Source organism: Oncorhynchus masou, chromosome 32 (genome assembly GCF_036934945.1).
Source record: "Oncorhynchus masou masou isolate Uvic2021 chromosome 32, UVic_Omas_1.1, whole genome shotgun sequence".
Lineage (NCBI taxonomy): Eukaryota > Metazoa > Chordata > Actinopteri > Salmoniformes > Salmonidae > Oncorhynchus > Oncorhynchus masou.
Genome location: NC_088243.1, coordinates 57629792 through 57701029, shown reverse-complemented (window position 1 = coordinate 57701029; position 71238 = coordinate 57629792). Strand labels below are relative to the sequence as shown.

At 44.5% G+C, this 71238-nt stretch overlaps 5 protein-coding genes across 5 annotated transcripts; 4 read left to right on the top strand and 1 right to left on the bottom strand.

The window, feature by feature from the left end:
• The first annotated feature begins 325 nt into the window (after positions 1-325).
• On the top strand, positions 326-1854 carry LOC135527232 (integrator complex subunit 10-like). Its single transcript, XM_064955837.1, has 4 exons — positions 326-388; positions 734-831; positions 964-1032; positions 1698-1854. Exons 1-4 carry the CDS (start codon positions 326-328, stop codon positions 1852-1854), a joined length of 387 nt encoding a protein of 128 aa, XP_064811909.1.
• Positions 1855-2647: 793 nt separating this feature from the next.
• Positions 2648-5775, bottom strand: tlr1 (toll-like receptor 1). The gene is made up of 2 exons (XM_064954539.1): positions 5574-5775; positions 2648-5242 (listed from the first exon to the last, which is right to left on the bottom strand). Exon 2 carries the CDS (start codon positions 5238-5240, stop codon positions 2814-2816), a length of 2427 nt encoding a protein of 808 aa, XP_064810611.1. The 5' UTR covers positions 5241-5242; positions 5574-5775; the 3' UTR covers positions 2648-2813.
• A 5205-nt stretch (positions 5776-10980) lies between these two features.
• klb (klotho beta) lies at positions 10981-27544 on the top strand. The gene is made up of 6 exons (XM_064954538.1): positions 10981-12005; positions 17331-17844; positions 19762-20030; positions 20208-20464; positions 20586-21520; positions 22001-27544. Exons 1-6 carry the CDS (start codon positions 11268-11270, stop codon positions 22447-22449), a joined length of 3162 nt encoding a protein of 1053 aa, XP_064810610.1. The 5' UTR covers positions 10981-11267; the 3' UTR covers positions 22450-27544.
• Positions 27545-38450: 10906 nt separating this feature from the next.
• On the top strand, positions 38451-51577 carry LOC135526288 (ubiquitin-conjugating enzyme E2 K). The gene is made up of 7 exons (XM_064954537.1): positions 38451-38862; positions 46817-46910; positions 47129-47187; positions 47325-47407; positions 47520-47619; positions 50321-50449; positions 50622-51577. The coding sequence occupies exons 1-7, from the start codon at positions 38800-38802 to the stop codon at positions 50694-50696; spliced, it is 603 nt and encodes a 200-aa protein (XP_064810609.1). The 5' UTR covers positions 38451-38799; the 3' UTR covers positions 50697-51577.
• A 10785-nt stretch (positions 51578-62362) lies between these two features.
• On the top strand, positions 62363-67532 carry LOC135527044 (neuronal acetylcholine receptor subunit alpha-9-II). Its single transcript, XM_064955699.1, has 6 exons — positions 62363-62543; positions 63497-63642; positions 65163-65317; positions 65719-65899; positions 66247-66598; positions 66763-67532. Exons 1-6 carry the CDS (start codon positions 62495-62497, stop codon positions 67530-67532), a joined length of 1653 nt encoding a protein of 550 aa, XP_064811771.1. The 5' UTR covers positions 62363-62494.
• The last annotated feature ends 3706 nt before the right edge of the window (positions 67533-71238 follow it).

Sequence of the window (71238 nt, the reverse complement as noted above, 5' to 3'; positions counted from 1 at the left end):
AGAGAAAACTCTCACCTACAGTAACCATATACTTTGCATGAATGTCTAGAAATCATGAATGTATTTACGTGAAATGCCTGGGTTCGCCAGGTAACTCTCTCGTGAACAAGGCAGCCTTGGAAAGGGAGTTGGGCCTTTTGGCGGCACGCTTGTAAGGCTCTGATTGTCCGAAATGGTTCCGACAAGTCTTCTACTGTTGTCCTTCTCCGTAGTTGTCTGGTACCCGGTGACTTGTTGTGTAGTCCTGAACAGAACTACAGAGTTGACTATCCTCCCATTCACTCTTGAAGATGCTTCTTTGAAGATAGACTAGCCAGCCGTGTCGATGGTTCCCCAGTGGGGTGATGAGAAGGGCATAATACGATGGTTTGAGCTGAGTGACAGAATGGTCCTACGTAAATTCACTTTCGAAGATACTTTACTTAGGACAGCTAATCAGCCGTACCAGTGATTGTCCGGGAGGGGAGTTTATCGTCTCTACCTCGTGTTGAGATTCAAAGTTCAAACCACTTTAAACGTGCAGCTGCACGTCTTTCTGGTCTGGTATGTTAATTTCTTAACCCATCATTTATACAGTTTGCAGGAAAGGCGCGGTTCCGGTAGGCTGACACTCCCTGACCTCACTCAGGGCGGTGACTACTCACTGTGCAAAGTTATTTAAAAAAACTCTTATCTCTTATAGCTTCTCAAATCACATCACTATCTTAACAAAAACACTTTCATCCCTTTTTAGCGACAGTCGCTGTTCCTGAGAGTGATTGATAAGATCTGTCAGCAGGGCAACTTCCAGTATAAATTTTTCAAATACGTCACCAGTATCCTTCTCATACAGTATATCTAAAATAATCTTGATTAACCCAGAACTAAAATCTTGAGTAATTTTAGCTCTCTTCTTTTTCTCTCTCTCTCTCTCTGTTTGTTCCCTTTAAATCGTTTGTTCCTGCAACTATTGATATGCTGGAGGAGTTTGCAGACCTGCCACTACAGAGGGGGGCGTGTCCAGCTACTGCCCAATAAGGGAATGCTAATCAAGTAAGCACCTCCCACTGGCATATGTTTATACATATTGTACACAGTCATGTTCACATACAGGTAGCGAATAGCTGCTCAGCTGTGAAGCATTATGTTGAAAAAGGGTTAGCAGTACAACGCGCCATCTCTCCAATATTGAAAAAACTTGTTTGAGATTCTTGACAACACCCACTCTTAGTGGGAGTTGAGGAGTAGGATGAGGTTGCCTCTAGATACTGATCTATGATCCGTTTTTTTTGCTTTTCCTCTTAATGTTAAAGGTAAAGCTCTTTAGAGGGTAAGCTGATCCTAATTTTTAACCCAGAGCGCGAGTTGATAAATGTTGGTGTTTACTGACCTCAGGAACCCTAGTCCCGCTCGGGGTGGGGAGTTAAACACCCTGCTGCTACTCTTCCCGTCAAAATGTTGCCTTCTTGGTAGATACCTGATACTCTCACTCCATTTCAAAACTATGAAGACTGTATGTGAGGAAAAGTTGTGTCCTTGATGTTGTGTAATTTTTATTTATTTTTCTCATTGATAAATTTGTGTTTTCTCACCTGTTGCTATAGAGGTTTGGACAAAAATAAACAGTGTCTGATTTATAAAATGATTCATGTGAAGAAAACGTTAGAAAGCGTTTCTTTCTCATACACACCCCTTGTCTGTGTTCCTCTGCCATGTAGGCACCGTACAGTGACGTGTGGCATCACTAAGGGGGTGAAGGAGGACTTCCGTCTGGCCGTGGAGAAACAGGTGTCACTGCACGGAGAACCTGCACACTGTCCTCCACCGCTTCATTGTATCAATGAGAAGATCATCATCATCCAGTCCCTGCCCTGACCTCTGACCCCTTCAACTTTGACACTTCGACATCTGACATTTGGCTCATGGGTCTAATGTCCACAGTGAAACGCTGTTCGCTGTGCCGCTTGTGTGCCCAGAAGAGCATCGTCGTCTTCCATCAGACCTGACAATTGAACTCCTGACCCCCTCTATGACCAAATAACAATAATTAGAAAGAGATAAATTACTTGTTTCCCTCTTTCTAGGGTTTATCTGTGGTGCTAACGTTACTCATGAGCGTAAAATCTTCTGTACTTTTCCCCCTTGTTGTACTACTTGCCTTAAAATTAGATAATGACTTTCAATCGATGTTCTTGCTAACATGAGAAGGTTCTGTACATGGGAAGGATTCTGTTTTTGGGGATACTTAACAGGGATTGGTCTGCTGTGTCTGTGGTATTTGCTCTCTGTCTGTCATTGGTTTTCTTGATACTTTTAGTTTATTTTTAATTTTTGGATCATTTTGTGTTGCCTGGCTACCCAAACTCTTTACTCCGGCCAAACGCTATGGCACGCCCACAGACATAATTTTCTTCTCCACAATGAGACTTGTTTGAGTACCTCCACAACAATTTCTGGAATGGATTGGTCCCAAAAACCAATGGGTTGGGCCAGAGCCAGAACACACGTGTGTAAAGCGACGTTTGAAAATTTGTCATTGGCTTTGATACTCAGATTATTTTGAGATGATCCAATCGCTGATGACTCAGTTTTGTACAACACCCCTCATTTTGACGTCTCCACAAACGACTGTAGCGAACGATAGAGCAGCAGAATAATTACTTTTGAGTCATCAGGCAGCATTTTATGAAGTGTATAGAAAAAAGACGTTCTAAATAATTGTGAGATTGTTGGAAAGTTGACAAATGTGAGAGTATTTTAGATATTTCTAGATAACATTAAAGAAATATATCAATATTTTTCTACCCCAATTTGTCTTATTTTCTCTCTCCCTCTCACTCATCCATGTCGTCTCGTACAGGTGCAGTGGGCAGGTCAGCCTGCAGTGCAGCCCTGAGATTGGCCCAGAACAGCCTGTGCTTGCCCCTGTCCTGGGGCCACTCCAGATAGGTGTGTCTGCCCATCATGGCCTTCAGCTGATAGTACTTGGAGGGGATCATGTACTGAGGCAGAGGCTCCATGAGCACCAGGATCACACTGTCAGACCCTCGGGTCAACCGCTGGTGGCTGGCAAAGTACAGCTCATAGTGGCACCACTCGCTCCGGACGAAGTGGCGAGAGAGGACGAACACACAGCGCCGGCTCCTCTCCACGCATTGGATGATGTTCTCCACGATCGTCTTCCCCGGGACAAAGTCTCTCTCATGGCGGCAGATGTGGAGGCCCCCGCCGGAGCCTTCCAGATTAGGCAAGAGCTGGACCTTGACCCAATCTGCATCATGCTGGCTGTAGGACACAAAGGCGTGGAACACCACCCCCTCCAGTTCCTCGGGCCGGACCTGCTGGGTCCTGGCACGGTGCTTTGCCCGGGTCCACTGCCGGATCATGCCCAGGTACCATGGAATGTCCAGCTGGTGGCACAGAGTCACCATAACAATGATAACAGCCACTGCCGGGCACAAGATGGCCGTTGCCAGCAGGCCGACATTGCAGGAGATCTCAGGGATCTGGAAACCCTCCAGTGTGGAGTTCCTCCAGGCTTCGGGATAGCTGCAGCGATAGGCTCCTGGCCAGTGGAGAAGTTGGATTGCAGGGTGTCCGCTGCCCAGGCCAGTCCCAGCACCCAGATCGCTGAAGCCCCTCAGGCCACACGTACAGGTGAAGGGGTTTCGGCTGGCATCTAGAACCTGTAGAACAGGGCAAGTCTCCAGAACTCTCACAGATGGGGCATGGAGGGAGTTTTCCCTGAGAAGGAGATACTTAAGGTGTGGGAATCCAGCACACACCGGGAGGTCCCTCAGCCGGTTGGCACTCAGGTCCAGGGCCAGGAGGGAGTCCAGGACCAGCAGGGTCTCTGGTACAGTGGAGATCTGGTTGTTCTGGAGGTCCAGGCTGACGGTGCCATTCGGCAGGCAGCTAAATACCGACTCACTCAGCCCATTGGAAGATAGGTCCAGGTGGACAATGTTTGGTGGCCAGTGGCATTCCTGGCCGCTGTAAACCAAAGAGTTGAGGCTGAGGTCCAGGTGACGCAGAGAGATCATGTTCTGGACCCTCTTGCTCAGGGTTTGAAGGGACCTGAGGTTGTTCCCTCTCAGAACCAGGATGTTTACTTTATTCAGGGTTGTACACTCTACAGTGATTTGCTGTTCTACTCTGGAGAAGACCGTATCAGTCAAGGCACAATCTGAGAAGTCTAGCTGCAGTATCCCACTGGGCAACTTGGGGCAGGTCATGTGTATGATGGATGTCTCCGTCATCGCCAGGCGCTCCACCGGCATGTTGATGAAGAAGTTACAGAGGACTTCCAGGGAGAAGAAAAAGCTAACCACCCCCGCTCGCCGGGCAGAGAAGGATTTAGTGTGGGACGTGTTTCTTCCTGGGGTGTCACTCACAGGTGGAATGTGGATGGCCACGTCTGAAGTGCTCAGGTGAATGATGGGGGATTCGAACACAGCGTTTATGGTGTTTGTCAGGTGCTTCCAGGTGATGGCCATATTTGTCAGGTAAAGATGTGTGGTGTTGACTGCCCTTCTCTCCTTCACAAGTTCCACCAGGTAACTGGCTACCAAGCCATTGATGTTCATACCCATCAGCTCAACCTCGTTGAACATCAACAGGGCGTCTGCGATCAGATTTCGATCGGTGGGTTTGTTCGTCAGGCCGATGCTGACCTTCTCCGCCTGGACGTCACTCAGGCTGCCACTCTCATAGGCTGTGAGATACTCCAGACGAAGGGTCAAAGTTTGCAGGTGTACGTCAGTGATGTTGATGAAATCTTCCACCCTGATGATTTTTGCTCCGAGCCCCAGTCTCTCCAGCTTCGTCAGGCTGTGAAACTCCACCCCCAGGGTCATGGTGTGGAACATGTTAAAGGTCAGATCTAGGTCTCTGAGGTTCAGCGCTAACAGCAAGTACCGTTGATCAGATAAGTTCTGGAGCTGGTTGTGTGAGAGGTCCAGACTCTCCAGGAGCGGAGTGGGATGAAACGTCTCCGGATCAATATCCTCCAAGACATTCCAAGACAAGTTGAGGAATCTCAGGTGAGTTGTGACTTGGAAATCCTCATGGCCAAGTTTGTGTATGTTGTTCTGGGAGAGGTCCAGAGCTTCGGTGCATGGAGGTAGGTTTCTGGGAACAGCGGATATGTTTTTGGAGGAGAGGTTGACAATAATGGTATGGATTTCTGAGGAGGAGGGGGTGCTCTGATGGACTCCCATTAACGCAGCCACGGCCCAGAGGGTGACTGCCACAGCCCTCATCTCTGTTGAGGGACAAGAGAAAATGTAACAAACAAAGTTTGTGTAAAAGAGGTAGTTATAATATTGTGTGTCATGTGTGCTGTGAATCATAATAGATCAATATGCTTCCATTAGAATATGAATAAAGGTTTTGGTTCCTGTTTTCGATATGAATGTTATTCAACTTGCCGTGTTCTAAGGTTATTCGTTAAAAAAAGGAGCTTCCTTGTTTTATTATAGACTCTTAAATGGACTCATTTTTGGTCTATATTACAGTACGGAAACTCACAAATGTCTTAAAAACAGGTCTGCAACACACACACACACAGAAATAGGGGGGGAAAGGAGACTGACCTGTCTTTTCAGTATCCTATGGCTTTTCAAGTGATGCGTTTGTTGAGATAATGTTGAGTCAGTCACAGTCAGTTCGTCTCTCACTTTCAGATAAATCTCTCTTGACCTTTGCGATTTCTCTCACTCACACTCGTCCTATCACCTTATCACGCTCACACTAACCCTCTCTCTGAGCTTACAGTAAATGTTGAGCAGAGGGGAAACAGACATGTGAAACCAGGCCTTTCAAATGTGCAGGCAAATCCTGTTCCTTCTTCACTCACATCTCTTTCTCACTTCCCTTTTTATTCACAGTGATGGGCATGGAATTGAGTGCTTGACAGGAAATTAAGTTTGGCCACATATCTGTGTATTTGGCACAGCTAGAGGCTATGATAATATATTACTCATGGCTTCCTTATAAGAATATTACATAGCTCATTTTAAGGTAGATCTAACTTATTGTTATATTGATTTACAAAAAATGGGTAGGGTTGGAGGATATAACAATTGCATAAGATATTGGTTACGCCAGCCAATTCTTTCTTGAGCAAATGGTCGGGTGGCTGAAAATTTAAAAAATATATAGTTTTAGACTGCAAACTGACTGCAAGAAGCCCAGAAATATATAATATTTGACTAAAACGTAATCATTTCAAACCTTGATTACATTTGGGGACATTGCCCTGCGTGGGGTGCCGTCTTTCGGATAGGATGTTAAAACGGGTGTCCTGACTCTGTGCTCATTCAAAATCCCATGGCACTAAGAGTAGGGGTGTTCACCCCGGTGTCCTGGCTAAATTCCCAAACTGACCACATTCCATCATGGCAACCTAATCATCCCCTTCATTCCTAATTGTCAAATATCACTCCTCGCCTCTCCACCTGATAGCTGATGTGTGGTGAGCGTTCTGGCACAAAAATGGCCGCCGTGCATCACTGAGGTGGGTGCTGTACATTGATGGGGATTGAGGTGAGTTTCCCTCTACTATGTAAAGTGCTTTGAGTACCTCTATTGGTGGAAAAGCGCTAAATCCAATTATTATGAATAATTTGTAAATGATCACGTCTCTCTGTTAAGCGTTGGGGAATACTTGGGAACAGATTTCCAAAATGAAAACCAGTTGGAGCTGATTTCCTGGTGTTTTTACAGTCTTCTATGTCCAAAAATGTAATTATCCCCAAAAATAAATATGTAATAATAATAATTTGCTCTGAAAACTCTGGGGGGGGGGGGCAAATAAAACCAGCCGCGGGCAAAATTTGGGCCACTAGTTGGGGAATCATGCCCTAGACCACATATGTCAGAGTCAAGGCCCGCGGGCCACATCCGGCCCGCGAGAAGGTTTTTTACGGCCCCTGGGATGATCTTGATTTATTATTAGAACCGGCCCGCAGACCGCAGCAAGCCGGCAGCCCGCAGATCTTTTACACGCACCAATACTACATTTCCCACAATGCAACGGTGACGCACCGAGCAGTAGGCTGCTTCATTTCAATATTTATTGGCACAGCAGTCGTCAGCATCACAGTAAAATTAACTTTCAGATACCCATCAAAAATGGCAAAACGGAAGGTGGACACTGAGAACCGGGGGTTTCAAACAAGGTGGGAGTCGGAGTATATGTTCACGGAGGTAGCTGGAAAACCTGTGTGTCTTCTGTGTGGAGAAAGTGTGGCGGTACTGAAAGAGTATAATCTGAGACGACATTATGAAACGAAACACGCGGACAAAAACAAGAATATGGACATGGAACAAAGGCTACAAAAGGCAGAGGAATTAAAACGAGGCCTCAAATCTCGACAGGCTCTGTTCAAAAAAGCCAAATCACAAGGCCAGGCTGCTGTCAAGGCCAGTTTTATTTTGGCAGAAGAGATCGCTAAATCAGCCTGGCCATTTACGGAGGGGGATTTCATCAAAAACTGCATGATTAAAGTTTGTGACGAAGTTTGCCCAGAAAAAAGGCAACTCTTTTTAAATGTGAGTCTGAGCAGAAACACCATTGCCGAGAGAGTAGACCAGTTGTCCATCAATCTAAAAGAGCAGCTTGTGAAAAAGGGAAAAGATTTCATTGCATATTCCTTGGCTGTGGATGAGAGCACCGACATTTCTGACATTGCCCAGTTGTCAATTTTCATCCGCGGAGTGGACTCCAGCCTAAGCGTGACAGAGGAGTTTTTGGCTTTACGTCCTATGCATGGCACAACTACGGGGCATGATTTGTATGAAGAGGTGTCAAGATGTGTAAATGAGATGGAGCTGCCTTGGGAAAAACTCGTGGGTTTGACAACCGACGGAGCACCTGCGATGTGTGGACACAGGAGCGGACTGGTGGCGAAGATACGGGAAAAGATGCAAGAGGAAAACGCGACAGGTGAGCTGACAGCTTATCATTGTATCATACACCAGGAAGCGTTGTGCGGTAAAGCCTTGAAAATGGAGCATGTAATGAGCATCATCACGCGCACAGTTAACTTTATCAGAGCCAAAGGTTTGAATCACCGCCAGTTCAAGGCATTTCTGACGGAGTTAGAAACGGAGCATGGTGATTTGCCTTATCACACAGAGGTGCGATGGCTAAGCCAGGGAAAGGTGCTTCAAAGATGTTTCGAGCTTCGTGAGGAGATTTGTCTGTTCTTGGACAGCAAAGGGAAAGACACAACACAACTCCGAGACGAAATGTTTCTGTGTGAAATGGCTTTTCTGTGTGACATTACGAGTCATCTGAATGCAATGAACTTGCAGCTGCAGGGTCGGGATCATGTCATCTCTGATATGTACAGTACAGTGAAGGCATTTAAAACCAAACTGACTCTGTGGGAGACGCAGATGCGGAAAGAAAATTTGAGCCACTTTCCCAGCTGCCAGACCATGAAAGAGAAGCTCTCTACCAGTGCGTTCCCGAGCGCACAGTTGGCTGATAAAATAGGTATGCTTGCCGCTGACTTTCGACGCCGATTTGCTGACTTTGAAGCACAAAAAAGCAGGTTGGAACTGCTCGGTAACCCATTTGCTGTTGACGTGGAAAGCTCACCACCAAACCTCCAAATGGAGTTGATTGACCTCCAATGCAATGATGCACTGAGGGCAAAATATGCGGCAGTGGGTGCTGCGGAGTTCGCCCGTTTCCTCCCCGAAACAATGCCCCAGCTGCGCATCCAGGCTGCTCAAACGTTGTCTATGTTTGGCAGCACATACCTGTGTGAACAACTTTTTCTTTGATGAACCTGAACAAAACATCACACAGAAGTCGACTTACTGCTGAACACCTCCACTCAATTCTGAGGATTTCCTCAGCTCAGAGCCTTACCCCGAACATTGATGAACTTGTGGAAAAGATGGGACACCACCAAGTATCACCCTCAACCTCAAACAAGTGAACATTACTGTGCAATCACATATTTAGAGTTTTTACTCAGTTCAAGTTTAAAAGTTAAAGTTTAATATTTGTTTTCACTGCATGTTACTTCTCCTTAAACAAAGTGTTGTTTTTGATTAATAGATTTTTGCACTTTATTTTATTGTATTTCAATCCAATTATATTTTAAAAATATTTCAGTTGAGTGGATGATAGAAAATTGCTATTATTGTTTTTTTCTTTGAAGTAAATTTAGCCCACTTTTGCTAAAATAGAAAATATAGGCTACTGATGGTGCCTTGAATACCGGTTTCTTTCATTTAATGTTCATGTTATGGGGATTTTTATATAAAGGAAATTTGTCTTTTGTGTCTGTTGAAAATTAAAGATTACTGACAGAGCCATAAGAAAATATTGCTTTATTTATCTGATCATATTGGAATATATTTGTTAGGTTTTCAGTAGGTTCAATTAGGTTCACTAGACTATATGCGTCATTTAAAAAATTTTCAATGAACATTCGAACAGTCCGGCCCTCGGCTTGTAGCTAAATTTTTTATTTGGCCCTCCGTCCATTTGACTTTGACACCCCTGCCCTAGACCAATGAGCCCTGCTGATCTTGATCGAGAAAAGCTTGGGTATTGTAATAGCCACCCATTACACATTTTCAACGACAGGGCTTGTTGGTCTAGGAGTATGGCTTTTTCTTTGGGTGCGAGCGGTCCAGGTTTCAAATCCTGGCTGAACCCCCCTTTGTGAAAATTAGGGTTTTCAAGTCTGACCCCTTGCCACGTTCACAGTGTGCTTCTAAACACTCCCACTTCACTCCTCCCTGGGCCCGGCGCGTTGCTGACTTTACAGTGAGCTACTCTCTCCCTCTGACGCATGGATTCATGTGCTTCTTCAAGAGAGTGCACCATAATGCATATTTTCATCCCATATTCAGCAGTGGTAAAGTCGATAAAGGGAACTGATAGCTTCAGCCTAGCATCCCAAGATGTATCCCACCATATACCATCGCTGATCTCCCGTTTGATATACTTGATCAAGTTTGGGCCAGTCAGCTCAAAGGTATATCATACTAGTGCTTTTCGGGAGGGTGGGCCTACATTTGTGCTGTATCATTGCAACCATGCTGATGTCAGGTCAGGTAGAGGTGAAGAATATCCATTCTCCAGCTAAATGGACCCTAACCTAATAATGCCTGTGACACATTTAATGATAAGGTGTCTCTATCTCCAACCACCACTTTACAACAACTGGCATCTTCACAGCTACACAAACAACAACATTAAGGATATGGCAGATGGGGAGTTGTTTCTGTTTTATTTTGTATTTCCTAAGATTAGATCAAAGATAGGTAACACACACACACACACACACACACAATTTCTGGAAGTGAATGAGATCAAGAGGAACATCATGCCTGTTTTTATCTGTCGTCATCTTTAATCAAATCTAGGATAACAGTGAGGCCAGGCTTGGACTGATTTGGCCATAAAACCATAGGGAACGCTCAATTCTTCCCCAGTATTCTTTGTGGCCCGTGGCTAAACTGTATTCTATTTGTCTCTGATTCCATGAATCCAACTGACATGTGGGTTTTATCTTGTGGATGTGCCCCACAGCTAAACCCTTAACTCAACCTTATTGTGGCTATTTCTCAAACAGGACATCTTGGGTTTAAATAGCTGCAAGAACAAGCCAATATTTTCCTTACTATCCATTAGGTTGTAATGATTCCAATATGACGGTAAGATCGCTGAAAATAAAATGAAGGGTAAAGTGATAGGGAGAGTATAAGATTTAGCAGGAGACAGTGATTGTGAGATAGCGATGGGGGGAGAGAGAGAGAGAGAGAGAGAGAGAGAGAGAGAGTAAATGGGATCTACATCTCCAGTCATGGAGGTGAGGATGATCGTAGTTCAAGCTAATCATTGACAAAATTATCATGCGTCTGCCTCAAAGGTGTGTGCGGGTTTGTGTGCTCCTGAGTGTATGAGTCAGTGTTTGTGAGTGTGGTTGTGCGTGTTCAATGTACGGTATGTGTCAGAAAGAGGGAGGGGAGAGAAAAGGAGGGAGGTAGAGAGAGAGATATAGGGAAGTCCAACCATGTTAGCCTGTCAGATGGACACTGCACACCTCCTGGCTTCCACATGTAGACGTCTCAGTCTCCTGTACTCGCTTACTTCAATCCCTTCATCTTCTAATCTTCATCATGGATCCCTCACCTTCTTAACATCCGGACCGCTGATACTTACACAGAAACAGTCCCTCAGACAGTGACCAGCTTATTTCTTCTAAAGGACTTTGGAAAACTCTGGAGAGGATCATTCTTCTTCTACAGACTCCAATATGGCAACATACCTTTTCTCGCTTTTCCTGACAGTGATGGTCTGGCGCGGAGATTTCTGTTCCCTGGGGGAGGGCAGGAGGCAGTGGCAGCATCCCACCACCCCAGAGCCCTTCACCCAGAGCCAGTCCTTCTTCCATGGGACCTTCCCCACAGGGTTCCTCTGGGGTACGGGGACCTCTGCCTTCCAGACCGAGGGGGCCTGGGACTGTGACGGTAAAGGCCCCTCAATCTGGGATAACTTCACCCACTCAGCCCCCCACCGAGGTGATGGAAGTGTCGCTGACACGGCCAGTGACGGCTACAACCGCTGGGAGGAGGATGTTGAGGCGCTGGGGTACCTTGGGGTGCGCTCCTATGCCTTCTCCCTCTCCTGGCCCCGAATCTTCCCTGACGGTGTTGCCACAGGTCGGCCCAATGGGGTGGCTGTGGAGCACTATGGGAGACTGCTCGACAGGCTCCTGGAGAGAGGAATTGAGCCGGTGGTCACCCTGTTCCATTGGGACCTTCCCCAGGCCCTGCAGGAGCACTACGGGGGGTGGAGGAATGACACCCTGGTGGGTTTGTTTGATGCATACGCTGCCTTCTGTTTTCGAACGTACGGGGGCCGTGTGAGGTACTGGATCACCATACACAACCCCTACCTGGTGGCAGTCCAGGGGTACGGGACAGGGGTGCACGCGCCTGGAGAGACAAGCGACGCCACCGCACCCTTCAATGTGGCCCACAACCTCATCAAGGTAAGGCAGGGACAAGGGTTAAGGGTCAGAGGATGAAGTTGCCCCATAGTCGATGAGCTTTGGTCAGTTTATTGTTTTCCCTCCAATGGGAATGGTTAGGATTTCAGAAAGAAAAAGTTCCCAGTTCTGTGTCAAAGGGCAATGGATTATTTGTACCCATTTGGGAGGGGGGTCAGGGGGTGGAGTTGTAAATTAGAACCCTTTGGATAGATTGACTCGTGTGAAAGTGTCTGTTGAACAGACCATAGTGCAGACTAAGAGCACTTTAGTCAGACGGCCTGTTCCTGAACTTCGTACTTCTGTGGGATTTATCAGCTGATGTCGTCAGTGAATGTTTGCGTCATTCATTGGGTTCAGAACATTGCAAATAAAAATAAGTGAAGACATTACACTTGAAAAGCCATGGTACATGCTGTGCTTTATTCAGTCAAACTAATCCAAATGGTTGTATGTTGTGATATTCAATATTCACTGTGCTCCTTCAGCAGCTATTAGCAGTCATTGACCTCTTGTTAAAAAGTGTGTTTACCTTCTGCCATGAGAGGTTTATTACAGCTGCAGGACTGTGATTAGTAAACAGGACACTTAAGGAGCCACTGGGGGTCAAAGTCTGTGACAGCAACAGTTTTGCGGCTTCATTAATAATCAGCTCTGTCCCAGTGCATATTCACACTGTACAGGTCCGATGTCTGTACTATGTGTATGTGTATGTGTAATGTCTCTGCCATAATGCAATGCATGTAACAGACCTCCAATTTTTTATATATTTTTTTCCACCTTTATTTAACCAGGTAGGCAAGTTGAGAACAAGTTCTCATTTACAATTGCAACCTGGCCAAGATAAAGCAAAGCAGTTCGACACATACAACGACACAGAGTTACACATGGAGTAAAACAAACATACAGTCAATAATACAGTATAAACAAGTCTATATACGATGTGAGCGAATGAGGTGAGATAAGGGAGGTAAAGGCAAAAAAAGGCCATGGTGGCAAAGTAAATACAATATTTCAAGTAAAACACTGGAATGGTAGATTTGCAATGGAAGAATGTGCAAAGTAGAAATAAAAATAATGGGGTGCAAAGGAGCAAAATAAATAAATAAATTAAATACAGTAGGGAAAGAGGTAGTTGTTTGGGCTAAAATATAGGTGGGCTATGTACAGGTGCAGTAATCTGTGAGCTGTTCTGACAGTTGGTGCTTAAAGCTAGTGAGGGAGATAAGTGTTTCCAGTTTCAGTGCTTTTTGTAGTTCGTTCCAGTCATTGGCAGCAGAGAACTGGAAGGAGAGGCGGCCAAAGAAAGAATGGGTTTTGGGGGTGACTAGAGAGATATACCTGCTGGAGCGTGTGCTACAGGTGGGAGATGCTATGGTGACCAGCGAGCTGAAATAAGGGGGGACTTTACCTAGCAGGGTCTTGTAGATGACATGGAGCCAGTGGGTTTGGCGATGAGTATGAAGCGAGGGCCAGCCAACGAGAGTGTACAGGTCGCAATGGTGGGTAGTATATGGGGCTTTGGTGACAAAATGGATTGCACTGTGATAGACTGCATCCAATTTGTTGAATAGGGTATTGGAGGCTATTTTGTAAATGACATCGCCAAAGTCGAGGATTGGTAGGATGGTCAGTTTTACAAGGGTATGTTTGGCAGCATGAGTGAAGGATGCTTTGTTGCGAAATAGGAAGCCAATTCTAGATTTAACTTTGGATTGGAGATATTTGATATGGGTCTGGAAGGAGAGTTTACAGTCTAACCAGACACCTAAGTATTTGAAGTTGTCCACGTATTCTAAGTCAGTGCCGTCCAGAATAGTGATGTTGGACAGGCGGGCAGGTGCGGTTAGCGATCGGTTGAAGAGCATGCATTTAGTTTTACTTGTATTTAAGAGCAATTGGAGGCCACGGAAGAAGAGTTGTATGGCATTGAAGCTTGCCTGGAGGGTTGTTAACACAGTGTCCAAAGAAGGGCCAGAAGTATACAGAATGGTGTCGTCTGCGTAGAGGTGGATCAGAGACTCACCAGCAGCAAGAGCGACCTCATTGATGTATACAGAGAAGAGAGTTGGTCCAAGAATTTAACCCTGTGGCACCCCCATAGAGACTGCCAGAGGTCCGGACAGCAGACCCTCCGATTTGACACACTGAACTCTATCAGAGAAGTAGTTGGTGAACCAGGCGAGGCAATCATTTGAGAAACCAAGGCTGTCGAGTCTGCCGATGAGGATGTGGTGATTGACAGAGTCGAAAGCCTTGGCCAGATCAATGAACACGGCTGCACAGTAATGTTTCTTATCGATGGCGGTTAAGATATCGTTTAGGACCTTGAGCGTGGCTGAGGTGCACCCATGACCAGCTCTGAAACCAGATTGCATAGCAGAGAAGGTATGGTGAGATTTGAAATGGTCGGTAATCTGTTTGTTGACTTGGCTTTCGAAGACCTTAGAAAGGCATGGTAGGATAGATATAGGTCTGTAGCAGTTTGGGTCAAGAGTGTCCCCCCCTTTGAAGAGGGGGATGACCGCAGCTGCTTTCCAATCTTTAGGGATCTCAGACGACACGAAAGAGAGGTTGAACAGGCTAGTAATAGGGGTGGCAACAATTTCGGCAGATAATTTTAGAAAGAAAGGGTCCAGATTGTCTAGCCCGGCTGATTTGTAGGGGTCCAGATTTTGCAGCTCTTTCAGAACAGCAGCTGAACGGATTTGGGAGAAGGAGAAATGGGGAAGGCTTGGGCGAGTTCCTGTGGGGGGTGCAGTGCTGTTGACCGGGGTAGGAGTAGCCAGGTGGAAAGCATGGCCAGCCGTAGAAAATGCTTATTGAAATTCTCAATTATGGTGGATTTATCAGTGGTGACAGTGTTTCCTATCTTCAGTGCAGTGGGCAGCTGGGAGGAGGTGTTCTTATTCTCCATGGACTTTACAGTGTCCCAGAACTTTTTTTAGTTTGTGTTGCAGGAAGCAAATTTCTGCTTGAAAAAGCTAGCCTTGGCTTTTCTAACTGCCTGTGTATAATGGTTTCTAGCTTCCCTGAACAGCTGCATATCACGGGGGCTGTTCGATGCTAATGCAGAACGCCATAGGATGTTTTTGTGTTGGTTAAGGGCAGTCAGGTCTGGGGAGAACCAAGGGCAATATATGTTCCTGGTTCTAAATTTCTTGAATGGGGCATGTTTATTTAAGATGGTTAGGAAGGCATTTAAAAAAAATATCCAGGCATCCTTTACTGACGGGATGAGATCAATATCCTTCCAGGATACCCCGGCCAGGTCGATTAGAAAGGCCTGCTCGCTGAAGTGTTTCAGGGAGCGTTTTACAGTGATGGGTGGAGGTCGTTTGACCGCTGACCCATTACGGATGCAGGCAATGAGGCAGTGATCGCTGAGATCTTGGTTGAAGACAGCAGAGGTGTATTTAGATGGCAAGTTGGTTAGGATGATATCTATGAGGGTGCCCGTGTTTAAGGCTTTGGGGAGGTACCTGGTAGGTTCATTGATAATTTGTGTGAGATTGAGGGCATCAAGTTTAGATTGTAGGATGGCTGGGGTGTTAAGCATGTTCCAGTTTAGGTCGCCAAGCAGCACGAGCTGCTCAAATTGTTTGGGTACAGACCTGGATAGTAGGACTGAACTCTGCAGGCTATCTTTGCAGTAGATTGCAACACTGCCACCTTTGGCAGTTCTATCTTGTCTGAAAAAGTTGTAGTTTGGAATTAAAATTTCAGAATTTTTGGTAGTCTTCCTAAGCCAGGATTCAGACACAGCTAGGACATCCGGGTTGGCAGAGTGTGCTAAAGCAGTGAATAGAACAAACTTAGGGAGGAGGCTTCTAATGTTAACATGCATGAAACCAAGGCTATTACGGTTACAGAAGTCGTCAAAAGAGAGCGCCTGGGGAATAGGAGTGGAGCTAGGCACTGTAGGGCCTGGATTCACCTCTACATCGCCAGAGGAACAGAGGAGGAGTAGAATAAGGGTGCGGCTAAAAGCAATAAGAATTGGTCGTCTAGAACGTCTGAACAGAGAGTAAAAGGAGGTTTCTGGGGGCGATAAAATAGCATCAAGGTATAATGTACAGACAAAGGTATAGTAGGATGTGAATACAGTGTAGGTAAACCAAGGTATTGAGTGATGAAGAGAGAGATATTGTCTCTAGAAACATCATTGAAACCAGGAGATGTCATTGCATGTGTGGGTGGTGGAACTAATAGGTTGGATAAGGTATGGTGAGCAGGACTAGAGGCTCTACAGTGAAATAAGCCAATAAACACTAACCATAACAACAATGGACAAGGCATATTGACATTAAGGAGAGGCATGCTTAGTCGAGTGATCAAAAGGGTCCAGAGAGTGGAGAGGTTGGTTGGGGGTCACGGCGATTTAGACAGCTAGCCAGGCCATCAGTAGCAAGCTAGCATAGGATGGACGTCTGTTATTAGCCACCTCTTGCGTTCCGTCAGTAGATTAGTGGGGTTCCGTGTGGTAGAGGGGATTAATCCAAATCACACAACAACAACAAAAATAAAAACAATAGATATAGCTAGAGGCCCAAGAAGAAGAAAAAATAACAATAACAATAAAAATAAATAAATAAATTGTCGGATTGTCTGTTCAGATAGCAGCCGATAAGACAGCTAATGGCTAGCAGGCCGCAGATGGGTGCCCAGGCAACGTCGCGACGGAGGAGCCAGCCGGATAACTCCTTAGGGTAGATAATGTCGGCAGTCCAGCCGTGCAGGCCCGGTGGGGCTCCGCGTAGGCAGCAAAACGGGTCCGGACAGGTGACCGCAGCCCAGGAGTGATTGATGGAATTCCTCAGCTGGCTAGCTCCGGAACAACTGATGTTTGCTCCGGAATCGACGAAAGCTTTAACTAGCTTCTGATTAGCTTCTGGATTAGCTTCTGGCTAGTTCCTGGCTAGCTTCTGGCTGAGGTGTGGCTAGTTTCTGGCTAGCTTCTGACCTAGCTTCGGATTAGCTTCTGGCTAGCTCCTGGCTAGCTCCAGGCTAGCTTCTGGCTAGTTTCTTGGAGTTTCTGGCTAGCTTCTTGGAGGATTACAGATTTGAGGTAAATAATACTTTTTTATGAATATAAATTGGTGAGGCGAGTTGCAGGAGAGTGTTTTGAAGATGTTTATGGAAAATTAAAAAAATATAAAAATGTATGAAAAAAGTTGTAAATATATATATATATATATATATATATATATATATATATATATATATATATATATACGGGACACGACAAGACGAGGACAAAAGACGTCTGAACTGCTATGCCATCTTGGGAACCTTTTGATTTATTTCTAATTTTATTTTCATTTCTAGGCGCATGCCAAAGCATGGCACACCTATGACACCTACTTCCGGCCGACTCAGAATGGTAAAGTGTCCATCGTCTTGGGTTCCCATTGGATGGAGCCTAAGAGAGACCAAGCCACACAGGTCAATATTGAACTCTGCCAGCAGTCCATGGAGGCGGTGCTTGGCTGGTTCGCCAATCCCATCTTCAGGGATGGGGATTACCCAGCATCCATGAGATCCACCCACAGGGGGCTTCTGCCTGAGTTCACCCCAGAGGAGAAACACTTGGTGCGGGGAACGGCTGACTTCTTTTCCCTGTCCTTTGGGCCTAACAACCTGCGTCTGGGCCGGAGTCTAGCCCACTATGGGCAGACAGTGTACCCGGACATGAGGCGGGTGCTGGGCTGGGTGAGGCTGGAGTATGGGGACCTGCCTGTGCTGGTGGCGGAGGGGGGCTGGTTCTCAGCTGCAGCTGTGGAGAGGGAGGATACAGATGCCATCTACCTGATGAAGAGGTTCATCAACCAGGTGCTGCAAGGTGAGAAGGGGGCAAGGAGGAGGAGGCCGAGGATGGGGGGCAGGATTAGGGAAAACAGAGGAGGTCAACAAGAGAGAGTACAGTACTATTCATAAGTTTAGACACACATACTCATTCATGGGTTTTTATTTATTTGTACTATTTTCTACATTGTAGAATAATAGTGAAGACTTCCAATCTAGGAAATAACACATATAGAATCATGTAGTAACCAGAAAAGTGTTAAACAAATCAAAATATATTTTAGATTTTAGATTCTTCAAAGTAGACACCCTTTGTCTTGATGGCAGCGTTGCACACTCTTGACATTCTCTCAACCAGCTTCATGAGGTAGTCACCTGGAAGGCATTTCAATTAACAGGTGTGCCTTGTAAAAGTTCATTTGTGGAATTTCTTTCCTTCTTAATGCGTTTGAGCCAATCAGTTGTGTTGTGACAAGGTAGGGGTGGTATACAGAAGATAGCCCTATTTGGTAAACGATCAAGTCCATATTATGGCAAGAACAGTTCAAATGAGCAAAGAGAAACAACAGTCCATCCTTATTATGGGGCGGCAGGTAGCCTAGCGTTGGGCCAGTAATCGAAAGGTTGCTGGATCGAATCCCCGAGCTGACAAGGTAAAAATCTGTCGTTCTGTCCCTGAACAAGGCAGTTAACCCACTGTTCCCTGGTAGGCCGTCATTGTAAATAAGAATATGTTCTTAAATGACTTGCCTAGTTTAAGAAAGGTAAAAAAAATGAAGGTCAGTCAATGCGAAAGATTTCAAGAACTTTGAAAGTTTCTTCAAGTGCAGTCGCAAAAAACACCAATGATGAACCTGGTTCTCATGAGGTCTGCCACAGGAAATAAAAACCGAGGGTGACCTCTGCTGCAAAGGATAAGTTCATTAGAGTTACCAGCCTCAGAAATTGCAGCACAAATAAATGCTTCACAGAGTTCAAGTAACAGACACATGAGACTGCGTGAATCAGGGACTGCGTGAATCAGACTTTCATGCATGAGTTGCTGCAAAGAAATCACTACTAAAGGACACCAATAAGAAGAAGGGACTTGCTTGGGCCAAGAAACCAGGCAATTGATAATAGACCAGTGGAAATCTGTCCTTTGAGTCCCAATTTGAGATTATTGGTTCCAACCGCCATGTCTTTGTGAGATGCAGAGTAGGTGAACAGATAATCTCCACATGTGTGGTTCTCACCGTGAAGCATGGAGGAGGAGGTGTGATGGTGTGGGGGTGCTTTGCTGGTGACACCGTCTGTGATTTCTTTAGAATTCAAGGCACACTTAACTAGCATGGATACCACAGCATTCTGCAGCGATACGCCGATATGCCATCCCATCTGGTTTGCGCTTAGTGGGACTATCATTTGTTTTTCCACAGGACAATGACCCAACACACCCTCAGGCTGTGTAAGGGCTATTTGACCAAGAAGGAGAATGATGGAGTGCTGCATCAGATGAGCTGGCCTCCACAATCACCCAACCTCAACCCAATTGAGATGGTTTGGGATGAGCTGGACCGCAGAGTGAAGGAAAAGCAGCCAACAAGTGCTCAGCATATGTGGGAACTCCTTCAAGACTGTTGGAAAAGCATTCCAGGTGAAGCTGGTTGAGAGAATTCCAAGAGTGTGCAAAGCTGTCATCAAGGCAAAGGGTGGCTACTTTGAAGACTCGATTTGAAGACTTGATTTGTTTAACCGTTTTTTGGTTACTACATGACTCCATATGTGTTATTTCATAGTTTTGATGTCTTCACTATTATTCTACAATGTAGAAAATAGCAAAAAATAAAGAAAAACCCTTGCATGAGTAGGTGCATCCAGACTTTTTACTGGTTCTATACATTTAACCTTAACTGTTGTGCTATTTGTACCTCTTTGGTAACATCTCCTTCGTTCTGTGTTTGTCTGTGTCCAGCCATGGTGTTTGACGGTGTCAGAGTGTTTGGCTACACAGCCTGGTCTCTGGTGGATGGTTTTGAGTGGAACTACGGCTACAGTGTGAGACGAGGCCTGTTCTACCTAGACTTCAGCCAGGCCAACAGAACCAGGGTTCCCAAGACCACTGCTCTGTTCTACAGGCAGGTCATCAAGGACAATGGTTTCCTCAGTGATGAGATCACCGGAGAGGTCAAAGGGCGTTTCCCATGTGACTTCCACTGGGGTGTGGCCGACTCCAGCCTACAGGTGAGGGGATGAGAAGGAGAAGAAAGGACACGAGAGAGGCAGGAGAAAGGAAAGAGAGGGTGATTTTATTTTGCAAAACTGCTCTGCCTTCCTTGCTCTTGATCTCAAACAGAACAATAAGCAAGCTGGATGATGCAAACAAAAACAAAAACCTATATATTTCTTCTTTTATCAAAGGTCAATTTCTATCCCTTCTCCCCTCAATTCACCGACCCCCACCTGTATAGCTGGAACCTGACAGGGGATGGGGCACTGCGTCCTGTCCAAGGAGTCAACCTCCACATCAGGGGGGCACAGTGCACTGACTACCTGGCCATCAGTGGTCACGTGAGCCTCTTTAAGTCCACAGGGGCATCTCACTACCTCTTCGCCCTCAACTGGTCCCTAATCCTTGCCCAAGGCGATCTGTCTAATGTGGACACAGAGGCCCTAAGGTAGAGACAACAACTGTATAATGTGTATTCAAATGTTTACCATACATGCACACATGCAAACACACACTAAAATGCACGCCTGTATGCATACACACTTTGCATTTCAAACTCTTTCTAACAGGTACTACCGCTGCTTCCTCACCGAACTCCGCAAGCAGGGCCTGGAGGCTGTGGTCACTCTCTACTACCCTACTAACAGAGTCCCTCTGCTGGGCTTGCCCGGCCCGCTGCATGCCTCTGGCGGCTGGCTGAACCAGAGCACGGTGGAGGCCTTCCAGAGATACGCAGCCCTCTGCTACACGGAGCTGGGGCCCTGGGTGAGCTACTGGATTACCATAAATGAGCCCAACAGACTAGTGGATGCCTACAAGATCGGGGAGGAGCAGCATCTGGCAGCCCATAATCTCCTCCTGGCCCACGCTAAGGCCTGGAGGCTTTATGAGAGGGAGTATCTCAGCCAACAGGGAGGACTGGTGTCCCTGGCTCTGCACGCAGACTGGGTAGAACCCGCCAACCCCTTCCTGGAGTCACATGCAACAGCTGCTCAGAGATTCCTGTTGTTTGAGCTTGGTCGTTTCCTAGACCCACTACTAGGGAGCATAGAGGGGGAGGGTAAGAGTGGTAGGTACCCTCCAGAGGTGAGGAGGTACTTGGAGGAGAGGGCAAGGGTGATGGGCCTCCCTGGATCCTCACTACCACACTTCACCGCCAGGGAAAAAGAGGAGCTCGGAGGGGCGCTGGGCTTCATTGCACTGAATCACTTCACCACACGTCTCGTGTCACCACGCCCCCAGTCTCCTCAGACTGCCCCACCTAACCCCCAGCAACCTCCAGACCATGGCTGCCTGCTGATGTCTGACCACACCTGGGCCTCTTCTGGTCTGGAGCAGGCAGTGGTCCCCTGGGGCCTCCGGAGGGTGCTGCGCTGGGTGAAGGAGAGGTATGGAGTGGCCCTGCCTGTTGTAGTCACAGCCAGTGGGGTAGACGACCAGGCCCCTGTAAATGATCTGCTCAGGCAGCACTACATCAGGAATTACCTACAGGAGGCCCTCAAAGGTGAGCCTCTCTCTAACCTCCTCAAACTCCCTTCAAACCCCCAAACTCCAGTCCAATGATAACCCACTAGTTTGTTCTTATCAGAAATAGCCTGGAGGTTCTATACTTATTTCTATTGTTTGAAATAAACAGATCTCCTCTCTGCAGTTTCTTCTGCAGACAGGTAGAGTAGGGCACTCATTAGCAGCTTTAAGTATGAGAGGTCGAAGGTGACTTTTCTCACAGCTCATTTCCTAACACACCACAGCACACGGCCTTATCACATGAGCCCCCTCATAAAACTCATGGACTTTACTGTATAAGAAACCTTTGAGCTCATAAAGTTCATCCCAGTGAGAACTGTCCTGTCATGTACTGAACTAAACGTTCTGTGCAGTACTTTAGCCACAATAGGCTACAGCTTCTCTGTTGACATTGCTTTTCTGTATGTCAAAAGAGGGATTCTGACCTCAACCTCTCCCTGTTTTTGCTCCTCTCCAGCTCGCCAGTTGGATGGAGTCAACCTAAAGGGCTTCTACGTCTGGAAGCTGCAGGATCGACACGTCCCTGAGTTCGGTCTCTTCACCTCTTCCCACCACAAGTCCCGACCCAAAGCCTCCATCGCAGCCTACAGAGAGATTATCGAGCGCAGCGGTTTCCCTGGCAACAACGTCACATCGTCCTGTATGATCATTGACCGCAGGGCGGTGTGTTCCATCTGCGCTCGCATCTCAGAGAACAAACTGCTGCTGTTCTTCGCTGCATGTCTCCTCCTTACGTTAGCTATGCTGGTGGGGGTCGTCATCGTCGTCGTCAGGGGGAAGAGGACTAGGAGGAGGAGGAGGGTGGGTTTGCCGGTGTGTCCCATCCCGCTCGGGAGGAAGTGTCAGCCGTGGGAGAGAGTGTCACTACAGAGTGTGACGGATAGGATCCGCGTGGTCCGCCGTTAGTCAGGGCCTTATTCATACTGAGTTTGTTCCTGTTGTAGTGGCCTGCAGGTTTTACACGCCAGCCAAGCTTCCGGGAGAGCGCCATGGTGCCCTTTTGAGTCGTGGTTCTTAGGGACAGGTCTCGGATCAGCTTCCCCTCCACAAAACCTTGAACTTAGTGGATAAACAAAAAATTTAGATCAGTGTCTAGGGGGGAACTTCATTATCCTCCGCAAGCCTGGGACTGGGCTCAACGCAGCGGGATCAGCAAGGGCCAAGGGGTCATCTTCTGTCTGAGCCCTAGAGATACCACATATTGATGATCAATGTATAGGCAATTAACATAATTGACAGTATGTAGGCTATATGTTATCACAGATAAGAATATGATGTTGCCATGGGATTGCTTTGTTGTTTCGTTGACAGATCGTTGGCTATAGCTTGATATCTTCTATGAATGCTGCTGTTGTGATGTACTGATCATGTATGGTGTACAAGACCGGCCTGTTAGTATGACTTGTTGGTGTGTGTCATAGTGTTTCCTCACCTGTCTTATAATTTGGTGGGTACCCAACTTGTTGCATATCCCAACTCTCCCTGAGACACCATTGGACAGTCTTTGTATATTTGTAGTAAGGAGTTCCTAAAATAGGGATCTGCGCTGATGGCAGTAGTGTTTTTCCCTCTGCGCTCCAGAGACAAAACCACTTGAACATGTTATCTACAAATGGCTAACTCAAGCGCTTATTCTAATTTATTTTTCTCAATGATTGTGCACCTTTTTTGGGAAGATGATGTGCAATGTTTGCTGAGTTCAAAACATTTTATTCTGTAAATTAATCCAAAATAATACATTATATATGAAATAAAATGAAATCGTTGTGCCAGAAGTTGCTGCTCTATGTGGGCACTGTTTCCTTCAGACACTGCTGCCCCCTAGTGGGGGTCTTATGTCCCAAAACTGGTTCAGGGCCCTTGATAAGAAAATAGAGAGAGAATGAGAGAGAGAGAATTGAGAGTGAGAGAGAAATAATTGGTAGAGAGAGAATTTAATTGAGAGAGAGAGAGTGAGAAAGAGAGAGAGAGAGAGAGGTTGAATCCAAGATGGCGTAGCAGTAAAGACGTTGTTTGTTGTTGTCCTGTGTACATTTTTTTGTTGTCTTTTTTTGTATATATTTCAATATATTTCAATCTCTTTTTCCATTTTTAAATTAAATATTCCTTCCAGCAACCCGCCTCACCCAATGTGATACTAATCTGCTATTTTAAGACATTATAGCTAGAACCTCCATCAGAAGCAAGCCATCAGAATCTAACCAGCTAATTAGCTACTAGCTATTTAGTCCTTGTTAGCCACTGCTAGCGGCCTTTGCCTTTAGCTCAGGCACCAGATGCTTTTAGCCTGGATAATATTTGCCAGTCTGCACAGCACGATATCAACCCTGAGCATACCGGACTGCTTTTCTCCACTACAACACCGGATTCCTGCCTTAAGCCCTGGACCATTACTCCTGATCATCGCAGCTAGCTAGCTGCTACCGAGTGGCCCAGCCCCGAAGCTAGCCTTGAGCCATGCCCATCTCCCGGCCTGCTCAGTGAACCCTATAATCACTTGGCTATACAGCTGATGCCTCCCGGACTCTTCACTAATACGACTAGAATCCACTACATCACCGGATTCCTGCTGTAAGCTCTGGACCTTTGCATCCGATCATCGCAGCGAGCTAGCTGCTACCGAGTGGCTATAGTGGCTAACGCCCTCGTCCCGAATCTAGCACCAGTTAGCCTCGAGCCAGGTGCACCTCCCGGCTAGCAAATGAAATTACTCCAGCTACAATACCTCTTTTGCCAATTGGCCTGGACCCTTTGTCGACACGGAGCCCTGCCTATCCATCACGACTGGTCTCCCAACGTAATTCCGTCGGATGTGCCCTCAACCGGCCTTTGCCGGACATCGGTGAAGACGTTTCTGCTAGCCCCGGCCTGCTAACTTTATGAACGCTGTGTTTCCCGCTTGCTAGCGTAGAACTTTTCAGGTTAGCGGCTTCCCTGATTCATCTATTGCTGTTCACTGGACCCTATGATCACTTGGCTACATAACTGATGCATGCTGGACTGTTCATTAATCACGGTCCATTTTGTTTATTTTGTTTATCTGTCGGCCCCAGCCTCAAACTCAGGCCCTGTGTAGTTAACTGACCCTCTCTGCCCATTCATCACCATTTTACCTGTTGTTGTTGCCTTAGCTGATTTGCTGTTGTTGTCTTACCAGTTGTTGTCTTAGCTAGCTCTCCCAATCAACACCTGTGATTGCTTTATGCCTCGCGTTATGTCTCTCTCTAATGTCAATATGCCTTGTATACTGTTGTTTAGGGTAGTTATCATTGTTTTATTTTACTGCGGAGCCCATAGTCCCACTCAACATGCCTCAGATACCTATTTTGTCCCACCTCCCACACATGCGGTGACCTCACCCAGCATAACTAGTGCGTCCAGAGATGCAACCTCTCTTATCGTCATTCAATGCCTAAGTTTACCTCCACTGTACCCGCACCCTACCACACCCCTGTCTGTACATTGTGCCCTGAATCCATCCTATCACGCCCAGAAATATGCTCCTTTTATTCTCTGTCCCACGCACTCCTCCTCTGTTCCTCAGGTGATGTAGAGGTTAACCCAGGCCCTGTGTGTCCCCAGGCCTTGTGTGTCCCCAGGCGCTCTCATTTGTTGACTTCTGTAACCATAAAAGCCTTGGTTTCATGCATGTTAACATCAGAAGCCTCCTCCCTTAGTTTGTTTACTCACTGCTTTAGCACACTCTGCCAACCCTGATGTCCTTGCCGTGTCTGAATCCTGGCTTAGGAAGGCCACCAAAAAGTTGCAATCTACTGCAGAGATAGCCTGCAAAGTTCAGTCATACTTTCCAGGTCTATGCCAAAACAGTTTGAACTTCTAATTTTAAAAATGAATCTCTCTAGAAATAAGTCTCTCACTGTTGCCGCCTGCTATAGACCCCCCTCAGCCCCCAGCTGTGCCCTGAACCCCATATGTGAATTGATTGCCCCCCATTTATCTTCAGAGATCATTCTGTTAGGTGACCTAAACTGGGATATGCTTAACACCCCAGCCATCCTACAATCTAAATTAGATGCCCTCAATCTCACACAAATTATCAAGGAACCCACCAGGTACAACCCTAAATCCGTAAACATGGGCACCCTTATAGATATTAGCCCTCCAAATACACCTCTGCTGTTTTCAACCAGGATCTCAGCGATCACTGCCTCATTGCCTACATCCGTTATGGGTCCGCGGTCAAATGACCACCCCTCAACACTGTCAAATGCTCCCTAAAACACTTCTGCGAGCAGGCCTTTCTAATCTACCTGGCCCAGGTATCCTAGAAGGATATTGACCTCATCCCGTCAGTAGAGGATGCCTGGTCGTTCTTTAAAAGTAATTTCCTCACCATCTTAAATAAGCATGCCCCATTCAAATGATGTAGAACTAAGAACAGATATAGCCCTTGGTTCACTCCAGACCTGACTTCCCTTGCAACATCAGCAAGATGGGCAGCCCAATGATAAAAACATCAGTAGCCTAAAAGTCATAAGCACTAAGTGTGCTTGATAAATAGTGAAAATTGGCACAAAAGCAATAATGGCATTATAATGAATGTGTCAATAGGACAGCAGTCAAAAATAGTCAATTCTTGTCAGCTCGTGGTGACATAGTGTGCATCTTCATGCAATGGCATCAGACATCCATGTCACATAAACCACAAAGCTGGTGAGTGCGTTGCTGATGTTGTTTTTTGCTTGAGCTGTAGCTCTGAGTGATTACATTTTATGCGGATAATCGTCCATAGCATTGTCACCGGCTTGTTCTTTCCAAACAGTGCCACCCCTCGACTCTTCTCTCCTGTCTCACCTGCTCAGTGGACACGATTCTGTTTTTTTTGCGCTTAGGCCTTGGAGATGTATGTTCAGGCTGAGGCTCAGAATCAGAAGAATAATCATCCGAGATGTCACGATCAATTCTTCCCCACCATCTGAGTCGTTTTCATTCAGATTTTGTAGCAACGCTAAGGCAGCACGTGCATCCATTCCTCTAGGTCTTCGTGCCATTGTAAATTATGCATGCTCTCACTATGTACTCCAAGTACTGTAGGCCAGCGTAGGCTGATAAGACTGCTTGGATTCGGTGGACTGATATAGGCTTAGGGCTGTGGAGGTGACTGTATTACCGCCACACCCGCCATACCCGGTGGTCACTAGTCATGAAGGCAGTCAAATTCCATGTGACAGTTTAGTCACAGTAAATAGATTTCTCCAAGCTCTGATGCTGCTGATGGTCATTAGTAGCCTTATAAACTTCCTGGTACTCAGCACTCCCTCTAATCACTCTGACATCAATGCAAATATAATTGAAAATCAAACATTTCATTAGAGCCCATGAGCTCCTGTTGTGCAACATTTCTATAGACTAACAATTGTGTGAGAAAATAGTGATGGCCTCTACTAAAAAGAGGAGGATCCCATCAGCTTTCTATAGACTAGGCCTACTATGTTTATTTCTCAACTTTAATAATATTAAGCAAATTGTTTACGTTTACAACAGGAGTATTACATACCAGGCTGGCATGAAAATGACCCACAGGAAAAGCGTCCTCCATTCGGGTATTTAAGTGCATAGATGACATATTGTTTTCCACTGTGTTACGACTTCCGCCGAATTGGGTTTCTCTCCTTGTTTGGGCAGCGTTCGGCGGTCGACGTCACCGGTCTTCTAGCCATCGCCGATCCACCTTTCATTTTCCATTTGCTTTGTCTTGTTTTCCCACACACCTGGTTTATTTACAGTTCCCTCATTACTTGTCATGTATTTAACCCTCTGTTCCCCCCCATGTCTGTGAGCGAAATTGTTCATTACGGTTATTGTGTGACGCGTCAGGTTGTTTTTTTCCCGGGTATTGTTTTGAACCTGTGGTATTGTATTGTTGTACATTATTTAGTGTGACTAGGGCGCTATTCGCTTTTGCCTTTGGCTGGAGTGTTGTGATGCTGTTGCGTCCAACTGTTTTGCTTCTGCCGATTAAAGTGTGCCTGTTCACTCATCTCTGCTCTCCTGCACCTGACTCCAGTTGACCAGCTGCGCACACAGTCTGACACACTGCCCCTGTTTCGAGACACGTGCATGATAATGGTCCATTCGAAATCAAAACAAATTTTACACATATAGTACCAGTCAAAAATTTGAACACACCTACTCATTCAAGGGTTTTTCTTTATTTTGACTATTTTCTACAATGTAGAACAGTGAAGACATCAAAACTATGAAATAACACATATGGAATCATGTAGTAAACAAAAAGTGTTAAACAAATCAAAAGATGTTTTAGATTTTAGATTCTTCAAAGTAACCACCCTTTGCATTGATGACAGCTTCCACGCCTGCTCCCGCTCCCCCTCTCTGGCGCTCGAGGGCGCCGGGCTGCCCTTCATTACAGACACTTGTCATCATTGGACTCACCTGGACTCCTTCCCTTTGTTGATTGCCCCTTCTATAACTGTCTGCTCCCCGTTTGATCTCTCTGTCAGCATTAATGTCATTATGTGTTCATGTCCAGACACTGTCCTGTCCGGTTCCATGTCCGTTGCTAATTAAATGTTCACTCCCTGTACCTGCTTCTCGTCTCCAGCATCGATCCTTACAGAATGCTGACACCACTATACAAAGCATCAGGGAGGTTTGTGTTTTTTGTTTGGTGACGTCAGGTCCGGGTGCCGTCGCTGAGGGAACCGAGGGTGCCTCGGCTAGCTCGTTGGGCTTCCACGCCTTAGCTGGCTGGAGAGGTCTTCTTGCCTCGGTGGGCCCGGTAGGCACCCACCCCATGTCATGCTTCAGCCGGCCCATCAGGCTCCCACGCCTGAGCCGGCTCGCTAGGCACCCACGCCTCTGCTGGTTCAACGGGCTTCTCCGCCCCAGCCGGCTTGTCCAACACGTTTGTTCCCTGTGTCAGCATTGCATTAATGTCGTTATATGTTCATGTCCAGACGCTGTCCTGTCCTGTTCCATGTCCGTTACTAATTAAATGTTCACTCCCTGTACCTGCTTCTTGTCTCCAACGCTGATCCTTACAGACAGCTTTGCACACTCTTGGCATTCTCTCAACCAGCTTCACCTGGAATACTTTTCCGACAGTCTTGAAGGAGTTCCCACATATGCTCAGAACTTGTTACCTGCTTTTCCTTCACTCTGCGGTCCAACTCATCCCAAACCTTCTCAATTGGGTTGAGGTCAGGTGATTGTGGAGTCCAGCTCATCTGATGCAGCACTCCATCATTTTCCTTCTTGGTCAAATAGCAGTTACACAGCCTGGAGGTGTGTTGAGTCATTGTCCTGTTAAAAAACAAATGATAGTCCCACTAAGCGCAAACCAGATGGGATGGCATATCGCTTCAGAATGCTGTGGTAGCCATGCTGGTTAAGTGTGCCTTGAATTCTAAAGAAATCACAGACAGTGTCACCAGCAAAGCACCCCCACACCATCACACCTCCTCCTCCATGCTTCACGGTGAGAACCATACATGTGGAGATTATCTGTTCACCTACTCTGCATCTCACAAAGACATGGCGGTTGGAACCAAAAATCTCAAATTGGGACTCAAAGGACAGATTTCCATCGGTCTAATATCCATTGCCTGGTTTCTTGGCCCAAGCAAGTCCCTTCTTCTTATTTGTGTCCTTTAGTAGTGGTTTCTTTGCAGCAATTCGATCATGAAGGCCTGATTCACGTAATTTCCTCTGAACAGTTGATGTTGAGATGTGTCTGTTACTTGAACTCTGTGAAGCATTTATTTGTGCTGCAATCTCTGAGGCTAGTAACTCTAATGAACTTATCCTCTGCAGCAGAGGTAACTCTGGGTCTTCCTTTCCTGTGGCGGTCCACATGAGAGACAGTTTCATCGTAGTGATTGATGGTTTTTGCGACTGCACTCAAAGTTTATGAAATTTTCCGCATTGACTGGCCTTCATGTCTTAAAGTAAAGATAGACTGTTGTTTCTCTTTGCTTATTTGAGCTGTTCTTGCTGTATCTTCTGTATACCACCCCTACCTTGTCACAACACAACTGATTGGCTCAAACACATTCAGAAGGAAAGAAATTCTACAAATACTTTTAACAAGGAATATATGTTAATTGAAATGCATTCCAGGTGACTACCTCATGAAGATGGTTGAAAGAATGCCAAGAGTGTGCAAAGCTGTCATCAAGGCAAAGGGTGTCTACTTTGAAGAATCACATATTTCACATATATGTTCGTTTGTTTAACACTTTTTTGGTTCCTACATGATTCCATGTGTTATTTCATAGTTTTGATGTATTCACTATTATTCTACAATACAGAAAATAGTAAAAATATAGAAAAACCCTTGAATGAGTAGGTGTGTCCAAACTTTTGACTGGTACTGTATATTATTAGTATATGTAAAGACAAGATTATATCAAGAATAGACTGATGGGTGACAATGTTATATAATATAACAATCACTTGTGAATGATGCCCAGCATAAGAAACTGCCTTCTTCTTGCGATTTTTTCGAATCATAGTCTCACACCTCATGTAGCCTAGCCCATAGGCCTATATGTTTTGACAAGGTTAGTATCACACCTCATGTAGCCTAGCCCATAGGCCTATATGTTTTGATAAGGTTAGTATCACACCTCATGTAGCCTAGCCCATAGGCCTATATGTTTTGATAAGGTTAGTATCACACCTCATGTAGCCTAGCCCATAGGCCTATATGTTTTGATAAGGTTAGTATCACACCTCATGTAGCCTAGCCCATAGGCCTATATGTTTTGATAAGGTTAGTATCACACCTCATGTAGCCTAGCCCATAGGCCTATATGTTTTGATAAGGTTAGTATCACAACTGAAGGGGCCAAATAACTTCTTAAAAGGAAGCACATTAATCCGCTTCACAAGGGGTTAAGAGCCTAACCGACATACATAAGCAGTGCGTGAGTTTCAAGTTTGGGGAAGATAATTTTCACTATAAAAATGCACCTTTATAAAAAGGATTACATGCATAATTGCATTTATGTCACTTTTGATAACAGTGTTTTCCCGTTAATGGAACATTCGTGCTTATATCCTACTGCCATGTACGCATTGCTACGCTTATAATGTGAAGAAATAGCCTAATAGTTTGTCAACATTTTAAGCTAAGCATTCTGATCTGTTGCGTCAGCCACATTGAGTAAACATATATATTTTTTATGCTGGTGGTTGTATTCATTTGGGATCTATTGCACCCCACAACTGTCCCAGACTATGTTTGGTATATTTATTTCTCACACAGAATAGAATAGGTCGACTTTTGTACTATGGGGGATAGTAGATTGACATAGGCTAGTGCTTTTGCTGTTTGTTAGGCCTACTCATCTTGTTGGCTGACGAAAAGTAAATGTGGACAGTTCTTCCAAGATCTTCAATATGCAACTCGGAATTGGACAAGGACATGCGCAGTGTCGTCCCTGATTTGTCTGTCTTCACTGGTAGTCTGTGAGAAAGACCCGATCACGTGATGGAGAGCCATGTGAGTGAGAGGGCTTCGGTTTGCGCAGCACTCAAGGAGAAGGGCACAACACAGCATTACGGGCCGCAAAAAGCATGGTTTGTTTTAGGGTACATTATGGCCACACAAAGGGGATGCCACCGTGAAATTGTAGATATTATCAAGTGCTTGTCAAATTGTGAATGAGAGATTATTGAAGCTTGATCAAAAAAAACAAAGCCTAGGAACAGTGGGTTAGCTGCCTTGTTCAGGGGCAGAGCGACAGATTATTTTCCCGTGTCAACTCGGGTATTCGATTTTGTAGTCCAACGCTCTAACCACTAGGCTACCTGCGCACTCCCTCAAATTGATTGGAGAAAATCTACTTTCTAAAAAATCTACTATAAAATAATGCCACGGAATTCTTAGCAATTTTTTCTGCTAAATTAACTAGTGTAGCCCACAGCCATGTGACACAGCCAGATCAGGACCTAACGTAAGGACAACTCAGAGTATGTTACTCCTTTCTTCTGTAATAGACTAGATTTTCTTCATATCATGCTTCTTTAGACCTGTCTAAAATAAATAATGGATTTATTGTGAAGGTGTAGGCTATATTACATGGATTTCTTAGACTTTTTAAAATGTAGATGCTTCAAAGGTCTGCGTCAGTGGCTTGTAGGCTATGCAATCTCAACCACACTGCACACTGCCCTAACCCATCTGGACAAGAGGAATACCTATGTGAGAATGCTGTTCATCGACTACAGCTCGGCATTCAACACCATAGTACCCTCCAAGCTCGTCATCAAGCTCGAGACCCTGGGTCTCGACCCAGCCCTGTGCAACTGGGTACTGGACTTCCTGACGGGCTGCCCCCAGGTGGTGAGGGTAGGTAACAACATCTCCTCCCCGCTGATCCTCAACACTGGGGCCCCACAAGGGTGCGTTCTGAGCCCTCTCCTGTACTCCCTGTTCACCCACGACTGCGTGGCCACGCACGCCTCCAACTCAATCATCAAGTTTGCGGACGACACAACAGTGGTAGGCTTGATTACCAACAACGACGAGACGGCCTACAGGGAGGAGGTGAGGGCCCTCGGAGTGTGGTGTCAGAAAAATAACCTCACACTCAACATCAACAAAACTAAGGAGATGATTGTGGACTTCAGGAAACAGCAGAGGGAACACCCCCCTATCCATATCGATGAAACAGTAGTGGAGAGAGTAGCAAGTTTTAAGTTCCTCGGCATACACATCACAGACAAACTGAATTGATCCACTCACACAGACAGCATCGTGAAGAAGGCGCAGCAGCGCCTCTTCAACCTCAGGAGGCTGAAGAAATTCGGCTTGTCACCAAAAGCACTCACAAACTTCTACAGATGCACAATCGAGAGCATCGTGGCGGGCTGTATCACCGCCTGGTACGGCAACTGCTCCACCCTCAACCGTAAGGCTCTCCAGAGGGTAGTGAGGTCTGCACAACGCATCACCGGGGGCAAACTACCTGCCCTCCAGGACACCTACACCACCCGATGTTACAGGAAGGCCATAAAGATCATCAAGGACATCAACCACCCGAGCCACTGCCTGTTCACCCCGCTATCATCCAGAAGGCGAGGTCAGTACAGGTGCATCAAAGCTGGGACCGAGAGACTGAAAAACAGCTTCTATCTCAAGGCCATCAGACTGTTAAACAGCTATCACTAACATTGAGTGGCTGCTGCCAACACACTGACACTGACTCAACTCCAGCCACTTTAATAATGGGAATTGATGGGAAATGATGTAAATATATCACTAGCCACTTTAAACAATGCTACCTTATATAATGTTACTTACCCTTCATTATTCATCTCATATGCATACGTATATACTGTACTCTATATCATCGACTGCATCCTTATGTAATACATGTATCACTAGCCACTTTAACTATGCCACTTTGTTTACATACTCATCTCATATGTATATACTGTACTCGATACCATCTACTGTATCTTGCCTATGCTGCTCTGTACCATCACTCATTCATATATCCTTATGTACATATTCTTTATCCCCTTACACTGTGTATAAGACAGTAGTTTAGGAATTGTTAGTTAGATTACTTGTTGGTTATTACTGCATTGTCGGAACTAGAAGCACAAGCATTTCGCTACACTCGCATTAACATCTGCTAACCATGTGTATGTGACAAATAAAATTTGATTTGATTTGATGTGTGGAAACCAGGAGATGCTAAAAGTGTTTATGATAATTAATGGTCAATTACCGTGAGACCAACAGTTATTTGCTTGACAATCACCGACTGACGAAATTTCATGACTGCCACAACCTACCATTTTGAGATTATAATTAGAATAGATTAATACAATATAAGGGCCCGCCCTGTTCTTTATTCACAATTGATGATTGCATAATAATTATGCATCGTTCGCTTCACCTCGCTCATCAACTCACCCATTCTCCCATTCATACTTTACTTAATTTATTTAAACTGTTGTTAAATTGCTGAAATTACTTTCGGTATAGTTTAGGTTGAGTTTCGAGGCAATTATCAGGGTGGTTATCAACTGGACATGGTACCTTCAACTATCGTAGAAGGAGCGGAGCAGGTTCTACTGTCTGGAGAAGAAACTACTCACCGGAAAAACATATGAGCGAGCAAAACAGCGCCCATTTGTCTTTACGTAGCCCATATATGCAGATATATGACATGCCAGACAACATCAGATTCATGGGCTACACATACCGAAACAGAGGGGCGCTGTTTCGCTAGCTCGGATGATTTATCTAATATTGATTCGTCTTTGTCTCACTCAAATAAATAATCAATATTTCATTATTTTATTTGGATGAGCAAGGATGTATGGTAAGGGCAGGCCAGGCCCCCAAAGGCCCGCCCATAACGCCAGTCTTGTTTTTAACATGCAATTGAATTTAGAACTGTTTCCCAATGAATGAGCTTGTAAAATCACATTTTATTCCAGCAGCAACCAGCTAAGGAGCGGCAGAATAAATCTCGCTCAAAATAGGCTCTGTATGCTGTGCACATGAGATAGTTGTGTTGGATAAATAAGATGCATGATGACTAATGAAAATACACACAGGCAAATTTAATTCCACTAAATTATGCAAATTAACCTATAGACCATATTGTTAATGATGGCGCCGGAGAGAATGCTGTCGTTTTACGGTCTCCAAACCAATTGTGCTATTGTGTGTTTTTTCTCCTTATTTGTTACTTATTTTGTACATAATGTTTCTGCCACCATCTCTTATGACCGAAAATAGCTTCTAGAAATCAGGACAGCGATTACTCACCTCATATTGAAAGACAATTTTTTCTTTAAGGAGTTGGACGGGAGGGATTTACTCCAGACACCCGACAAGGCCCTTATCCCTGTCATATATTGAGGATGAAGGTCGGGGTGCATTGTAAGGATCCGGCGGCGAGTGGGTAATTTGCCTTTACCATCGGTCCTAATTAGCCAAAGAACAATCGTTAGATAATAAAAGAGATGAACTACAAGCACATATATCCTACCAACGACACATTAAAAACTGTAATGTCTTATGTTTCACAGTCGTGGCTGAACAACGAAATTAATAACATACAGCTGGTGGGTTATACACTGTATCGGCAGGATAGAACAGCAGCCTCTGGTAAGACAATGGGTTGCAGTCTATGTATATTTGTAAACAACAACTGGTGCACGATATCTAAGGAAGTCTTAAGATTTTGCTCGCCTGAGGTAGAGTATCTCATGATAAGCTGTACACCACACTATTTACCAAGAGAGTTTTCAACTATATTCTTCGTAGCAGTCTATTTACCACCACAGACCGATGCTGGCACTAAGACCGCACTCAATGAGCTGTATACGGCCATAAGCAAACAGGAAAATGCTCATCCATAGGCGGTGCTCCAAGTGGCCGGGGACTTTAATGCAAGGAAACTTAAATGCATTTTACCTAATTTCTACCAGCATGTTAAATGTGCAACCAGAGGGAAAAAAAACTCTAGACCACCTTTACTCCACACACAGAGACGCATACAAAGCTCTCCCTTGCCCTGCATTTGGCAAATCTGACCATAATTATATCCTCCTGATTCCTGCTTACAAGCAAAAACTAAAGCAGGAAGCACCAGTGACTCAGTCAATAAAAAAGTAGTCAGATGAAGCAGATGCTAATCTACAGGACTGTTTTGCTAGCACAGACTGCAATATGTTACAGGATTCTTCCGATGGAATTGAGTACATCACATCAGTCACTGGCTTCATCAATAAGTGCATCCATGACTTAGTTTCCACAGTGACTGTATGTACATACCCCAACCAGAAGCCATGGATTACAGGCAACATCCGCACTGAGCTAAAGGGTAGAGCTGCCGCTTTCAAGGAGCGGGACTCTAACCCGGAAGCTAATAAGAAATCCCGCTATGCCCTCGGGCGAACCATCAAACAGGCAAAGCATCAATACAGGACTAAGATCGAATCGTACTATACTGGATCCGACGCTCGTCGGATGTGGCAGGGCTTGCAAACTAATACAGACTACAAAGGGAAGCACAGCTGCAAGCTGCCAAGTGACACGAGCCTACCAGACGAGCTAAATTACTTCTATCCTCGCTTCGAGGCAAGTAACACTGAAACATGCATGAGAGCATCAGCTGTTCTGGACGACTGCGTGATCACGCTCTACGTAGCCAATGTGAGTAAGACCTTTTAAACAGGTCAACATTTGCAAGGCCGGACGGATTACCATGACATGTACTCTGAGCATGCATTGACCAACTGGCAAGTATCTTCACTGACATTTTTAACCTCTGCCTGTCTGAGTCTATAATACTAATATGTTTCAAGCAGACCACTATAGTCCCTGTGCCCAAGAACACTAAGGTAACCTGCCTAAATGACTAGCGACCCGTAGCACTCACATCTGTAGCCATGAAGTGCTTTGAAAGGCTGGTCATGGCCCACATCAACTCCATTATCCCAGAAACCCTATAACCACTCCAATTTGCATACCACCCCAACAGATCCACAGATGATGCAAACTCTATTGCACTCCAAACTGCCCCTTCACACCTGGACAAAAGGAACACCTATGTGAGAATGCTATGCATTGACTACAGCTCAGCTTTCAACACCATATTGGCCTCAAAGCTCATCACTAAGCTAAGGACCCTGGGACTATCTCCCTCTGCAACTGGATCCTGGACTTCCTGAAAGGCCGCCCCCAGGTGGTAAGGGTAGGTAACAACACATCCGCCATGCTGATCCTCAACACGGGCGCCCCTCAGGGGTGCGTGCTCAGTCCCCTTCTGTTCATTCCTGACTGCATGGCCAAGCACGACTCCAACACTATCATTAAGTTTCCTGATGGTAGGCCTGATCACCGACAACAATGAGACAGCCTATAGGGAGGAGGTCAGAGACCTGGTCTTGTGGTGCCAGGACAACAACCTCTCCATCAACATGATCAAGACAAAGGAGATGATTGTGGACTACAGGAAAAGGAGGACCGAGCACGCACCCCATTCACATCGACGGGGCTGTAGTGGAGCAGGTTGAGAGCTTCAAGTTCCTTGGTGTCCGCATCACCAACAAACTGTCATGGTCCAAGCAGACCAAGACAGTTGTGAAGAGGGCACGACAAAACCTATTCCCCCTCAGGAGACTGAAAAGTTTTGGCATGGGTCCTCAGATCCTCAAAAATGTATTCAGCTGCACCATTGAGAGCATCCTGACGGGTTGCATCACTGCCTGGTATGGCAACTGCTCTGCTTCCGACCACAAGGCACGACAGAGGGTAGTGCGCACGGCCCAGTACATCACTGGGGCCAAGCTTCCTGACATGCAGGACCTGGCGTGTCAGTGGAAGGCCCTAAGAATTGTCAAAGATGCCAGACACCCTAGTCATAGACTGTTCTCTCTGCTACCGCACGGGAAGTGGTGCCGGAGCGCCAAGTCTAGGTGCAAAAGGCTCAACAGCTTCTAACCCCAAGCCACAAGATTCCTGAACAGCTAATCAAATGGCTACCCAGACTATTTGCATCCCCTCCTCTTTTACACTGCTGCTATTATCTGTTTATTATCTATGCATAGTCACTTTAACTCTACCTAAATGTACACATTACCACAATTACCTCAACTAACTGGTTCTCCTGCTCATTGACTCTGTACCGATACCCCCTGTATATAGCCTCGCTATTGTTATTTTATTGCTGCTCTTGAATTATTTGTTACTTTTATTTACTTAATACGTAAGGGCTTGTAAGTAAACATTTTACTGTTGTATTAGGTGCAATGGACATATAACATTTGATTTGATTTGACCACAAATGTATTTCCATTGACTGGTATTTCCTTCAAAGGGATTTTTTTCGTCTCTGTCATATTGGCCTGCAACAGTTTTAATGATCTGCTTTTCCTTATTTTTTTCATTTTTTTTGCTTTTGCTAACATAAACCCTCCCACTGGGAAAACCCTGGTTGAAAGGACATGTCTCAGAGTGATTTGTAATAGACGGTTATAGGCCCAATTTAAAAAAGTAAACATTGGCTGTTGATTACATCACATTTTTTTACATGGTGGGGTCCTGAATTTTTTAAAGAAAAAGTTTGGATTGGAATCCCCCAGAGTAGAGGATGCATTAGTACCATTGTTTCACCACAGAGTCTCGTTTGTAACTTCGGTAATATGCTAAATGACTGACATATGATACATCATCTTGAGTTGTCATGTAATGATGTGGCATCTCCACATGAAACAGTTTTTCTAGGTAGAGGCAGTGAAAGACCATGAATACAAATTAGGAAAAGCTTTGTTATGACAGATTAATAGAATAACCTTTGACCTTGTTCTCATCCATCATAATCAAGACTGGGGTGTATTCATTACATCTTGCAACGGAACCACGGAACCCGTCTACATTTAAGTACCAAGCGGAAGCAAACAGAGCAAACAGAACAAAACTTTGAGGGACCTACCTGCATTTGTCCAATATAAACTCTAAGTTTCGTTGTAAAACGTTTTTCATTTGGAGTAAACTGTTTCTGTTAAAAAACTTTTTGCAATGCAACAAACTAAATGTTTTGCAACAGAATTGGCGTAATGAATACACCCCATGGTTTATGAAGGTGTACAGTGGACCGTATAAGTGTCCCAGATACATACTATTCTATAGGTAGGTTCTGAATGTTGCATCATTGATGATAAGAAGTGAGGTCCAGGTAACAAGAAATATAATGTACATTGTCATTATTTATTAATGAACGTTTACTTTGGACAACATAATCAAGCATATACAAGCAAATGTATGCCTGTTTTTTAATTCTCCACTCATGCAAGTACGTCTACCAGTTATTGCAGACATAAGAAGCCCCCTCTAAAATGTTATAATGACAGGGAGGGTATCAATGCTGTAGAAATCACATGACCCGCATTTCAGCTTGCATGTAGTTGGTATTAAAATGTTTCCAGGACCACCTTCTGTCCACTGCGTACACAGTGGCAATATTGCGAGAAAATACACATGTCCCTCGGCTCTTTTGTAACTAGCGTTATATTTTATGACATCGGGGCTCGGTCACGTTCCAGTAGAACTTAGCAATTAGTGGCCGTAGCTAGCAGCTGTTATTATTGCTCCGATCCAAAAGTGACAGAGGCAGAGAACGAAAGTGCGAGGGGGACTGCGAATTAGCTGGGTTAGCTAGCTAACTAGGAGGGCTGAAGCCAAGTAAGGCCTGTGACCGAGAGGATCGTGTTCCCTTCCGACAGAAACACGGCGAAATCATGGCCAACATCGCGGTTCAAAGGATAAAACGGGAATTTAAAGAGGTTCTCAAAAGCGAGGAGGTTGGTGATTTTATTTTCTTCATTCGACCGTGAATGTAACGCTAGGTAGCTAGCAACGTTAGCAGAGTTTGTGTCAAACACGATTATTGCCTGTTGTTGGAAAGTAGTGTTTTGTTAGCTAACAGCTAGATAGCGGTACCAGTTGTTAACAAACGCGAAGGACAAGGCGCTAGCTGGCTTACAAGCGAAGGAAAATGTGACTGGCTTTTTGCTAAGTACGTTATCGTTAGTTAAGGCTGCTAGTTTACAGGAAACCCCCTGCCTGGATGCCAGCTACTACTATACAGATCGCGTTTCTAGCGAAGGTAGCAACCTAGTTAGGCCAGGGGTAGTGAAATAAGCCACGCAAATACGCTCACCCTGGCTTGATATGATTACAGAGGCGAAGACGTTAGATGTCTGGTTATTTAGCCAACAAGCTAGCTAAAAAGTATATTTGCCACACACCGATAACGATATGTTACTACCAATGATTGTTATATACATAATTGGTTACTACCAGGGTGCAACTTCCGCCGCAGAGGGTTCGACATCTAACGTTAGTGTGACATTTTCTACCTGTGTTGTTGCAGGCTAGGTTGAAGAGAAATCATCAAAACACTTATTTTTCTAACTGGAAACGAATATTAGGGTTTTAGGGGACAAAATGTAACTTTGGTTCAGGTGTTATACTTTGCATTTCATGTTATAGATGCTTCTCCCAGAAACACAGAACACTTTATTTCATGAGGATAGGATTTACCATACATGTAGCTGAGCGGTCTTATTTTCAAGTTATTGAAAAGGGTCTCGGGACAGGTCCATGTTAATCCCTAGTCGATAAAGGCATCAAATCACCTGTCTAGATTCTTAAATTCAACATGTTTTGCCCAATATCTCAAGATAGGGTGGTCATATTGTTATGACGTCTTTTCATTTCAAATGCTATATTATGTAAATGTGGCAGTATGGAGTACATAATTACAATAATGTAGTTTTATGCAAAACAGAGTTTGTAACAATTTGAACAAATTTATGAAATTAGAATACCACTTTTTATACTACTTTATGCAAATGAGATACTTAATACACACCCTCCCACCAACACATTCACACAAAACACTTCCCCACACACACACACACACACACACTCACAAAGCCTAACACAGATGAACACTTCTCACCTAAGTCTGAACTGTAACACAGAAGGTTCCTAGTTGGATAACATAGTTTGCTTCTTCGGTAGGCCTACATCCGAGTTGGGTTACATTGTAATGTTATTTTTGGTGTTGATGAGTTACTCTGGTGATGGGAGGATAAACTGCAGCAAATAGTTAGCCTAAGCACAGAACAGAGTGAGCTGCATGCAAGAACCAGCTGCACAAAAGACAAGATGGGACATATTTTCAATTCACTGGTATTCAGCTATGTTTTTATTGATTGTAGGGCTGTAGCCACTGAATTCTGGTAGTTTTTACTTGAAAGAATAAAACCATAAATCACAAAATGTGCCGCTGGCACAATACAGCCAATGACGCGCAGTGCTGCCACTCTTCTGGCTCGTCTCAGCGAACGGCGTAAGGCCCTCCCCTCACAGCTAGCACCAACTGAACAAAAATATGAAAGCAACATGCAACAGATGCGTTGGAGGTGGCTTATGGTAGAGAAATTAACATCAAATTCTTTGGCAACAGCTCTGGTGGACATTCATGCAGTCAGAAAGCTCCCTACAAAACTTGAGACATCTGTGGCATTGTGTTGTGACAAAACGGCACAATTTAGAATTTCCTTTTGTCACCAGCACAAAGTGCACCTGTGTAATGATCATGCTGTTTAATCATGTTCTTAATATGCCAAACCTGTCAGGTGGATGGATTATCTTGGCAAAGGAGAAATGCTCACCAACAGGGATGTAAGCAAATTGTGCACAATTTGAGAGACCTAAGGTTTTTGTGTGTATGGAAAATCTCTGGGATATTTTATTTCAGTTCATGAAACATGGGACCAACACTTTACATGTTACTTGTATATTTTGTTCAGTGTAGTTCAGTCAAGACGTCCGTTGACCGTGAAACACCCTCAGGACTTTCCCATAGCTCTTGGCAATACAATGTCACATCGATCTTACTCTAGGTTGAGGAATACCCATCGTAATTACAAACACAACGATTTGTGGGATTTCACTAGAGGGGTTGGCCCACAGATTTGAATGTTCATGGCACAGTATTGGGATTTTTATTGCCACATTGTTTTCAAATGATTTATGTATTTTGACGACCACATAATTTACATTTTGGGTGCATTCGTAAATTCGCACTGGCTATCTACTCTGATTTCAGAGCACTCTCGTCTGAGTGTGCCAGAGCGCAGAATAGCTGATGAATTTACGAACGTTTAACAGCCGTCAATTAAATTGCTGCCAGCAGCACACTTAGTCACCAATGCTCTGGATAACATAAACACAGCATAATCAGCTCTGCTAGGGCAAGTAAAATGGTCAGTGAGGTGATCTCTTGTTTATGTCGGGGCGGCAGGGTAGCCTAGTGGTTAGAGCGTTGGACTAGTAACCGGAAGGTTGCAAGTTCAAACCCCTGAGCTGACAAGGTACAAATCTGTCGTTCTGCCCGTGAACAGGCAGTTAAATCCACTGTTCCCAGGCCGTCATTGAAAATAAGAATGTGTTCTTAACTGACTTGACTGGTTAAATAAAGGTAAAAATAAATAAAAAATGTCTGGAGGTAGCTAGCGAACGTTAGCCAGTTAGCTTGGATGATTGACTACTGTTGTGAGGTCAGACTGCTCGGATGTACCCCACTCCTCAGCCAGAGCGTCCAGAGCTCCGAGAGCGAAATGCTCTGAATTTACTAACGGACAACCTGACAGCGCACTCTGGCACTCCAGATTGAATTTAGTGGAAACAGATTTGTTTACTGCAGTATTTTGTAGAATTCTTGCATTGCGTCCATTGTCCAAATAATTTCAACATTTTATATTTAGTTGTGCAGAAATGATTTGTCTTCTATAAGTTAAGAAATATTGCCTAGTGTCTTGTCATTCTGTTATCAAAAACCCACATCTTTAAGATATTTTCTACTTTCCCTCCCTCATGAGGGAGGGTAATGAAACTTCACAGAAATAACAAGTAAAGTTAGACCTCCCAATTTAGTTTGTTTTTACAAATACAAATGTGGTTTATGATTTATGAAGTAATTCAAATGCATTATTTTGTTACCAAAAAAAATCTGTTAACCGAATGACTGCAACTGAATCGGAGACAATGGAAGTTCATAGTCACAAACCAAAGGAGGTTGGCGACTCCTTAATTGGGTAGAACGGGCTTGTGGTAACGGCTGGAGCAGAATGAGTGGAATGGTATCAAATGCATGTGTTTGATGTCATTCCCATTCGCTCTGTTCCAGCCATTATTATGAGCCATCCTACCCTCAGCAGCCTCCACTGCCGCAAACCCAGTAGTGTAGTGCTATCTTATTTAGGTGATGGAGCGCAATTTTTGTTTATGACGTTCTTTCCTTTTGTACCGACAGATGTAACCTATTGAATAGCCTATCATTAAAGAATATGCATAAAATGCATCCTCCAATTGCAAACTGCCTATGCCCTCACCTATATTGTCTCAAATATTTTATATTTTTAATAGCCTCCAATACCAAGTTAGGCATAGACTACCTAATTTCAAAATAGGCCGTCACTGTCAATCGCGAAAGATAATTCTTCATGTTTTACTGGTGAAACGTCAACTGCATCTGCGTGCCAATCTATTTGATTGATATCTCTGTTTCATGGGAATATTCATTTAGATGCACTTGAATTACTGTTTCATGAGCGGATTAGAGCAGATGCGTTTTCTTGCATTTTGTTTCAGTCAAAGCATGTATCCCGCCTAGTGGCGCGCTCGGTTGAGTTTTGGCGCACACAAGACAAATGGACTATGCTGCTTCAGCTGACCGTCGTAAATTCTCATTACAAATGAGGTGTTTTTGGTGTAACAGGAACGTTCTAGGCCTGATACGCTATTATAGTCGGTTCTGTTATGTAAAATGCAAATTAATCATTGATCTTGCGAGACATTGATTAAGCTTTTGTCTAACTTTACTAAACGAGCACCATGGTGAGAAGTGATGACCTATTTGTAATAATACGTGATGAGTAGGACTATTAAGCATCGTGTTTATTTGAAGCGGTTGGTGCTGAAAGGACGGCACCAGTGAAAGTGTGACCCGGCTCTACGTATTTTACCCGGCTCTATGGATGTGACTCACTGACACCACCCATGGTCCGAGGGGAATAACTCAGCCCAAGAGTTAACACCCACACAGGAACTTTATTTAAACACACTGAGGAAGATGAACATGGGCTGTACACTACATGACACTACAAAAGTATGTGGACACCCGCTCGGTGAACATCTCATTCCAAAATCATGGGCATTCTGCTATAACAGCCTCCACTCTTCTGGGAAGGCTTTCCACTAGATGTTTGAACATTTCTGCGGGTTTTGATTTCATTCAGCCACGAGCATTAGTGGGGTCGGGCACTGATGTTGGACGATTAGGCCTGGCTTGCAGTCGGTGTTCCAATTCATCTCCAAGGTGTTCGAAGGAGTTGAGGTCAGGGCTCTGTGCAGGCTAGTCAAGTTCTTCCACACCGATCTCAACAAACCATTTCTGTATGGACCTCGCTTTGTGCACGGTGGCATTGTCATGTTGAAACAGGAAAGGGCCTTCCCCAAACTGTTGCCACGAAGTTGGAAGCACAGAATGATCTAGAATATCATTGTATGATGTAGCTTTAAGATTTCCCTTCCCTGGAACTAAGGGGTCTACCCTGAACCATGAAAAACAGCCCCAGACCATTATTCCTCCTCCACTAAACTTTATAGTTGACACTATGCATTCGGGCATGTAGCGCTCACCTAGCATCAGCCAAACCCAGATTTGTCCGTCAGACTGCCAGATGGTGAAGCGTGATTCATCACTCCAGAGAATGCATTTCCACTGCTCCAAAGTCCAATGGTGGCAAGCTTTACGCCACAACAGTTGAAACTTGGTATTGCGAACAGTGATCTTAGGCTTGTGTGTGGCTGCTCGGCCATAGAAACCCATTTCATGAAGCTCCCAACGAACAGTTGTGCTGACGTTGTTTCCAGAGGCAGTTTTGGAACTTTGTAGTGAGTGTTGCAACCGAGGACAGACCATTTTTACACGCTTCAGCACTCGGCGGTTCTGTTCTGTGAGCTTGTGTGGCATACCACTTCGCGGCCGAGCTGTTGTTGCTCCTAGATGTTTCCACTTCACAATAACAGCACTTACAGTTGACCGGGGCAGCTTAAGCAGGGAAGAAATTTGATGAACTGACTTGTTGGAAAGGTGGCATCCTATGACGGTGCTACATTGAAAGACACTGAGCTCTTTAATAAGTGGGGCTCCACAGAGGCAGGCCAGGATGTCCCCTGTGTCCATGGCCCGGCAGGTTAGCAGGCTCAGCGGCTCCCCAACTGAGGCAGGCCAACCCCCAGCAGCAGAGAGCAGGCATGGCAGTGGTTCCTCCGGAGGCGGGCTTTGCCCCAGAGGTGGACCCAGGGCAAGCCCCAGAGAAGGTCCCACCGGTAGACCCAGAGTCCAGGCCAATACTGGTGAGTCCAAGGCAGATGGTGGATCAGCTCAGACCCCAGGAGCAGGAATAGGTAGTGTCCCTGGGACAGCACACTGGGGGGTGAAGTCTGGGTGGTCTGCCATGATGAGGTCTGTTGTGTCCCCCACAGTTGAGGGTTGAGTCCAGCACTGGAGCTGGGTCAGGTGGTGCACGCTTGGGACTCAGGGCTGTGGCTGGGTCAGGTAAAGCTGTACTATCAGTAGTTGGTGACACCAGTGTGGCTGTATCCCCCCATGGGCACAGGTCATGGCTGGACTGGTCATCGGCGGTCGCAAACAGACCGGTGCTGCTGGAGGGTCCTCTACTGCAGGGACAGCGTGTCGGATGGGCAGACAGACTCGCCGTGTAGCTTTGACGGGTGATGATCTGGCGGCGGTGAGGAATAGGGTCCAGCCAGCGACATAGGCTCACCACCGTTCGGCGATGCTGCTGGAATCACATAGGAGAGGGTTCCCCCAGATTCCACAGCAGTGGAGGGGGGAATCAGGAATGACATCTGTTGTGGGCTCAGTCTCTGTAGCAGGCAACTCCTGAGGACCGGCGGGGGCCGAGGACATGACGTGTCCCTGCCCGGTCTCAGTCGCAGCCGTGCCTGACAACTGTGCCAGGACCGGAGAAGCAATATAGTCACACCCGATGGTCACAGTCACACCTGGCAACGGTGCCGGGGCCGAAGAGACAAATTCCTGCTGCTGTCCTTCATATGACTGTCTGATGTTCTCTACTGCAACCTGTTGGAGAGGGCTCCCCTGACAGGATGAACCCTGGGATCTGGTCTTCTGTTGCATAATGTTCTGTTCAATACGGGCGAAACTGTCCTCTATATGACGTATGCAGCCATGTCCACTGCACTGCAACTCCCTGGTACTCCCAATGTAGAATAATAAGTCACGCTGGGTTGTTGGGGACGCGGCCCCACTTGGTGCTGAGTTGTATCCCAGAGGTGGAGGAGAAGGGGCCATAGGGTCCATGCAGCACCACATGGTAGAAGTTCACTGGATACCCCAGAGTCATACTTCACTTGTGGTGTTGAAGGGTAGCTCTGCCATACGGCTTGTTCAGGAACAAACAACAATTTGCAGTATAGCCTTATAGGCCTATGACCACATGCTATAGCCTAATGTAAACGCAAATACATATAGCTGAATAATTGCACTGTTTGCAAGGAGAGTTTTAGTTGCGAGTAGGCATTTCATTGTATTGTGTAGCTTACACTACGCTGGAACATAAATAAACGTTGATTTGATTAGCTGGAACACCTTACGTTTTACCCTATTACGGAATAGAATCACGTATTTGCATATATTAAGCATGCTATCACATCTATTGACCATAACAATGTGAAATTGCAGGAAATTTATTTTAAAACAGCCAATTGATTGTTTATCAGGCTGTTGGTGTGGTGTATTCATGCATCTTAATAAACTATAACCTAAATGCATTTATTTTACATTTCCAGTCACCCTTCCTGACATAACAAGCTAGAACGGACCCTGCGTCTCAACCAATAGCCAATATAGTGTAAATATCCCAAGCAGGGTTACAGCAACTTCCAGAGCGGGTCAGGCTTGCTTGGGCTTTGCGGTGTCTACTGGTTTGGGTGTCCTCGGCAGAATGGTGTCCCCGTAACCGAGTGGTCACACACAGTTCTGGCTTCCACAGCTTAATAGTGTTGCACGGTATACTGAAACTTGGGTACTTTTTTTTGATACTATGATTTTTTTTAAAGATGTTTCTGTTCTAAATTGTATTTTTTTATTTTATTACTTTTGGCACTTCTGTCAAATGTGTCTCGCGGATCAAGCCTGTCTATCAGCACAGCCGACCCTTTATTTTAGCGCACCGTGCCTGGTCCACTTACTCATTGCTATCCTGCGCTGGGAGTCTGGGATACATTATGTTAGCTCCCCACTCATGCTGCACAGAAGTTAACACACTTGAATAATGCGACACGGCATGTGGAAATGTTCATAACTGTTTGCAAAATAATGTCCCTACAGACTAGAGCACTTTACAATGCAAGAAGATACCGGTAGCTTTTGGCCCTTTCGGATATCGTATCAGAATCTATGGCACAAGTCACTACTTTCAAACGTCTCATAATGTTGCTTGTTATCAAGGTATCTGTCATGCTCAAGTGCAAGGAGACCGAACATGTGAAAGTATTAGTTCTCACTTCTGTGAGAATGTCTGTGTTGATAGGAAGTTGGGATGAGATACCCCCTGACGGATACCCCTCCTTTCCTTACTCCCTGGCCCATGCTCTGTGACAGAACTAACTTTTGACTTTTCTCACTGACAGACGAGTAAAAACCAGATAAAAGTGGACCTGGTGGATGAGAACTTCACAGAGCTGAAGGGGGAGATCGCAGGGCCACCTGATACACCGTATGAAGGTGAGGCCCAGGGGAGTTTACTGTCGTCTATTCAGACAGACCTAACAGCTTTACCTGGGACAGACTCGCCTGGGTTTACTTGAGGGCTGAGGCAGATTACCTAACTTACCACAATAGGATTCAAAGCACTTTTTACCTCGAGTGAGCGTGGTTCATGTCATGCAAAAGGATACAGATTTCTTGCTGTGATTAATTATTTCCCCAAAAAATGTTTTCAGGTGGTAGATATCAACTAGAAATAAAAATTCCAGAAACATATCCCTTCAATCCACCAAAGGTAGGTGTGTGTGTGTGTGTATCAAACATATTCTGATGTTTGTCATTCAGTTGTGGATTTTGCCAACATTGACCTTTGCCAGGGTGAAGTCCTTGCTAATTAATTTGCTTGTTTATGTGCTTCCTGTGGCCCCCCAGGTACGATTTATCACGAAGATTTGGCATCCCAACATCAGTTCAGTCACAGGTGCAATATGTCTGGACATCCTCAAAGACCAGTGGTGAGTCACTTTATTTCAACACTCTAAAATTCAAATTTCTTTTCATTGTCAAGTCTTGGTTAAGGCTGATCCCAGGTCTTACTACTCTGTGTTCCCTCTGTGTGTCTGACAGGGCGGCAGCTATGACGCTGAGGACAGTGTTGCTGTCACTACAGGCCTTACTGGCAGCTGCAGAACCAGACGACCCACAGGACGCTGTGGTGGCCAATCAAGTGAGAGGAACACTGTGTGCATGTGTGGGAGAGGGAGAGCATGCATAAGTATGCCTGGAATGTCTTTTGCAGATTTTGTAATTTTTTGTTTGACTTGCTCTGTCTCCTCACTGGTTTATTCTGCAATGGGTTGGTCAAAACAAGCATTGTGATTGGTTGAGACGTGTTCTAAGCCAGCCATACTAAAAAACCTGTTCAGCACAGGTAAGCCTATGATGCAAAAATGGGCTTGTCTTCTTGTCTTCTTGTCTTCTGATCCATCTGAGAAATCCCTGCTCCATCCGCTGTCCCATCAGCCCAGCCAGCCATATTCGTTAAGTTGGTCTCCACTGTAAAACGCATCTAGACATTATTTGCTTCTAGCTTAACATTTGGTTTGCAACAAGTGGGGTTTGTGCCAACGTTGCTGTCTGTCTCTCGGCATTTGCAACATTGTTATGGTATTGAAATTGGATCTCCGCTGTCCTATTGAGAATTAGTGTCAGGATGAGACGGACATCTTTTCTCAGCCAGTCGAAATCATGAATCAGCATAATCCTCAAACGCTGATTTCTCACAGTGCATTCTGAAAGTATTCAGACCCATTTTTCCACATTTTGTTACCTTACAGCCTTATTCTGAAATGTATTAAATTGTTTTTCACCATCAATCTACACACACTACACCATAATGATAAAAAAACAATAATAATAATGTTTTTGTGCAAATTGATTAAAAAAAAGAAATCATGAAATATCACATTTTATATTAGTATTCCGACCCTTTATGCAGTACTTTGTTGAAGCACCTTTGGCAGCGATTACAGCCTTGAGTCTTCTTGGGAATGACGCTACAAGCTTGGCACACCTGTATTTGGGGGGTTTCTCCCATTCTTCTTTTTGGGGGGGGTTTCTCCCATTCTTCTCTGCAGATCCTCTATTTTCAGGTCTCTCCAGAGATGTTCAAGTCCGGGCTCTGGCTGGGCCACTAGAGGACATTCAGAGACTTGTCCTGAAACCACTCCTCCATTGTCTTGGCTCTGTGCTTTGGGTCATTGTCCTGTTGAAAGGTGAACCTTCGCCCAAGTCTGAGGTCCTGAGCACTCTGGAGCAGGTTTTTATCAAGGATGCTTTGCTCTGTTCATCTTTCCCTCGATCCTGACTAGTCTCCCTCCCAGTCCCTGCCACTGAAAAGCATCCCCACAGCATGATGCTGCCACCAACGTGCTTCACTGTAGGGATGGTGCCAGGTTTCCTCCAGATGTGAAGCTTGGCATTCAGGCCAAGGAGTTGAGTCTTGGTTTCATCAGATCAGAGAATCTTGTTTTTCATGGTCCGAATCCTTCAGGTGCTTTTTGGCAAACTCCAAGTGGGCTGTCATGTGTGTCTTTTACTGAGGGGTAGCTTCCGTCTGGTCACTCTACCATAAAGGCCTGATTGATGGAGTGTGATTGTGGAGGCCTGGTAAATATGGTCAAATAGCCCTTACACAGCCTGGAGGTGTGTTTTGGGTTATTGTCCTGTTGAAAAACAAATGATAGTCCCACTAAGCGCAAACCAGATCGGATGGTGTATCGCTGTGGTAGCCATGCCGGTTAAGCGTGCCTTGAATTCTAAATAAATCAGTGTTCAGTTCTTAACATTTTCCGAATTGACTGACCTTCATGTCTTAAAGTAATGATGGACTGTCATTTCTCTTTGGTTATTTGAGCTGCTCTTGCGAGTATATGGACTTTGTCAATTACCAAATAGGGTTATCTTTTGTATACAACCCCTACCTTGTCACAACACAACTGATTGGCTCAAACGTATTAAGAAGGCAATTCCACAAATTAACTTTTAACAAGGCACACCTGTTAATTGAAATGCATTCCAGGTGACTACCGCATGAAGCTGGTTGAGAGATTGCCAAGAGTGCAAAGCTGTCATCAAGGCAAAGGGTGGCTACTTTGAATAATGTCAAATATAACATGTATTTTGATGTAACCCTTTTTTGGTTACTACATGATTCCATATGTGTTATTTCATAGTTTTGATGTCTTCACTATTATTCTACAGTGTAGGAAATGGTTAAAATAAAGAAACCCTTGAATGAGTAGGTGTTTGGAAACTTATTTTCAATACATTTGCAAAAATTGGGCCTTGTGTGTAGATTGAGGACATTTTTTATTTAATCAGTTTTAGAATAAGGCTATAACTTAACAAAATGTGGAAAAAGTCATCAGGTCTGAATACTTTCCGAATGCACTGTATACAAAGAAATGTCAATAGAAGAACAGGTGAAACAAAATGAAAGGCAGCAACTGTTATTCTAGTTGCATGGTTTGACGTGACTGTGTTAGCCGTAGTTGGCTAGCTAGCAAGCAAGGGATAAGAGCGTTGCTGGCCAGCATGGCAACGGAACATTTAGAACCAAGGACTGGGATATTGAACAGAGTTCATGACTGGGTCGCATCTCTGGCAGCTTAACCGATAGAATGAACGGTCAGCTGGCTTGGCTAGTAACCATAGATGCATTGGGACTAGCCTATATTTTTGTTGAGGGATGATATAGTTGCTGATGAATAGGTTAATAACCCGTTGTAGAAAAGCAATTGTACACTCGCTTGTGCAAAACACATGTAGTTTTTGCATGCCCTCTCGTGTACAATTGCTTTACTAAATTGTAGCCTAGTGATGTTTTGTATACTGCCAACTCAGTGTTGTGTGTTCTCACTCTTCAGTATAAGCAGAACCCAGAGATGTTCAAACAGACGGCCAGACTCTGGTCTCATGTGTACGCCGGCGCCCCCTCCTCCAGTCCAGAGTACACCCGCAAAATAGACAAACTCTGTGCCATGGGCTTCGACAAAGTGAGTGGGTCCCACGTGACTAGCTCTAATGCTGTCTCAGCAGTCGATACCTTCATAACTAATTTACATTTTATTATGGTTCACCAATGGATCTGTTTTGTGTTTGAATACTGTAGCATAGTTATGACTGTGTTATAAACTTCCTTCTCTACTGTTTGTCCCGTCTCCACAGAATGCAGTAATAGTGGCGTTGTCGTCGAAATCCTGGGACGTGGAGACTGCGACAGAGCTACTGCTCAGTAACTGAGTCTCAACGGCCCCCTGATCCCAAACCACCCATCACACCACCTCACCCGGCCCCCATCTGACTCCTCTACACACACCCTCTCCCTTCAGTCTCCCTCCATCTGAAGCCCTCCTCTGTTCCTCTGACCCCTTACCTCCACACCTGTTGGATACCCCCTCTCAACCTCCTGGCACTTCTCCCCTTAGTCATAATCACCATCGTCTCTGCTCTGTACCATGCTCCAGCTTTCCTGCCATCTTCACATTGGCACTATACCCTTCCATTTCACATACCTCAATCAAATGACTTGAACCAAGTGCCCTTCCTCTGTGCGCATGCTGGACCCCATTCACTCGCTGGCTTTGTCCAAACACTCTTCACTGGCATCCTATTTAACTATACAATCCTTTTACATCAGCTATGACCTTGAAGAAAGTAAGGAAGCAGTGTTCGATTGTTTGAACAGAGCCATTTTCTTAATCTCCTCCATCTCCACTCTTTTGGCACTTGCTAGGAAACATTACCTATTTTATTTTTTTCCCTTGCAGTAGCCACATCCGTATCATGTCACCTGTCTTAAGAGTTTTAACTTCCCAAACTCCCCTCCCCACCCCCCTCATTCATAATCATCACTTTCCTCCTCCCACTTTTTTATTTGGTTCTGGCCTCCTACAGGAAGACATTTGGATTCCCATTTTTAAAAAGAAAGAAAACAAAGCGGAAAACGCTCACCTCATTATTCACCAATAACGCTCCTCAAGCAAATTGAGACTGGAAGTTTAAAAAAAAATGTAAAGGTTTGACAAATATGGCATCCACTGAATTATGCCAACAGAGGGGGAAAACTGTCAAGAATTCATCTGTAAATAAAGCTATTAAAGTCTGTGTAAATTAATCCAAAACGTGTGGAATGTGAATTATGTGCTTTTAAGAAGAGCTTAATATTGTATCATTATTTTTATGATTTTGTGTGTGCAATTTTAGTAGTCTTCCGTGTGTGTGTGTGTGTGTGTAAAAATCTAGGGTGAGAAGCAAAATGTATGATGCTGGGGAAACAAAGTCCAGTGGTAATTATATACTTGGGAAAAGTAGAACGGGCATATTCATTATAATAGAATTGTATGCGTGTGCATGTAACAATGCTGCATACATATGCATATTTATTTCAATAAGTGTATTTGTATGCACTGCACCAAATGAATTAATAAATGGGTTCAACCAGTCGGTAAAGATGATTAAAATTCAACATGCTGCTGGATCAGCGCAGGAGCAAGATTGACGTATCAAACAATGGGTTCTCCGTTGCGAAAAAGCCGCAGAGCAGATTGTCTGCTTAGTCAGGCGAGAGTTATTAGTCAGAACACAACCAGATGGCAGGGTAGGTAGCATGTGTCTGAGCCAGCCTCGCCAACAAGTCCATCTTTTATCACAGGAGTGGACCTGGCAGCGCGCTCTTATACCCATATGGCAGCCTGCGTGCCTGCACTGGGAAGAATGCCCCTACACGCTTGTGTGTATCAGTCTGTGTCCCTGGGTGTAGTCTATACTGTGCGTACGTAGACTTACACTCTTAGAAAAAAAGGTGCTAAGGGTTCTTCGGTTTGTCCCTTTAAGGGAACCCTTTCTGGTGCTAGGTAGAACACTGCAAAAGGATCTACCTAGAACCCTCTGAATGGTTCTACCAGCCTTACCTGCATTTTTATTATATATATTTTTACAGTACATATATAATAAGGATTTTCTTTCAGGGCCTACATTACTTAAACTAACACAGTGGTCAGAAATTCCTGGTTTACATTAGGCCTGCAAGTCACATGCTGGCTTGCAAAGTGATGTGTAATTCTAATTGGAATCCAGCCAGAGTGAGGATATCCAACAAAAGCGGAGGGGTATAAAGATGCCTCCATGCACCACAAATGCCTTCTTTACCAGGTTTGCCGTATTGTACATTGCTCTCTGTTACTCTTTTGTATCGTCATTAGCACAGAATACACAATCCCAATTTCAGCTCCAAGACGCAGGAAATCTGAAAAAACTAAAAAGTAGATTTTGCTGATTTATTGGCGCATTGGACCATTCGCGGGCCGTAGTTTAAAAACTCCATGGATAGTGGTAAAACCATGACGTCATATATGGATTCCCATATCTTTATGCAACTTCGCCATTTTAACTTTTAATCACCTACATTCAGAATTACTGTCTGGGAGGGAGGATTGTTTATTGAGACTACCTAAATTATGTAAACTAGAATAACCATCTGACCCAGTAATAGGTGCATTTACAAACAGATTGGATTCGTTTAGATAAATGGATGCTACTTATCCTTTGTGTAGCACAAGATCAATCAATCAGACAATGTGCATGCAAAAACAGATCTTGAAACAAACAATTCTGAAAATCACCCTGCAATGTACAACTGACTTAGGTATCCCCCTTTCCCAATAGAGCATGCTGGGATATATGATAATGGCTGGGTGTGGTTTTGAGTGTTACTCTACACAGAGTAAAAATTACACAATCACACAACTCTGGTTATTAACGCCACCACGGAGTGTTAATTTAACTATTTACTAGTTAATTAAACTCCCGAATCAACACTATAAATGTTACACTAAAAGAATCCACACCAGTTAACCCTGGCCAATTTGCTGTGTACCATACAATACACTGTTGGTTCACTCAGACTTCCTTCTTTTATTCTACTCTCGACTCAATGAAAATCCCAGAAAAGAGTCATTTGAAAGTTTATATCTTTGCCATGATTTCTTTATATGTTAATACTGTACAAAAGCTCTGACAAAGTCCTCGAGGCCGAAACGTAAAGCTTATTAAAGAGCAGTGATACTATCAAGAGCAGTGTGCGGGTTTCTAGTTTTTTTATAATCTTATTCAACTGTTACCATGCACCTGCAGCAAAGATAGAGCAGATGTGTGATTGCCTTTTTGAATTTCTTAAATGTAACTACATGTAATATTAAATGTACCAGTCAAAAGTTTGGTCACAACTACTCATTCAAGGGTTTTTCTTTATTTTTACTACCTTCTATATTTTAGAGTAATAGTGAAGACATCAAAACTATAATATAACACATATTGAATCATGTAGTAACCCAGAAAGTGTTAAGCAAACCAAAAATATTTGATATTTTAAAATCTTCAAAGTAGCCACCCTTTGCCCTAATGACGGCTTTGCACACTCTTGGCATTCTCTCAACCAGCTTCATGATAAATGCTTTTCTAACAGTCTTGAAGGAGTTCCCACATATGCTGAGCACTTGTTGGCTGCTTTTCCTTCACTCTGCGGTCCAACTCATCCCAAACCATCTCAATTGGGTTGAGGTCGGGTGATTGTGGAGGCTGGGTCATCTGATGCAGCACTCCATCACTTTCCTTTTAGGTCAAATAGCCTTTACACAACCTGGAGGTGTGTTGTGTCATTGTCTTGTTGAAAAACAAATGATAGTCCCACTAAGCGCAAACCAGATGGGATGGCGTATTGTAGCAGAATGCTGTGGTAGCCATACTGGTTAAGTGTGCCTTGAATTCTAAAGAAATCACAGACAGTGTCACCAGCGAAGCACCATCACACCTCCTCCTCCATGCTTCATGGTGGGAACCACACATTTAGAGATCATCCATTCACCTACACGGCGTCTCACAAAGACACGGCGGTTGTTACCAAAAATCTCAAATTGGGACAGATTTCCACCGGTCTAATGTCCATTGTCCTTTTCTTGGTCCAAGCACGTCCCTTCTTTAGTAGTGGCTTTAGCAATTTGACCATGAAGACCTGATTCACACAGTCTCCTCTGAACAGTTTACGTTGAGATGTCTCTGTTACTTGAACTCTGTGAAGCATTTATTTGGGCTGCAATTTCTGACTGATATATTCTGTATACCATCCCTACCTTGTCACAACACAACTGATTGGCTCAAACGCATTAAGGAAAGAAATTACACAAATTTACTTTTGACAAGGCACACCTGTTCATTGAAATTCATTCCAGGTGACTACCCCATGATGCTGGTTGAGAGAATGCCAAGAGTGTGCAAAGCTGTCATCAAAGCAAAGGGAGGCTACTTTGAATAATCTCAAATATATTTTGATGTTTAACACTTCTTTGGTTCCTATATGATTCCATATGTGTTATTTCATAGTTTTGATGTCTTCACTATTATTCTACAATGTAGGAAATAGTAAAAATAAAGAAAAATCCTTGAATGAGTAGGTGTGTACCAACTTTTGACTGGTCCTATATATTCTTTCTATATATAGTATAATCAAATTATCAAACCACTAACTACAGGACTTCACCTTCCTTATAATTGTAAAATACATATTTGTATGTTTAGTGTTGGGAGAAAATGTGCATATTTTCTAAAGATCTCTCTTGATCAAAACATCTGTGAACATCACACAAAGCTGTAGCTTGGCTTCCTGAGCTTGCCTTTCATCACATATTAATCTTGTCCATCTATGACAAAACAGAAAGTGTTATTTGTTTAAAATCTAATAATTATTTTAGATGAATGGCTATAAGTCGATCTCTGAATGTGCTATAGTGATGAAACCACTCTCTCCTGCTGCACTACAATGTATTGCAGGCGTGTGCTTTGTCAGTGGCTGTGACATAGGGTTCAGCCAGGAGTTGATGGACAGTCGGAAGAACTAATTAAATAGTAGGAGGGACATCCAAGCTTCAAGTGGTTTCAGATTTCACATCCTACATAAAACAGGGAACTTTACATCTAAGAGGTTTTTAAGGAATGCCAGATACATGTACAAATATTCCCATGTAGGTACAGTTTAAAACAAACTCCTGATGTTTAAGTTGAAACAATAAAGTGAACACTAACGCTCAGGCGCTATTTAAAATAAAGAACAAAATACAATTTAAAAGCTTATTCAGATTCAGAAGGGTTCTAGAATCCTTCTTTCCTTCTGTTACAAAACCACTACCCTTAGCATAGCAGGCATAAAAGAAACGCCTGTATCTAGAACCCTACATACTGGTCATGAGGAGAACAAAAGAAATGTTGGGGGAGGTTCTCTTCTGCACTGTTCATCCAATCCAGTAAATGTGAAGGTATTAAGATGGAGTGTCGCCTTGTTAAGGTCCAAATGCGGAAGTCGTGTCACTGGCTCTCTTTCCATATCCCCTGAAAACTGGAACATCTGGTTGTTGGGGACTCGGCAGAGGCTACAAAACCCCCTAACTAGCGTTGTTTTCGTGCTGCTCTGCTATTCGCTGCTACTTCGCTACCAGCCAAACGTTTTGCTTTTGACTTTTAATAGCCGTTTAATCAATCTCTGTATTTAACAAGTTGACCAACATCTTATTTTTTGTATTTTTTTCATTCAACTTTATCACCCCGGACACTTTATCTGGAAATTGATCTGCAGGACCACCACCAGCTGAAGAGGTTTGCTACAGTGCCTTCAGAAAGTATTCATACCCCTTGACTCATTTTACATTTTGTGTTACAGCCTCAAATTCAAAATGAATACAAAAAAATAAACCCATTCTCACCAATCAACACACAATACACCATAATGACAAAGTGAAAACATGTTTCTAGAAATGTTTGTTGGTGTATTGAAAATAATTAGACATCTAATTTACATAAGTATTCACACCCCAGAGTGAATACATGTTAGAATCACCTTTGGCAGCGATTACAGCTGTGTCTTTTTGTCTTTCCTATCCTATGGATGTGTCCCAAACTCACTAAAAGTGGCAGTAAAAAAAGCCAAACCTCAACCCGGGAATCTTTTACTATCGGCCTATATGGATTCTCCCATTCCTCTCAAAAACATTAGAAAAGCTGTTGCTCACTGCCTTCTTATAAGACAAATAAGTTATACAAAAAGCTCCAGTCTGGTTTTAGACCACATCATAGTACTGAGACGGCGCTCGTGAAGGTGGTAAATGACGTTACAATGGCGTCAGACCAAAGCTCTGCATCTGTTTCCATGCTCCTAAACCTTAGTGGCACTTTAGACACCATCAATCACCACATTCCTTTGGAGATATCAGAAACCCTAATTGGTCTACTCGGACAAGTTCTTGCCTGGTTTAGATCTTATCTGTTTGGAAATATATCAGTTTGTCCCTGTGGGTCGTTTGTCCTATGACAAATCAATGGTAAGTTTCAGTGTTCCTCAAGCTTCCGTCCTATGACCACCATTGTTTCCACTATATATGCTACCTCTTGGTGATGTCATTAGGAAACACAATGTCAACTTTCACTGGTATGCAGAGACATACAGATGTACATTTCAGTAAGACATGGTGAAGCCACAAAATGATCTAGCCCGGAAGCCTGTGTTTCAGACATAAGGAAGTGGATGTCGGCAAATGTTTTACTTTTGAACTTGGACCAAACGGAAATGCTTGTTCTAGGTCCCAAGAAACAAAGAGATCTGCTGTCGGATCTGACAATGAATCTCGATGGCTGTCTCAAATAAAACTGAAAGACCTTGGCGTTATTATTTTTTCCATCTTAGTAACATCGCAAAGATTCAAAATATTTGTCCAAAAATGATGCAGAAAAGCTCATCCATGCTTTTGTCCTTTTAAGATCAGACTACTGCAATGCTATAGTCTCCGGCTACCCAGATAATGCACTAAATAAACGTTGGCTAGTTCTAAATACAACTGCTAGAATCTTGACAAGAACCAAAATATTTGATCATATTACTGACTTCCTGTTAAGGCTTAATTTCAAGTTTTTACTGTTAACCTACAAAGCATTACATGGACTTCCTCCTACCCATCTCTCCGATTTGGTCCTGCCGTACATACCTACATGTACGCTACGGTTACAAGACGCATTCCTCCTTATTGTTCAAAGAATTTCCAAGTAAACAGCTGAAGGCAGGGCGTTCTCCTAGAGAGTTCCATTTTATGGAATGGTCTTCCGATCCATGTGAGAGTCGCAGACTCGGTCTCAACCTTTAAGTCTTTACTGAAGACTCAGCTCTTCAGTAGGTCCTATGGAGTGTAGTCTGGCCCCTGGGTGTGAAGGTGAACTGCAAGGCACTGGAGTGACGAACCACCCTTGCTGTCTCTGCCTGGCTGGCTCCCCTCTCTCTGCCTCTGACCCTGTTATGAGGGCTGAGTCATTGGCTTGCTCGCGCTCTCCCATGCCATTCATAGGAAGGGTGCACCACATCATACCAGGCGTTTTCCCCCGCTATACTATTTAAGTGGGTTGAGTCAGTGGCGTGATCTTCCTGTCGGGTTTTGCACCCCCCTCGGACTCGTGTTGTGGGGGAGATCTTCGTGGTCTCCTTCATTAGATCGAGAAAACCCAAACTATCCTCTGCATCAGCACAAAACACTGCTGGCTCAAATGCACCCACAGTCAAAATCAATAGGTTAAACAGAACTAATAAATCGACTGACAAATGTCACAGGTAGCCATTAGCTCACTGCTAACCAACCTATACATGCATGCGTTCCAAGATCCAGAGATATCCATTCATACCAGGCAAATCTAAACCAGCATGCCATGCACAAATGCTACAAACCATAGCCACTCGCTTAGCACTAACACACTCTGATTTACCAAAGATACGTACCATAGCAAACATTTGCCACTAGCCTAACGCTAACACTAATACATGCGCCACAGACTCCAAACTGGGTAATGTAATCCTGCAAAAAGCACTAACAAAAGCTGCCAAAACAGTCAACACAAAATGTTCCGGCCCATGAGCAAAACAACTTATCAGCCCTACAGTAGCTAACGACTCCCAGCTGCAAACAACTGACTACCTTCACGGGTACACCAAACATTTCTGTTGACCAAAATAACATGAGCTGTCTCGCTAGCTAGCAAACTGAAACTCACATTAAACTTTCTCAACAAATGCACAACCACATTACTGAACCATACCGCTTCAAAACCACCCGGATTAGAACCACAAATGCCAACATTTATGCTGTACAAACTCCCATAGGTTATGATACCCATAACTATCCTACGGATTTTGTTGCACTTGCTTTGTCTAGTGGTCCTATGCTTAGTCACATGGTATGTAACTTGAATGAATGTGTGCATTTATTGTGTATTCGAAAGTATTCAGACCCCTTGACTTTTTCCACATTTTGTTACGTTATAGCCTTATTCTAATATTGATTAAATGAATACAAATTCTCACAAATCTACACACAATACCCCAAAATGACAAAGCGAAAACAGGTTTTAGACATTTTTGCAACTTTAAAAAAAAGAAAAAAAAGAAATACCTTATTTACATAAGTATTCCGACCCTTTGCTATGAGACTCAAAATTAAGTTTAGGTGCATCCTGTTTCAATTGATCATCTTTGAAATGTTTCTACAACTTGATTGGAGTCCATTTGCGGTAAACTCAAGTGATTGGACATGATTTGGAAAGGCACACACCTTTCTATATAAGGTCCCACAGTTGACAGTGCACGTCAGAGCAAAAACCAAGCCATGAGGTCGAAGGAATTGTCTGAAGTGCTCAGAGACAGGATTGTGTCGAGGCACAGATCTGGGGAAGAGTACCAAAAAATGTCTGCAGCATTGAAGGTCCCCAAGAACACAGTGGCCTCCATCATTCTTAAATGAAAGAAGTTCGGAACCACCAAGACTCTTCCTAGAGTTGGCCGCCCGGCCAAACTGAGCAATCGAGGGAGAAGGGCCTTGGTTAGGGAGGTGACCAATGGTCACTCTGACAGAGCTCCAGAGTTCCTCTGTGGAGATGGAAGAACCTTCCAGAAGGACAACCATCTCTGCAGCACTCCATCAATCAGGCCTTTATGGTAGAGTAGCCAGACGGAAGCTATTCCTCAGTAAAAGGTACATGACATCCCACTTGGAGTTTGCCAAAAGGCACTTAAAGGACTTGTCTGACCATGAGAAACAAGATTCTCTGGTCTGATGAAACCAAGATCTTTGGCCTGAATGCCAAGCATCACATCTGGAGGAAACCTGGCACCATCCCTACAGTGAAGCATGTTGGTGGCAGCATAATGCTGTGGGGATGTTTTTCAGCAGCAGGGACTGGGAGACTAGTCAGGATTGAGGGAAAGATGAACGGAGCCAAGTACAGAGAGATCCAAAAAAAATACATACAAAAAATATCAATTTTAAAACAAGGCTGTAATGCAACAAAATGTGGAAAAAGTCAAGGGGTCTGAATACTTTCAGAATGCACTGTATGTGAGAAACCAGCGTTTGAGGACCATGCTAAATGCTCATGTGCCCAGGGAGACAGCAACCTTACCTTTGTCCAAGGCCAGCTCTGTCTCACTTGACCTCTTGGTTAGCCAGTCCAAGCGGATTATTATTTGTTCAGCTGCAAACTGGGACACTGACTGAGATCACCTTAATTGGCAAAACCTAATGTGCTTATCAGCCAGGCTCAACACCTGGAAAAGGTTTGCTGCTGCCCCCTGGGGGAATAGAGTGTGGAAGTGTAACCTGGATAGTGGGTTTGTCTATATCCTAACACCTTCCCCCCATGTCATAACACTTGCAAAGAATCATCAAAGAACCCTTTCTTCGAAAAACTATTCTTAGGATGAAAACGGCTCTTGGTAAAATCCTATCGCTCCGCAAAGAACCCTTTTTCTAAGAGTGTGCTGTGTATGTAGACTCTGGAGCCTTTTGCGACACCATGCAAACTCCCCTGCTGCACAACAACAGCTGCTATCAAGCTACAGAGATAACCAGCCTCAGGTTTCCTAAGCTTGTTTTGTACCTCCCCTTTTCAACCTGATGAATATCTCTCCCCTGGCACACCACCAAGTCTCCTGACAGAGTTGAGACAAGCTGAGGCATTTAGGCTCAAAGTATAGGTCCAATGATACTCAGTAATGTGAGAAGAGATCTGAGTGAACGTCAGGGTGGTAACAGTTTACCCAGCTAGTGCATAAGGGTCTGAGAACCATATGTTTCTTAGAGCCTGGTGAGAGTGTGGTTGCCCTATGGTTATTTTGCATTCAACCTTCCCATAATATTTCCTTCAGGTTCCCTCATGTGGCCTGCCGAGTGCCACAGCGGTATAAGGCACTGCGTCGCAGTGCTTGAGGCGTCACTGCAGACCTGGGTTTGATCCCAGGCTGTGTCACAGGGGATTTTCTTGCCCCATCACGCTCTAGCAACTCCTTGTAGTAGGAGTAGTCCGCGCACCTGCAAGCTGACTTCGGTCGCCAGCTGGATGGTGTTCCCTCCAACAAATTTGTGCGGCTGGCATCCGGGTTAAGCGAGCAGTGTGTCAAGAAGCAGTGTGGCTTGGCAAGGTCATGTTTCGGAGGACGCATGGCTCTTGACCTTTGCCTCTCCTGAGTCCATAGGGGAGTTGCAGTGATGGGACAAAACTGTAACTTCCAATTGAGGAGAAAAAAAGGGGTAAAAGTATAACAAAAGGTTTCCCCATTTAAAGTCATGTTCAGAGAATGTTAAGAAACAACATTTTTCTGTGGGAATTTCAGTACTTCAGCATAACATTTTCTACAGGTTTTCTTATGGTTCGATTTAAAGTCATGTTCTGAGAACATTAAGAAAACTTTCCATAAAAAAACAGAAGAAAACATTAGTAACAATCAAAGAATGTTATTTAAAAACATATACATTCCTTTCTCAGCGTCAACAAAACTCTCTCTATCCTCTGTCTTGTTAAGTGTGTTCAGGTGCTTGTTTCCTTTGAAATAGGGTATGTTTGAATAGACTGAATAGAATGAACAGCTTTTAATGAGTAAAAAAACAAACATGAAATCCTTGTGGCGCAGCGGACAATCTCACTGATTCCATACCGCAATAAAATTAAATGTGTTTGCATGATTAATGCCTAAGCAAATTAATGTGTATCTGTGCTTGGAGTGAAAAGAGTGTTATTTACAACCTAGAATTTCCAATCTCAGAATGTTAATCAGACCAACCAGGAAAACTTTCAGGGAACCATAGAAACATTTTCTCAGAACAGACCTGTGACAAAAAAAAATGTACATTCCCAGAACAGGCAAATATTTCAATTTTTTTAGAAAATGTTCAGTTTTAACAGTCACGAAACATATGGCTTCATTCCCAGAACCAATGGGAAACCAAAAACATACGTTCCTACAATTTCCAAGGAACTAAATGTGCTAGTTAGGTAGGTCCCAGGTTGATGTTTTCTGAAGACAACTGTGTGTCTTGGACTTTAATACCCTCATAAGAACACATCTACTGGTTTTTACCACCCAGATATAATCCTCTACCATCTCTTCCCTCTGTGCCCTATTACCCAGGTCCCCTGTGGGCCCTCCAAGGCAACCAACCCAGAGAATTGTAGGCTATAACCATTTGACTACCACAGCACCCATGACCATAAAACCACACAACCATTCCTATGCCATATCCAAACCGGACACCCATGCAATTAGGTTTGAAGACTGTTGATCCACTATTATATTGACTGAATCTTCTGCATTTATCTCATATGACCCACAGCCTGTTGCAGGCCCGCGAGCCCACCTGCCAAGCGTTTGATTGACAGCTGAATAGATCCTGTGTGCACTGAGCCGATGCTCGGAGGGCATCTTGTTTCTCTCCGTCTGCGCGTGCTACGTGATAGCTGGGGTCCTATTCCGTGTCTGAGCAGCCATGCAGCCTCCTCTGCCAAGCAATAAGCGCTGCCCTGAAGCGCGAAGGGGACGAAAGGAAATTACAGGATGCTATCAGCAATTGAGTTCAATTGGGGTTGAATGAACATCATGTAAACCTGAATGGATTTAAACCAAGGAGTGGTTATTTATTTTGCTCCAACATCCTCCAGTTTTCTTCTGGATTTATTCATCCAAAATGCGGAAGATGGTTCCAGTTGTGTGCTTTGCGACGATGTTGCTCCAGGGTAAGTCAGTGGCACTTGTGCCGTACTTTGGACATTTTTTGGAAAGCTTTAGGAGTTTATGATATGGAAATCTAAAGATGATATTTCTATACATGTATGTCTCGTTTTATATACTATTACCAGGCTATTTCTTTCTGACCTAGATCGACATTTTTGCTTCTTTAGTTCACAACATAAAGTATTTTTATAAATCCAAGTGCGCTCATTTTACACATTGGATTGTTCGCAGAGGTGGAAAAAGTATTCAATTGTCATACTTGAGTAAAAGTACAAAGTAAAAGTAAATGCTACACATCAAATTCCTTATATTTAGCAAACCAGACGGTACAATTTCGTTTTTTTTAAATAACTTTTTTTGACAGCCATGGGCACACTCCAACACTCAGACATAATTTACAAAGGAACTATTTATGTTTAGTGAGTCCACCAGATCAGAAGCAGTAGGGATGACCAGGGACATTCTCCTGATAAATGTGTGATTTGGACCTTTTTCCTTTACTGCTAAGCATTCAAATTGTAACTAGAACTTTTGGGTGCCAGGGAAAATGTATGGAGTTAAAAGTACATCATTTTCTTTAGGAATGTAGTGAAGTAAAAGTAAAAGTAGTCCAAAATAAACAATATTCAAGTAAAGTACAGATACTCCAAAATCTACTTAAGTAGTACTTTAAAGTATTTTTTACTTAAGTACTTTACACCACCGATTGTTCGGCATGCCCCTTCAGCATTTCGACCCATGAGTCACACAATCTTCAGACCATACTCTAGCCAAACAAGGCGATCCTTTAATTGGTGCTCAGGTGGATTAAATGGGGTAGCTGTGGAGTGGGGCTTGAACCAGCATTCCATGGGGCCAATATCATGCCACCTGTGCCATTAAGGCTTTGACCCCTCAGAGTCTACACCTATAAAGGGAGACTGCAACAAATAACTTCTATATTCTCCTATCGCAGTGGCTCACTCGGCTCAGGGCCGGTACGCTCAACAGCTGCTCACCGACCTGATGGAGAACTACTCAAACGCCCTGCGGCCGGTGGAGGACACAGACAAAGCCCTGAACGTCACCCTGCAGATCACTCTCTCCCAGATCAAAGACATGGTGAGTCTCAGAGATGACTGACTGTGTCTCGACGATGAGCAGAGCACCACTGGCAATCTATGACTGGCTTCTCTCTCGATGAGGCTTTGACAAAATGTCATCCTTGATCAAATACTTTCAAATATATCAAATATATTGTAGAGAGAGAGATCGTGTACTTTTGATCATAAAGCATTGTGAGAGAAAGGCATCAATTGCCAGTGCTGCTCTGTTCATTGGTAAGACAGTCTAGTCTGCATATAGCATAAAGTCAGTCATCTCTGTGACTCACCTGGTCTTTTACCCAAGCATGAAAGGCATATGCACTGAATCTTTAACATGCACCCGGGCAGGGCAGATCGGTCCGCCAAGATGCCCTCACTGTATTTGTTACCCAGTTGATTGTGTTGGTTCCTCTGTTGATGTGTATGAGAATCAGAAACACCCAGAATTTGCCTTGGTGAGAAGGTGCTGCCTGCAACAGACAATAATTAAACCGAATGCAGATACCAGTCCAGATGGACGTCATACAGAATATACAATACCGGAACAGGGACCATAAACCAAACCTCTGGAGCATAGGCTGATTACAGTGGCAATACACCATTTACAGAGGGGATCTATCTACATAAGCAGGGGGAGGGATGTCGCCATGGTGAATAGATGCAGTGTTTTGCGGAGGTGCACATCGTGCAATTGCAATTGAGTGCAGATTAGAATTAGAGGTCACTGATGACAAGGTGCAGTGGTCAGCTAGGAGGTCTGAGAGACGTCAGACCTCCTACTGTACCGGCCTACAGTTACTCAGCCGTCTCCTGTTTCAGTCCAGCGGAGGGTCAACCTCCCCTTCTGTGTGTCTGTGTGTCTGACTAAGTAACTAAGTGCATCTTGTCCGGTGCACCCTGAAGAGAGACGAGACATCTGTCCTACGGTCTTCATCCTCGTCTCTGTGATGATGTCATCCTGCCACTTGGAAACGCACACAGACCCATTACGCATGTGTGACCTGTGTGTTCGTGTGTGTATCCGAGTGTGTGTGTAATGAAGGTTCCTTTATTCTCCTTGGTTCTCTGCTTTGGTTAAGCAGTGCATCAGGTTCTGGCAGTTATACTTCCTAAACTGGGTCTGGATTTCACTGTGTCTGACAGCTAGTCTGAGACTTTAGTGGGTTATTGAGTGACAGAGAGAGAGAGAGAGAGGGGAAGAGTGAGAGAAATAGAGAGAGCGAGAAAGAGTGAGAGAAATATATATATTTATAGAGAGAGAGAGAGGGAGGAGAGAGAGATACACATGTACAGTGGCATATTGCCCTTACCTGTGTGTGTGTCCACATGCCTTGTGTGTGTGTGTGTGTGTGTGTGTGTGTGTGTGTGTGTGTGTGCGTGCGTGTGCGTGTGCATGTGTGTGTGTGCGCGCATTTGTGTGTGTGCGCATCTGTGTGTGTGTGCGTGTGTGCACATCTGCGGCATCTGTGTATGTGTGTGTGTGTGTGTGTGTGTGAACCTGCATCTGTATATTTATTACTGTGCCTGTGTATGCAGGATGAGAGGAACCAGGTATTGATAGCGTACCTGTGGATCCGTCAGACGTGGCACGATGCCTACCTGAGGTGGAACAAGGAGGACTACGATGGCCTGGAGGTCATACGGATCCCCAGCAGCCTGGTGTGGAGGCCTGACCTCGTCCTCTATAACAAGTACGCACGTACGTCACACAGATATATACAGCCACTGTACCATGATATCGGAATGACTTATTCTATCTAGAAACAACCTCCCTTATTCACAATAACTATTGGTCCATGAATTGGTCATGTATTAATGCAAAGTATATGTATATATTGAGGAAGATGGTCCCATATACAGTAGCTAGTAGCTAGTAATGACATGGTAAGGTGGCAGGTGGCCTAGTGGTTGAGCACGTTGGGCCTGTAACCGAAAGGTCGCTGGTTCGAATCACCGAGCTGACGAGGTGAACGATCTGTCGATGTGGACTTGAAAAAGCCACCTACCTCTAATTGCTCCTGTAAATCACCGACTAAAATGTCATGTTGTTTTATTACAGTGTACAGGTACTAGTTTCCCCGTTCTTTCTCAGGGCGGATGATGACTTCTCAGGGCCGCTAGACACGAACGTGGTGCTGCGCTATAATGGGGAGATTACATGGGATGCTCCGGCCATCACCAAGAGCTCCTGTGTGGTGGACGTGTCCTACTTCCCCTTCGACAGCCAGGAGTGCAACCTCACCTTCGGCTCCTGGACATACAACGGCAACCAGGTATACAGGATGGGCATACATCCACAGATGATATATATATCTATTTTTTAAATTTATTGAACCTTTATTTAACTAGGCAAGTCATTTAAGAACAAATTCTTATTTACAATGACGGCAAACCCGGACGGCTGGGCCAATTGTGCACCGCCCTTTTCCTACTGCTTCAGACTGCCCTGCCGCAGACAGGCAGACACACACATTCCTCGGTGTGGTGATATCATTCGACCATTATCGATGCAGACAAACTCATTGTGTGTGTGTGTGTGTGCGCATTACACATGTCCTGCTAAAACAATGCTATTACGGTCCCATTATATTTCACCCTCTATTCCTATGTCTCTTCCCAGGTTGACATAGCCATGGGCATGGACAGCGGGGACCTGTCTGATTTCGTGGAGAACGTTGAATGGGAATGCCACGGCATGCCGGCCACCAAGAACGTCATTATGTACGGCTGCTGCTCCGACCCCTACCCTGACATCACCTACACCGTTCTGCTCCAGCGCCGCTCCTCCTTCTACATCTTCAACCTTCTCCTGCCTTGCTTCCTCATCTCCTTCCTGGCTCCGCTGGGCTTCTACCTGCCGGCTGACTCTGGGGAGAAGGTGTCCTTGGGGGTCACCGTGTTGCTGGCCCTGACCGTCTTCCAGCTCATGGTGGCCGAGAGTATGCCGCCGTCTGAGAGTGTGCCGCTTATTGGTGAGCGTGTACGCCCCCCCCCGTTGCATCTCTTAGCCTTTCTCTAACTCTCTCACACGCACCTCAAATCTCACACACTCGTTACGTCTCATACACACATGCATCTCATACACACATGCTGTACATGTGCATGAACTCATTTTTCCCTCTCCTGTATGTCACAGGAAAGTACTACATCGCTACCATGACGATGATCACAGCCTCCACGGCTCTCACCATCTTCATCATGAACATCCACTTCTGTGGGGCCGAGGCCAAACCCGTCCCCCACTGGGCCAAAGTCCTCATCATCGACTACATGTCCAAGATCTTCTTTGTCTACGAGGTGGGAGAGAACTGTGCCACTGCCACCTCTTCCTCCTCCTCCTCCTCTTCCTCATCACATTTTGGCCAGGACGATGTCCACCAACCCAACTTCAGCCCCCACCGCCAGGCCAATGGGAAGCCGGGGGGCAACAGCGGGCGAGAGAACCAGTACCGCCACAAACACCCCAGACCCCAGACTCCTGGACCTCAACGTCACCCCAAGCCCCGACACCAACACCACATCACCAGAGACGAGAAGAACCATCTCTCCAGCTCCAAATACGAGGGCTTTGAGTCCAACAGGAACCTCCCCCTGGGGGACTGCTGCAAGGAGGCTCCGCCCTGCTGTCCGGAGGATGAAAAGACAGCCGTGGTCGCTGCTGCGGTGGCCTCAGTAACCTTTGGCCCCTGTGTGTTCTGTAGTCACGGCAGCAGCTTACCCGGGGTGGACTCCAAGCTGGTGCGGAACGTGGAGTACATTGCCAACTGCTTCCGGGAGCAGAGGGCCACCTGCGCCAAGGGGGCGGAGTGGAAGAGGGTTGCCAAGGTGATGGACAGGTTCTTCATGTGGATCTTTTTCATTATGGTCTTCCTCATGAGCATTCTGATCATCGGCAAGGCACCATGACAATGCTGGCTACCCACGTGTTGTTATTGGAGACTGTTCTGCGCACGGTTTCCCAAAAGCATCTTAAGGCTAAGTTCTTTGTTAGAACCATATGATCCTATGGTTCTAAGATAAACTTAGCCTGGTGCTTTTGGGAAACCAGGCCCTGTTCTTTTGTTCATCAAGAGAGCATTTTCATGTATATTATGTGTGTAATATGTCTTACTGATGAAACTAAAGAAGGTGCAAAGAGAGATGGCTATTTTGATTGATATCTATGTTATTTCCTCATTTCTGTTAACCTTATTGGAGTTTTAACATTTCGACAAATACATTGAACTGCATTGTGGAGGAAAAACTATATTGCACTCATGATCAATGTCCTGATTATCATAAGCACGATCAGTTACTGAAGTTTGTCAATTCATTTCACTCTTTCTTTTCATCTCTGTACAGAAAATATGTTATATTAAAAAAAACATAGCAAATACCGTGTATAAGTAAACTCAAATATCCCTACAAGTGTATACTATACTGTGTGTGAATGAACAGCACACTCCATACACCCTCCCCATACTAATATCGCCACATGTCTCCACTAAATAACAACATTAGAACTATCACGTATCACTCACCAGTCTGGAATCAGACTCCAGGGGCTTCAGCGACAAATGACCCGCTCCAGACCCACACGGCCGGAATCATTTTTCACTTCAAAATCATCCAGTGAATAGTTAATGACTGCTTTGTTTCCAAACAGGCACTGTAAAGATGTAAGGTAATATGGAACATAAATTATGCAACACAATGAGTTTGCCCCCTCCAACAACACATACCAACATCCAGGTGTGTGTGTGTGTGTGTATACTGTATGTTTGTGTGTGTTGGGGGGGGGGGGGGTTACTTTGGACTCGTCTGCACACCTCATAGAAGTAGTCAACCACTCAAAGGACAAAGTATTTGACCAGAGTACCTCCCTTATTTGTCCCTATGGATCCTTGTACAGTTTTGAGTTTTTATTTGCAGAAATGTCGCTACTACCTTGTATGTCCAGCAGAGGGCAGACATCTCTCACCAATTATCCTCTTGAACGGCACAGAAAAGAGGAGACAGTGAATTTGAAATCAGATGTCATTACAACAGCCACCTTTAATACTTTACACATCCATAATAAAAAGCGAATGTTGATTGTAAAATAAAGATATGATCATTACATTTCATTTTGAGTGAATATTGAGTGGAGGATTATGGATGCATAACCAACCAGTGTTAAGGAAACTAGTTCATCATCATAACTGATACTAAACCTGTCTCTTGAACCTATCCGCTGACATTAATGAGAACCTGAGTTCACTCAGACAAGGAAGCCTGAGCAGTCATCATCCTCTTCAGGGAAGTGATTGTCATGCTGAGTCTGAGAGTGAAATCTCTCACATTTGCATACTGGGGAAGCCTGTCTCTAGTCCTATTAGTGTACGGTGAGCCGCGGGGCCCGATGCATGCTATGATCACCCCAGGAGACAGTGAGAAGTGGGAAACATGTAATTTGCACAGACAGGAGCGCGGCTTGGGAGAGACTGCTGTGGAAATTGCCAGGGTCTTTTTTATTTCACTTAAAGAAGGCTGGGGGAGCCAATCACCACCTGTCTGCATGGGAGCCTGTCTGCATGGGAGCCAATCACCACCTGTCTGCATGGGAGCCTGTCTGCATGGGAGCCAATCACCACCTGTCTGCATGGGAGCCTGTCTGCATGGGAGCCAATCACCACCTGTCTGCATGCTGCACAGGAGGATGGATCATCATGATATGGACTGTCTCATGCTTCATGACGTGATTGTTCATTATTGTACGGTTAACGACCTGAAGTTAAAAAGCGGCATTCTGATGACTAATTAATGACTCGTCATCATTTAGCATTGTAATAAACATTAGTGATGCGCTGGTTGACTGAATCTAAATAAAACAAGGCATACAAAAACCCATTAATGTGTAATTCATATATATCGGCTAAATTGAGCTTTTTCTTTATATTTTTTTTAACCTGGTGTTAGTGCGTAGCCTAACCTTCAGGGCCTAAGACAACGCCAATGTTAACGTTAAAGTTGTAAAAGAGGATGATAGCAGTGCCTGCTATGTTATGCGTGATGATTGTGAGGTGCTATGCAGTCTAATGTTCTGATGGGTTAATTGAATAATAGTCTGAAATCTGGACACTGACTGTATCCATAACCTCTCACATAGGTACTATAATATTAACTCCTGCATTTCTTCTGGGAAAAAAACAAATGTCAATTTCGACTGAGGAGTATTTTTCTCCCGTCATACGGGAGTAATAAAGGCCTACTTCACTAATTTTGTGGGATTTTTCTGTTGTTGATATATATAAATATATATACAGTGGGGCAAAAAAGTATTTAGTCAGCCACCAATTGTGCAAGTTCTCCCACGTAAAAAGATGAGAGAGGCCTGTAATTTTAATCATAGGTACACTTCAACTATGACAGACAAAATGCGGAAAAAAAATCCAGAAATTCACATTGTAGGATTCTTAATGAATTTATTTGCAAATTATGGTGGAAAATAAGTATTTAGTCACCTACAAAAAAGCAAGATTTCTGGCTCTCACAGACCTGTAACCTTCTTTAAGAGGCTCCTCTGTCCTCCACTCGTTACCTCTATTAATGGCACCTGTTTGAACTTGTTATCAGTATAAAAGACACCTGTCCATAACCTCAAACAGTCACACTCCAAACTCCACTATGGCCAAGACCAAAGAGCTGTCAAAGGACACCAGAAACAAAATTGTAGACCTGCACCAGGCTGGGAAGACTGAATCTGCAATAGGTAAGCAGCTTGGTTTGAAGAAATCAACTGTGGGAGCAATTATTATGAAATGGAAGACATACAAGACCACTGTTATCTCACTCGATCTGGGGCTCCACGCAAGATCTCATCCCGTGGGGGGGTCAAAATGATCACAAGAACGGTGAGCAAAAATCCCAGAACCACACGGGGGGACCTAGTGAATGACCAGCAGAGAGCTGGGACCAAAGTAACAAAGCCTACCATCAGTAACACACTACGTCGCCAGGGACTCAAATCCTGCAGTGCCAGATGTGTCCCCCTGCTTAAGCCAGTACATGTCCAGGCCCGTCTAAAGTTTGCTAGAGAGCATTTGGATGATCCAGAAGAAGATTGGGAGAATGTCATATGGTCAGATGAAACCAAAATATTACTTTTTGGTAAAAACTCAACTCGTCGTGTTTGGAGGACAAAGAACACCATACCTACTGTGAAGCATGGGGGTGGAAACATCATGCTTTGGGGCTGTTCTTCTGCAAAGGGACCAGGATGACTGATCCATGTAAAGGAAAGAATGAATGGGGCCATGTATCGTGAGATTTTGAGTGAAAACCTCCTTCCATCAGCAAGGGCATTAAAGATGAAATGTGGCTGGGTCTTTCAGCATGACAATGATCCCAAACACACCGCCCGGGCAACGAAGGAGTGGCTTCGTAAGAAGCATTTCAAGGTCCTGGAGTGGCCTAGCCAGTCTCCAGATCTCAACCCCATAGAAAATCTTTGGAGGGAGTTGAAAGTCAGTGTTGCCCAGCAACAGCCCCAAAACATCACTGCTCTAGAAGAGATATGCATGGAGGAATGGGCCAAAATACCAGCAACAGTGTGTGAAAACCTTGTGAAGACTTACAGAAAACGTTTGACCTC

Bases quoted from the DNA above. Each gene is read 5' to 3' on its own strand.
- LOC135527044 (XM_064955699.1), top strand. From the start codon at position 62,495: ATGCGGAAGATGGTTCCAGTTGTGTGCTTTGCGACGATGTTGCTCCAG. The intron at 65,318-65,718 runs GTACGCACGTAC...GTTCTTTCTCAG, and splicing joins GACCTCGTCCTCTATAACAA to GGCGGATGATGACTTCTCAG. The intron at 66,599-66,762 runs GTGAGCGTGTAC...TGTATGTCACAG, and splicing joins TGAGAGTGTGCCGCTTATTG to GAAAGTACTACATCGCTACC.
- klb (XM_064954538.1), top strand. From the start codon at position 11,268: ATGGCAACATACCTTTTCTCGCTTTTCCTGACAGTGATGGTCTGGCGC. The intron at 17,845-19,761 runs GTGAGAAGGGGG...GTCTGTGTCCAG, and splicing joins CATCAACCAGGTGCTGCAAG to CCATGGTGTTTGACGGTGTC. The intron at 20,031-20,207 runs GTGAGGGGATGA...CTTTTATCAAAG, and splicing joins TGGCCGACTCCAGCCTACAG to GTCAATTTCTATCCCTTCTC.
- LOC135526288 (XM_064954537.1), top strand. From the start codon at position 38,800: ATGGCCAACATCGCGGTTCAAAGGATAAAACGGGAATTTAAAGAGGTT. The intron at 38,863-46,816 runs GTTGGTGATTTT...TCTCACTGACAG, and splicing joins AGGTTCTCAAAAGCGAGGAG to ACGAGTAAAAACCAGATAAA. The intron at 46,911-47,128 runs GTGAGGCCCAGG...AAATGTTTTCAG, and splicing joins ACCTGATACACCGTATGAAG to GTGGTAGATATCAACTAGAA.
- tlr1 (XM_064954539.1), bottom strand. From the start codon at position 5,240: ATGAGGGCTGTGGCAGTCACCCTCTGGGCCGTGGCTGCGTTAATGGGA.
- LOC135527232 (XM_064955837.1), top strand. From the start codon at position 326: ATGGTTCCCCAGTGGGGTGATGAGAAGGGCATAATACGATGGTTTGAG. The intron at 389-733 runs GTCCTACGTAAA...ATCCCTTTTTAG, and splicing joins TTGAGCTGAGTGACAGAATG to CGACAGTCGCTGTTCCTGAG. The intron at 1,033-1,697 runs GTAAGCACCTCC...TCTGCCATGTAG, and splicing joins AATAAGGGAATGCTAATCAA to GCACCGTACAGTGACGTGTG.